General features: G+C 42.6%; 1 protein-coding gene across 6 annotated transcripts; it reads right to left on the bottom strand.

The window, feature by feature from the left end:
* Positions 1-41732: 41732 nt before the first annotated feature.
* On the bottom strand, positions 41733-61115 carry LOC121148812 (MAP3K12 binding inhibitory protein 1). 6 transcript variants are annotated; one of them, XM_040969133.1, is made up of 9 exons: positions 60915-61115; positions 57571-57690; positions 55640-55864; positions 55458-55554; positions 53099-53164; positions 52482-52634; positions 47877-47974; positions 43892-43930; positions 41733-42282 (listed from the first exon to the last, which is right to left on the bottom strand). In XM_040969133.1, the coding sequence occupies exons 1-9, from the start codon at positions 61041-61043 to the stop codon at positions 42175-42177; spliced, it is 1035 nt and encodes a 344-aa protein (XP_040825067.1). In that variant the 5' UTR covers positions 61044-61115; the 3' UTR covers positions 41733-42174. The 6 variants fall into 6 exon arrangements, with proteins under 6 accessions (XP_040825067.1, XP_040825068.1, XP_040825070.1 ...); XM_040969134.1 differs by having other exon boundaries at positions 41733-42279; XM_040969136.1 differs by lacking the exon at positions 52482-52634 and adding an exon at positions 52367-52432.
* Between the last annotated feature and the right edge of the window lie 10974 nt (positions 61116-72089).

Genomic DNA, 72089 nt, shown 5'->3' with positions numbered 1-72089 from the left:
GTATTCTCATCTCTTTATCCATCCATCCATCCATCCATCCATCCATCCATCCATCCATCCATCCATCCATCCATCCAGTCATCCAAGCATCCAGTACTGATTCACAGTGACATTCTAACATGTCCCCAAACCACTTCCCTGTCCCCAGTACAAGTGTTAGAAAGCAGCACCATCTCCCTCTGGAAAGAATTTGGCATTCAGATAGAGCATTGTAGTACATCCCAGGATGACTGAGTGCTCAAATTTTTTTAGCCTTGAGTTCCTCTTCAGAGAACTCTTCCACAGGTCCAACCCTGCCTAGGGTTGAAAGAGAGGTTGGACTTTACTGCAGCTTTGGATCCAAGGGGATCCAAGTAAAGAGAGGAGGATTGGTCAGGTAGCAAACCTGCAGCTTTAGACAGAATGACTAGGGCTTGTTCTCTATGGGCCTTCCTTAGGCATTTTCACCATCATGGGCACCTGATTCCATAAAAAAACAAAAAACAAAAAACAAAACAACAAAAAACGAGGAACCAGTGTGGTGGTATATCCTCTGTCCATGGTGCTGGGATCCCATTTGTATGCTGGTTCTAGTTCAACTGCTCCACTTCCAATCCAGTTCCTTGCCAATGGCCTGGGAAAGCAGCAGAGGATAGCCCAAGTCTTTGTGCTACTGCACTCATGTGGGAGATCTAAAAGAGGTGTCCCTGGCCCCCTGGTTTTATACTACTAAGCTCTGGTCCTTGTAGCTATTGGGGGTTGAGGGTAAACCAGTGGATGGAGGATTTCTATGCCTCTCTGCAACTCTTACAAGCAAAATAAATCAATTTTCTAAAAAACCATGAAAAATGAGGCCAGAGCCATGGAGTATAGTAGGCTAAGCCTCCTCCAGCAGCCACCAGTGTCCCATATGGGCACCGGTTAATGTCCTGGCTGCTCACTTTTGATGCAGCTTCCTGTTTATAGTTTGGGAAAATATCAGAGCATGGCTCAAGTCCTTGGGCCTTTGCATCCACATGGGAGACCTGGCAGAAGCTCCTGGCTCCTGGCTTTGAATGGACCCAGTTCAGGCTGTTGTGGCCTCTTGGGGAGTGAAGCAGCAGATGAAAGGCCTCTGTCTTTCCTTCTCTCTGAACTATGCCCTTCAAATAAAAATAAAATACACCTTTAAAAAATGATTTAAATAACAGCAGTCTTAATTCCAAGATTCCTGGCAACTTATCTGAACATGGTAACAATAAACTTTTAAAAAAAAATACAAAAACTGGAAATATTATGACTTCACTGTATAAATATGAATATAAACCAGTCTAGGTTTCTTGTTATGCTCACTTTTTTCTGATTTTAAATTACATTAACTTTTGGTGAGCCCTTAGAAATTTCGTAGTCTGAGGAACTGTCTATTCACACCTATGCCTCACTGGATAAGTCGTCCTGGGTAATAGCTATTTAATGGTCTTCTGATGGAGAGGGACTCTCTGCTGGCCAGGGGGAGCTTGGCAGAAACCTTTTCCCAAAGTTCTGATTATTAAGAGTTTCAGACTTGAGGACCACATGAATGTCCTCCTGCATTTTGCCCAAGTATCATCCTAGACCCATCATGTAATATGTGTTTATGTATTCCAAGCCCATGTAACTTTGGATACATTATCACTAGAATGTAAGTATGTAGTATGTTAACTTTAGAAAATAGTTATTTGAGCTAGAAGCATGAGCCTATTGCGAATTCATAGTTCATTCACTAACTGCCTGTTATGGCTGGGGTTCAATGAGGTTACAGTCAAATGTTTGGGAGCTCAACCCTAACATGGGTGGCAGGGACCCAGTTACATGAGACCTCCCCTCTGCTTTCCTCACCTCTGCTTTTCAAACACAACCATACTGGAAGCTGGAGCCAGTACCAGAGCCAGAACCAAAAATCAAACCAAGGCAACTGTCTTTCTTCTTTTCTTTCTTTATTTCTTTATTTCTTTCTTGCTTGCTTTCTTGCTTTTCCTTCCTTTCCTTTCCTTTCCTTTCCTTTCCTTTCCTTTCCTTTCCTTTCCTTTCCTTTCCTTTCCTTTCTTTCCTTTCCTTTCCTTTCCTTTCCTTTCCTTTCCTTTCCTTTCCTTTCCTTTCCTTTCCTTTCCTTTCTTTTCCTTTCCTTTCCTTTCCTTTCCTTTCCTTTCCTTTCCTTTCCTTTCCTTTCCTTTCCTTTCCTTTCCTTTCCTTTCCTTTCCTTTCCTTTCCTTTCTTCTTTTCTTTTCCTCTTTTTCTTTCTTTCCTTCTTTTTTCTTTTCTTTTCTTTCTCTCTCTCTCTCTCTTTCTCTCTTTCTTTTTATTTATTTCACTTTATTGGAATGCCTCATAAACAGAGAGGAAGATGCTCCATCTGCTGGTTCACTCCCTAACCAGCTGCAATGGCCAGAACTGAGCCAGTTCAAAGCCAGGAGCCTGGAGCTTTTTCTGGGTCTCTCACGTGGGTGGAGGATCCCAAGCCTTTGTGCTATCCTTGCCTACTTTCCTAGGCCACAAACAGGAAGCTGGATGGGAAGCAGAGCCACCAGGACACAAGCTAGCACTCAATATGATATCCTGGCATGTTCAAGACAAGGACTTTAGCTGCTAGGCTACCACACAAGGCCCAACTGTGTGTTTCTACTGGTGCCTTAACCACTAGGTCAAATGCTCACCCCAACAATGCACCTGTAAGCTAAGACTCTCTAAAGCTTTCACACATTAAAGATAACTTGGTTCTGCACTGAGGATAACCCACTTGGACCATAACTTTGTTCCCTGCCCACTTATATACAGATACTTTAAAAATTAGTTTGTGGAGAAATGAGATGAAAATATATTTATTTTGTGCAAAAACATTTTGAAATCCATGCGCAACTTTTAATGACACACATTTTCATGAACCCTTTGGCAATTCCGTGCATAGTGTTGCTATTTGTTTGAAGAGCAGAAATCTGAGGCTGTTCTTATTTATTTATTTATTTATTTATTTTTGGTAGATAATGCTGTCCCCTTTCTCTAGTGGGATGAGGAGTCTTTGGGTTATCATTCTTCACTCGCAGTGATGCCCTCATATTGACTGATACTTGCTCCTCCTTCAACTCACATCCTGACTGGCTGACACCCCAAGGCCAAATACACAAACATCTCCACTATGCAGGTGAGTCTCACTGAGCCCACTCTGCCCCAGCCTAGACTTCATATTGGCAGTGAAGGCACCTGTCACACACCTATGTAACACTAATCTCTTGCAATATTCCACTTTGTTTCTGATTGGTTTCTTAGACAATTTTTTTAAGATTTATTTTTTTTTTATTGCAAAGTCAGATATACAGAGAGGAGGAGGGACAGAGAGGAAGATCTTTCGTCCAATGACTCACTCCCCAAGTGACCGCAACAGCCAGTGCTGCGCAGATCTGAAGCCAGGAGCCTTAAACCTCCCCCAGGTCTCCCATGTGGGTGCATGGTCCCAAGGCTTTGGGCCGTCCTGTATTGCTTTCCCAGGCCACAAGCAGGGAGCTGGATGGGAAGTGGAGCTGCCTAGATTAGAACTGGCACCCATATTGGATCCCGGCGCATTCAAGGTGAGGACTTTAGCTGCTAGACCATGCCTCTGGGCCCAGAAAGGCAATTTTAAAACACTATCTGCTGAGGAAATACAGGCAGGGTCACTGTGAAATATTTTGACTTCTTCCAAACGCATACAAATGAGGGAGATAAAGACACGTGACACTGCTTGTAGAAGTACAAAATGTTCCAAATGGCATTAAAAATTCATGTAGAAATGTAAACAAGGGAGTCTGATGTGATGGCTCAATGGCTATATCCTCACCTTGCATCAGCCAGCATACCATATGGGCACTGGTTCTAATCCCAGCTACTCCACTTCCCATCCAGCTCCCTGCTTGTGGCTTGGGAAAGCAGTTGAGGATGGCCCAAAGCCTTGGGATCCTGCACCCACGTGAAAGACCCAGAAGTTCCTGGCTCCTGGCTTCAGATCAACTCAGCTCTGGTCATTGAGGCCACATGGGGAGTGACTCAGCAGATGGAAGATCTTTCCATGTCTTCTCTCTGTAAATCTGCCTTTCCAAGAAAAGTAAATAAATCTTAAAAAGAAAGAAAGAAGGAACTCCAAAAGAGTCATGAAAATCCTGCATCATAGTTTTCCGAATTAATTAATTAATTTAAGGCAGGGAGGTTCCCATCTATGGGTGCACTCCCCAAATGCTGAATCAGTGCCAGGAGCCAGGAACTCAATCCAGGTCTCAAATGCAGCAAGCGGGGACTAGATTACTGATGCCGTCACCTGCTGTCTCTTGGGGTCTCATTCGCAGGAAGCCCTAGTCAGCAGCTGGAGCCCCAGGGGAACATAGGTACTCTAAGAAAATGTCAATATTACCCGCAAGGGGTAACGCTTAGATGATGTCGCTATGACTGCTGGCTAAGCTGCTGTAAGTCTACTTACACAAGTGAACAGACCCAGAAAATGAAATATGGAATGCACGTTCCTTAGAAATGAGCTCAATTTAGGGACAGATTATTTGGCCTGAAGGATTGGGGTATTCAAGTAGCAAGATTTTTGCTGTATTATTCAAGTCATTCTACCTTAATACCCCATCTGACCATTTTCCCACTCTTTCCTGCAATAACCATTGCCAAATGAATGAACTTTTTTTCAACATTTGTGTTGCTAGATTTTTCAACTAAAAGGCTTCCTCAAGATTCAAAAGTTGCCCCTCTATAAAGGATTAAGCCCCTTTGTCATGCCTAGGCTTATATACTGCAATGAAAATTTTCTAGTTTGTTTAATGTGAGTATATGTTTTCTCGTGAATTATAAGAACAGAAGCTATCCCCTTACTTTGGAGCTCCAAATGAAAATGTTATTTATGCAGCACATTTAACATGACTGCTTATGTTTATATAAATGTAGATGAATATGTTCTTTAATATTATTTATTTTTCACATCTGTGGGTTCATCTTCTGTGCAGTGTGTGCTATTATTTTTATAAGTATCTGCATCATGTAAGTTTCTATAATTTTTTCTTGGATAAATGAAAAAAATGTTGTAAACAATTTATAATTCTAAGGCTTTCAGAGAAATATTGAAATAACATTTTCACAATATTGCTTTTATTGTTGTCCTTGCTTAAAACTCCCAGCTAAGGAATACTGGGAGAATGCCAGTCAGAGAGGTTGAAGGAAATGCCTACATAGACTATTTGATGAACAGCCTAAGACTAGAACTTTGGAAAAATCCATTTTCATTAGACAGAATTAGATAGGATAATCCTAGCTGAACATTTTCCATTTTCCATCCTTGGTAACAACAACAACAACAACAACAACAACAACAACAACAAAAAGCCTGGAAGAGGACCTAGGACCATGGCTAAACAGGCGAATCCTCCATCTTCCAGCTCTGTCTTTTCATATAGATACCAATTCCTATGCCAGCTGCTCCACTTCCAATATAGCTCACTGCTAAATGGCCTGGAAGAGCAGAGCAGGATGGCCCAAGTCCTTGGGACCTGCACCTACATGGGAAATCTGAAAATACCTGCTGGCTTTGTAGATAGCCATCTGGGGAGTAGTACATCAGTGAATGGAAGATCTTTGTTTCTCCTTCTCTCTATAAATTTGCCTTTCTAATAAAAATAACATAAAAATTTATAAAAAGAAACCTAGAAGAGCTGAATGGTTGTCCAAAAACACACTTTCAAGCAAGAAGATCACTCTACCAGCTGTCACTAGGCACCTCTGGCAGCAGGCAAGCTCCCCCGTTAGGGCAGCCAAGGCCTGCTCTCTCTCCCCATGTGGCTTTGTGATTTGTGGGTGAGACACATGCTTCCATAGCTGCACATCAAGGGGACTGTCCTTCGGGAGCCCAGATGAAGCCACACTTCCCAGTGCCCACTTTCATTGCCCGTTGAGTCTGCGGATCAGGGATGGAAGCGGAGGAAGAGGAAGAGGAGGGAAGGAGTAATGAAACCTTCACAGAAGAACAAATTACATCAATACATGGATGTACAAATGAGCATATCAGCAACTTCCCTTGAAACTGATGAGCATCCATTTCTCTGTACTGTAATTATTTGGGTGTCTATCTTTGCCGCTGAACTCTGAGCTCTTCTTGGTCCATAAACGTTTTTGTACCAGAGTCTGCTAGCTGAACACAAAAATTTATTCCCCCTTTCTTCCTGTGCCCCAAATCCTGACCATTTTGCTGGGTGAGGGACAGCCAAATAAGGCGTATATACTCCCAGCCTTCCCTGGCGCTAGGTCTGTGGCTAAGTTTTTGCAAGTAAGTTAGTCACATTGCTAAGTGAGAGTTCTGGAAAGATCCACTAAGGGGAAGATGTATCTATCTTTTCTGCCTTGACCTCCATCTTTCATCCCACTGCCGAGGGTATGGATTTAGTAGCTGACATTTCAGCAACCATCTAGGACAAAATAGAACAGAAAGACAGACTCATGACCTTGATGGGTTTTTGAAACTCTCATCCCCTAAACTGTCTTATTCCAGTTATATTTTTCCTGTGAGAATATACCTAGAAGTGCTCAAGCCTCATAGTTAAGTTTAGGTTAATAGTAAAACTTCCTGGGCTGCAACAATGGCTCAATGAGCTAATCCTCCACTTGCAAGTGCTATCATCCATATAAGTGCCAGTTTGTATCCCGACTGGTCTACTTCCCATCCAGCTTTCTGCTTACAGTCTGTGATGATGTCTCCTGGCCATGGATGGCAAGGTCTAAAGAAAGAATAATGGAGATGGCTCAGCTGACCACTTCCTTGGTGCTCTGCTTTGGCATCATTTTGGAAACTGTTCTTAGCCAGAGGAATCATGTCTTTACATCGCCATCCGACTTCAAGGAGCCTCTATAAAACTCTATGGTCTTGTCTGGATTGCATACCTCCTCAGAAGGATACGGTATCTGGCAGGCACTGGCTAATTTTTTCTTTCAGTAGTTTTCTTTGGTGCAAAGCAGGTGGCTGTCCTTTGTGCTGGGTGCATCGTGCCCTAGGGAGTTCATGGATCACTTACACTGAAGTATACTTCAGAAGAACTAAAACTAAATGCTTAAGATTTCTCCTCTTTAAAATGGTGATTTTTGGATCTTACATGATGGCTCAATTGGTTAATCCTCCATCTCCAAGCTTCGGGATCTCATAACAGTGCCAGTTCATGTCTTGACTGCTCCACCCATCCAACTCCCTGCTTATGGCCTGGGAAAGCAGGCGAGGATGGCCCAAAGCCTTGAGACCCTACACCTGTTTGGAAGACCCAGAAGAAGCTCCTGGCTCCTGGCTTCAGATTGGTTTAGCTTCCGCCATTGTGGCTATTTGGAGAGTGAACCAGCAGATGGAAGATCTTTCTGTCCCCCCCTCTATATGCTTAAAATCCTGCTCTTCCACTTCATATGTGACCTTGGGTAAGTAATATGAACTCTGCACTTTAATTTCCCTGTCTGAAAAATGGGCAAAACAGCAATCTCCACTTTATGAGGTTGCTTTTTGAACTTAAAGGATCAATTATAAAAACATATAGCTCCATAGGTGTATGTAGTTATAAATATACATAAATGTAAATAGACATACAACTGTCAAAATATTTATGATTGAGAAGCAGAAGAGAAGAAAGACTGGTTCACTGCTCAAATGCCTGAAAAAGCCAGGGCTAGGTCAGAGCCGGAGTCAGAGCTAGGAGAATGCAATCCAGGTCAGTCACCGGAGGGATCCCTGCTGTGTGTCAGGGTCTGTGGTCGCAGAAATAGAAGAAACGAGCTGGTATCAAACCCTGCTACTGAAATGGATCCTCAAGTAGCCATCTGAGCCAGCGTCTTCGGCTGGCCCAGACATCCACCCGAAGAAGTGCACATTTGTAAAGTGTTCAGAACAGTGCCTTCTAGGCAACACTTCCTGATTAGTGACTGTTGAAGACATCATGCTTACGGGCACTTTCATATGATTCTCTAGTCTAGCTAGGTTTTGTCATTGTCCTGCGCAGGCGTTTTGTTGCCTCCCATGTGAGCAACTCCAAGCGCCAGTCAGCTGGCTCCACCTGTCCCTCCTTTGAAATGGATCAATTCTTGACTCTTGCTTTAAGTTTGATCTTTCTCTTCGAGGTATTAGCAATTCATTACCGCCAATTATTTACTTGCAATTTTTTATTTCATTCTCCATGTTCTCTTAAACAATTTAAAGATTGCATTGCCAAATTTCTTCCTTAGGAAAAGAGTAATGTTTGTCTATAGATTCCTCTGTGGAATCTGTGCATCTGGAGGGCTGACTCCGCACTTGCCTGTATCTTCCTGGTTTGACCTTTGGCTCTCCCTTGGTAAATTGACAGAATTTCAAACTTCACAGCCTCTGTCTTTGAAAAGGTAAAGGAAACAGCCCCAGCTCAGGTCTCAAAAACAGTAGAAAGACAAAAAGGAGAAGATATGACCTTGCTCTTCCCAGTTCCCCAGAATTTGGCTTGATTGTGCAGTCTTGTTCCTTTGGCCGTGACCTCTGTGGAGCCCAAGGTCAGGTCAGCTTTGTGTACAGCTTATGGATTAAATCCTTCCGACCATGCTAGATCCTCAGGTTTCACTGGTCTTAAGAAGGTGCACTCAAACCTGCATATTCTCTCCATTTTTTTTTTTTCTTCTTCTTCTTCCTTTTTCTATTCCTTCTCATGGGCTGGGGGCTCCTTTTTTTTTTTTTTAAATCTTCAGTTCAAAAGACAGTAGCTAGAATTTATGCTGAAGTGGAGTGACGGGCTTTGGAGCTGAGCAGTGTCCTAATGCAGGTGAAAAGCATGTATTGATTACTTAAAGAAAGTTAAAATAAAAGCAATTTCTCTCCCCATTTCGGCACATTGCAGCTTTTGGCCTATCCACTCACAGCTAAAAAAGCATTCTTTCCTGATAATCAAGCTTCAGCTGTCTGAAATTCAGGCCGGGCCTCTCCTCCTGGGCTCGGCTTGAAGAGCTGCTTTAATTAACCATTATCCCACAGATGTTATTGATTTTTTTTTTTTTTCAAATCTGGTTGAAACATCATTGTGCTGGATCGTGGCCAAAACCAAGGCCTGAATTTGTGTGTGTGCGCGCCGCTTTACTCCTTCTGCATACCTTATTAGTCTCCATGTCTGTTAAGTGCAATCCTTAGTATTAACTCAGAAAATATAGAATTGATTTTTAGCCTTAGCCGCCGTGGGCTAAGGGCTCCTAATTTGAAATCTGAAAAAGCTGAGTTGCCGAGGAAGTCTTTCTGCTGTAGCCCTACACTTCCTTGAAGTAAGCTTTTTATTCTTTAATTTAGAAAAGAAATCTCCCTCTGCCTCTGCTCCGTTCTGGCTCACACCTGGAGGAGTCGCGGGACCCTCACTCATGCTTCTCTGCCTGATCCTTTTCGGCACCGAACGTTTGACCAGCGATGCAGACTGCTGTGAGCCAATTTTGAAAGATGACCTGGCCGTATTTTGAGGGAGAATCTAGAAGAACCTGGACCAGCCCTTGCTTTGAGCAAATTGCAGGCTCTGAAGAGCACCTAGGAGTCTGCATTCCTCCCACGCCCTCCTGCCTTCCCTGCGCGGCTCAGGGGCGGAGGATCACAGTGGGTTCCTAAATTCTGATAAGACTTCTGGTTGAGTTCAGTGATATGTTCTTTAAGCATAATTTGAAGCTTTTAAAATACTGTAATGGCAGCTCTTGACCTTTAAAATCACATGGAGCAAGAGGTGGTGAAAAATGTTTATTTACTCTGTGTTAGTGGCTAAACTCCCATTTCTTCCTAGAGCTGGTAGTTCTTTTATCCCCGGCAACTCATGTGTGTCGTCCGCATTCCTCCATGGCGAACCAGACAGGACCACTTGAGCTGCAGAAACAATGGCTGCGGTCGGTTCTATGCCTCAGTGCGAAACAACAATGCAGGCCTCTTGAGGGATCCCGGTGGCAGGAGTGCAGTCTTGCAGTTCAACATGTCTGCAGAACACAAGTTGGAAAAAAAAAAAAAAAGAAAAGATCATCTTGTAAACAATTAATTAATGTTTGTCATGAATTATCATTTTTACTTCCTCCTCAAGAGGCTCAAAGGGAATAAAAAGGCATTTTTGCAGGTGGTGGCATTCAAAGTAAGGGCAATCAAAGGTTGGAGAGCCGAGGCACAGCACTCGGAGTCTCCGAGGGTGAATGGGGCTAGGATTAGAGCACAGCAGGGGGTTGAGGGCTTCAGGTGTGAAAGCTTAATGTTTGTGATCAGCAAAAAAAGTCTTGAATTTATCTAAACTGCTCTTCTGCTAACAGTACTTCTAGCACATAAATGTTCTGAAACTGACAAGTGTTCTCATGGCTCTTCTAAGGCAAACATGATCTGCATTTGAAAGATGCATCGCTTTTGCCTAATTCAGTGCATCACAAAGAGTGTTAGATGATGACCCCACAAAGAGATATCACACACACACACACACACACTCTCACTCACTCACTCACTCCCTCCAGAAGAGCATGCTGCATGCCTATACACATGCGCACACGGCCTTTTCTTGCCTGGACCCTCTCTGAAACTCTCAGCAAGGATGCCCCATGGCTGTTTTTCTCTAGGTTCCTGAGCCAAAGGTTGAGAACCCAGGGACTCAATGGCCACCTGAGCGGTGAGCTCCTCCAGACCGTCTGCCTGTGAGAGACTCTTCTTTGCTTGGGATAACTGTTCCAAATTGACTAGGCTGTGTGTTAAATCAGTCTTTCCTTCGCAGTCCCTCCTTCCATCAGGGGCAAGATGGGTGGAGGGTATACTTAACATGCACACACAACATCAAATGATATCAAATTTTCCTAAAGAATGATGAGTGCTTGCAGGCCCTAGAACCAACACCCAAGGAGGCATTGTTGATAGTTAGCGGGCTAGTGAAGTTCACACCACTGCATCTGCCCACTGAATGAATCCTGGCTACTGTCCACTGCTGTACTCTGAATGGTCACTCCTAGAAGCCATCTACTCCAAGAACTCTACCAAAGGATGAAAGCTTCAAAGTGGATGAGACATTATTTAGCAAAAAATAAGTCATTGGCAAATTTTGAAGAATTTGAATTTGTTTTTATCTCACTGTCCCCAATTCTCCCCCATCCTATGGTATACACCCATTTGCTTTTCAGTAGTTCTATGTCCTAGTCCCTTTCTCAATCACTTGTGCTACTCCAATAAATTCAGGTTTGTAGGACACGAAGCCTGGAGGCCCAGAGGGGTCCAGGATGACAAAGATAGAAGTGGGTGCACATTGGCTTCTTTTTGCCTTGAACCTGGAGCTGGTCAAGCCAGGCACGTCTCTCAGATTTGTGATCATGATCCCAGACCTTGTCCTTAGACTTCCCCTTGAATCCAAGTAGTAGAACAAGAGCTCCAGGAACCAGAGAAGTTTGGGGAGGAAGGGCCAGTCTGGAATATGGTCAGGTAAGGGACAGGAAAGAAATTTTAACAATTGAGAAGCAAAAGGGGCCTACTGAAAAGCAAATGGGTACATACCATAGGATGGGGGAGAATTGGGGACAGGGAAATAAAAATGAACTCAAATTCTTCAAAATTTGCCAATGACTTATTTTTTTTGCTAAATATCACATAAATATCACAGAGGTCAAGTAGCCCCTTTTCTAAAGTTTCTGGAAACTCTGGTTTGTTAACTTCTCAAAGCAGGTGAAGCGACTTATTGCAAAAACAAATTACTTTCCCTTTAAATTGTTATTGTCAAGTGCAGAGGTCTATTGAAGTATTTAGTTTGGTTCCCCATTTCCTATAAATTAAGAGTTCTAATGCCAATTGCTATAAAATCACATAGAAACTGGGGGGGGGGGGAAGGATTAGCAATGGTGGTGATTACATTCAACAAGAATAGGTTTCCTGATACCAACATACAATCCATACGAATTATTCAGATGTGCCACAGCTACATGAAGGTTGCATCAGGGGTTCCAGGATTTGGGCCTGGGTCCATGTCTCTCCCAGGTGACCTACGCCATGCCCACTCTCTCTCCCATACTACCCTAATCTTCCTCCACCTGCTTACTGATCAACAGTCTGCATGTGCCATGGTGGGCAGGCCAAGCTCACACATTCTGGGGGTGAGAAAGTTGACCTGTACTGTGTGTGCCGGGCCTCACTGCCTGGGATGGCCCAGATAGCACTCTGCAGACTTGTAGAGAAAAGACAGCAAGTGCTTGGAAACAGGGAAAAATCAACAGTGTGTGCAGCTTTTCCTGGTGTTAGATCAATGGATCTAGATATCACTAGAAAGTGATTTACCATGGGATGTATTTTTGCACAGTTAAGAACACTGTACTTAAAAAATAAATGGCTGCGATTAATTCAATCACACACATATGCAGAAGTAGCAGCAGCTCGATGTCCTCCCCTGATGGGGGAAACACACAGACCAAAAAAGATCCAGTAATGGACTTCATCCCTTTTTCCGGTGTCAGCAATGAGATGCCTGAGAGAACCTAGTTGTTAGTGTCATTAATCCAAAGCAACAAAGAAAAGTTTCAGAGAGCTTTAGTGGGAACTCTCTTCTTCCTGTTGGTATCTGGAATAAAGTCCTTCTCTAAATTGCTGATAAATGCCACTCCCTCCCCCCAATGGTTGATGATCAAACATTTAAAATTGCGATCCTGGCGGAGGGCTCTCCTGGTCGGATTTGCCCTTGCCAAGGGGACTGACCTTGCAGACCTCCTGCCTGCTTGACAGGCCCCACCCACCCCGTTACTCTTTTTAAGGAGATCTGTGAAAGTCTCCCTATTTTGCCCCTCCACCCCACCCCATTATGCCACCACTGTGTGCTGGTGCTTGAAATTAATCAAGGGCCCTCTCTGGGAAAGGGATTCATCTCAAAGAGTAACAGAACCGGACACTTGGCTCTGCCTTCCCACCTCCCCTCGCCCCCCACCGGCTGCTGCTCCCCCCGAAAGCTCGGCCCACAAAGCCCCAGGGCTCCCCAGAAAGCAGCCAAGGAGGAGCCGGAGGAGCCCGTAGACCTGCCCTTGGCAGACAGCTGCTGTTTGAACCCAGTTCTGACCGTGAAATCAAAAGTGGGTCCGAGGGAAGCGATAAACACTGTGCACTGAGCCTTTCGAAGGCAGCTGATGCCTCATTTGGGGTGACATGTTGTGGCTGATGAGCGTGGATGATGTGGGGCTTCCGATAAGTGCCTCATCAGTACCCTCATCATGCTCATGTTGCTCCGCCGCGGCGTGTGCCCTGACTTGATTGTAATTGCCCGAATCTGCTCCCGCGGCTCAGGCGCGCACAGTAATATGCAATAAAACAGCAAGAAGTGAATGTTAACCATCTGAGTTCTGACACGGCGGCTCTGCGGTTCAAGATCTCCATTAAGGACAGGGGGGGGGGGGGGGAGGAAAAAAAGAAAAAAAGCCTATAAGAAAGGGAGGAATGGGAGAATTCCCAGGGGTTGGCTTCTGGAATCAAAGGCAACATCTAGCAGTACTGCGGAGCTGTTGTAATCCTCTCGGGTCCTCACAGGTAGTTTGCTGGTGTTACTCATTTGTCTAGTTATACTGGAAGTTTGTGGTACATGCCAGGTGTCTCTGCTCTGTTGCTCATCAACTCCCAATAGTATGCACTGCCTTAGCCTTCCCGCACAAGTGGACAGAAGCCCACTTTCTTTGGGGAGGAGGGGCCCGATCTGTCAGTGTCCCAGGTGCGCCCGCGGGTTGCTTCCGGAACTAGATTTGTAAGATCCGGGGCGGTACAGCCAGCCGGAAGCGCTGGCTTGGGTAAAGCGCCTTGTATCTCCTGGTTTTGGCCTGCTCCTCCCATGAACCTACAAAGTAACTTAAGCTGTCCCTTTAAGTTGTTTTTTCTGGTACTGCCATGCACCTGTGGAAGGCTGGCCCAGTTATTCGGAGCCCAGTAGTGTTGTGGTCTGCTGGAAAAATTACGAGGTCTGGGGGAGTGAGGTGGGCCCCAGGATCTGGCGATTAGTCTGCAAGGTAAGGAAAAGACCCTGCCTGTGGCCAGGAGACCTTAAAGACCTGGCCGTTGGCTTTGCTGTCTCTAGTGATCCTTTCAGTGAGAGAAAGGGGGGGGGATTGTGGTCGCTTTTCGAGGAAACAAAGTCATCTTCTTGAGTAAGTTAGGCTTGGTGCGGTAGGGATTTCAGTGTAGATTCGAAGATAAATGTGCGTGCTTGAAAATCCGGCGTCCATGTTAGTAAACCTGTTCTTCGGCGTACACCACCACCCCCTTTTATTTTTTGTTATGCTGGAATGAACCATAATTGCTTGTCCTGAAGGTGAAAGCCACTTTCCAACCTACTGTCTACTTGGGAGCGTTTCTTCAAGCATCTCAGAAAATACCATATTCTCTGCGGTTTGCTGTTAATGGAATCCTATGGGAGCCAGTGGCAGTGGTGGCTTCAGAATGGGATTTTAATTACACATGGAAACCTTTCCCGCTAGGCTTCGCCTTAAAGAAAGTAGGGTTTACAGGCAGGCATTTATCCTCTTTCTTTTCTTTTTTTTTCTCCTCCCTATCCGTTTCTGGTAGCAATGTCTTTTCAGAACTAGACAAATGCAGTTTGGACTGTATTTTCTCTTTCCTTGGTGGGGGCAGAGGAGGCTGGGGAGAGAAAGGCCTCACATCTGAAAGTAATGAATTCAGGCTGCACACTCGCTTGGAAGCCCCTATACAGATGGAGTTTCATTAACTGTTTGAAGGTCTGTATCAGTGACTGCTTGAGAGACATAATTCCTGCCCACATGGATAATTAATGGAACACTCACAGGACGACACCATCTCTTAGAGGGACTAGCTGGCTTTCACTCACTTGCCAGGCCTATCGAATGTCCCTTGCCCCTGCCTGGGCCAGTCCTCTCAAATGGCCAGAGAACACTTCAGGTGGACTAAATGATTGTAGCGGGCTGTCCTCCGACAGCTGTGGCTGGTCAGGCAGGGCTTGCCCACAAGCTGATAGGTTCAACTTGGGGCTGCAGAGGAAAGGGAATGACAGTGGTTTGTGCCCTCAGTGGTGCTGGAGCAGGCAGCCTTTCTGCCCACCCCCAGGTCACGCTTCTTTTTGATAATGACAGCCCTGTCTTTCACTTTGAGGCAAGATTTAGCCCTGAGTGTTTGGGGATCAGATTTCTCACATAGCATCTTCCCATTGCAGCTTTGAAGGTTGCCCTGTCCCCTGCAAATTCAGAAGCAAGTTTTTCCTCTCCTTAGGTGTACAGTGTGAGCACACCATGCCTTTATGCGATGGTGGCTCTTTACCCAAAATGATGCTGTATTTCAGAAACGGGTGGCTCTGAGAGGTGTTTCCATTACTCTGTTTATAAAAGACGATTTCTCAACAAGTGATATACACATGAGAGATTTTTTTTTTGGTCTCTTAAAAATAGGCATTCATTTTTCAGATGGGGATTTAAAAAAAAAAGCTAAAGGAATAGTAATTGCATCAAAAAAGCAAAACTTGGTAACTTGAATGAGAATGCATGGCTTCTACATCAGTGTGCCTTAGGAATGTACTCTGGATAGAAAAAGTTAAACAGGGAAAAGTCAGCCAATGCTTTCAAGACACTAGCAAATTTTCTTAGACACTATTGTGTACATCATTCCTTTTTGCTTCCCAGAAACTGCTTATAAAGAAGGTGCAATATAAGTGTTTTTGTTTAACTTTGTAGTACATAGATGTTTCTAAGATTTTACCCTTATCTCGGTCTATTTTTTGTGTTAGCCCAAGCAAGTAGTAATTAGAAAAACAAGCTATGTAGAACTTCCCAGACATAAAGTATGCATGTATCTTGAAATGCATGTTGGTTCAAGGACTGCAGGTATACAAATTCTCAGTGTGTGTATTTTAAAGTAAAGATTTGCAAGAGTTCCTAAAAAGAATTATGGTAATTAATAGACAAAATTGGGAGAAGCAAAAATGCACTCTGACATTTTGTGAAATGGCAAGATTGATCAGTAAGCACGTCCACGTGAGCTTTTCGATGGTGCATCTGAAGGAGCAGATTTGGGCTCCGGCTTCTAAGTTCCAGCTTTGAATTCTGCAGAAATTGAATGATATGTACAAATGGCAGCAGCAACAGTTCATTTCAGAGATTCCAGAAAAACAAACAACAACAACAACAACAGAAAACCCAGAAGCCATTCCTGTAATACTTCAGCATTAATAAAGGAGGTTGCTATGGGGACCAGAGAGGCCATTATAAAGATTCCTGAGTGATAATGCTTGTTGGTGGCCGTGTGAGAAGAGGGGCTGATGCAGGTGCATAGTATATGGGGCCTGGTGTCACCAGCGGTATGGCAGGGTCTTCATTTCACAGAGCCTCAACAAATGTTGTGTGCTGTTGGTTGATGGAAGAGAATGAATGGCTAGATTTGTGATATCCTTGCGATGTGGGGAAATATCTGATCCGCTAGAATTTATTGAGAGAGAAAAGAATGTTCTTTGGCTGAGTAGTAGAAGCAGAGTTGGAGTTGGTACACTCTTACCCTCCCCTCCCCGTAGTTGCCCAGTTTCTCCCCTTTTGCCATGTGGTTCCTTGCAAGAAAGTGATTGACCAGATATCCTTGCAAATTGCAGATTAGTTCAAATCAGAATCAACCATTCACTTCAAAATACCAAGCCGCATTTGATAAACTTCATGGGTGTTGGACCAAAACCCGAACAAAAGGGTTAGGGAAAGAATTCTTTCCATAGTCAGGAAGAGGCTCTGAGCTGGTGCAAGCACAGATGCAAAGTAGCTTCTGGGGTCCCCAAACAAATCCCACCTATCCCAATCTCTCTGGCATCTGGGACAGGAAGGCATTTAGCCAGGAAGAAGGTGTATCTCCATGTAGAACCACAACGCTGGAGTTAAAGAAGGCAATTTGACTTAATGTTCTTTTCCATGAGCATCTGAGAGGAACTTTACTGAAAACCAATGAATTTCTAGTGCAGTGTGCTTTGGTGTTAATGTCACAAGGAGAATATCTTTAAAATCATGAGGACGGTAGCTCTTAAGGGTATAGCCGGGAATGTGAGAAAATGCCCATGTGTCCATGAGTGAAACTCCCCATCTTTTCTAAACTTGGGACTAAGCAGAGATCTGATTTTTATTCTTCTCTTTTGGTCAATAAGGAGAACTTTTAAAGCAAAAGAAGATCCAGGGAATAAACTAGAAGTGTGCCTCAAGACAGACAAAGGCAATGCAAAATTAAATTCTTGATGTGAAAAGGAAGGCACAATGAAGCTCCTGCATGAAATAACCGCAGGCGAATATTTCAATTTCCCTGTTACCTTTCTTTTCTTGCTTGCTTTATGTTTTTCACAGATATGCTCTATGGAAAGCCTGAAAAGGCTTTTTATTATTTCTTATTTTTCTTTTTCTTTACGCGGTGTGGCATACATTCATCTTCTTTATTTTCTTTCCAATGTTGAAGCAGTTCCCATCTTTCCAGGTTTGTTTCTGACACCTAGCTGTGCCCAACAATACCTTCCATTGAATCCTTTCTTTCATTTGCTCGGTGTCTCCGTTTCCATCACCTCTCCTTTCCCTTCACCTCCCCCTAACCTCTTATTAACCCTTGCAGTCCCCACTATATTGTGATTCTCACAAAGCTGGCATTTCTTTCCCCCTTGCTGGAGCCTAACCTACTTTCCTACCTAAACTCAAGTTTCTTTCCATGTTTCTACCTAAATTCGTGGACTAGGTATTCTTAGCAAACAGAGCACTCATGGGGATTTATTGTATTTTGTTTAATTGTCTTGGTATTGTGGATGTTATTTCCCTGCTGGTCTTCTTAGAATAGAGTTTGTCATTCTGAGCTTAGAACAGCACCCTCTTGTATTGACTTGCTAAGTCATTGAGTGTAGAGGTTCTCTAACATTAGATTGGGATGATTAAACATGGCGTGAGGTTCTCTGCCATTCTCTTGTAAGGATTTTTCTTGTGGTGAAGTGATGCATATTCTATTGACTGCTATCTGTGGCAGTAAAGCTAAACCTGTGAAAATTGAATTGAAATGCATTCTGCCAACAGTTTGAGTATCTTGAACTTCCAGGCACATGGGAATATTTGACTACATCCATAACTTCATACCTCAAAAATCCTAAATTCATGCATGTGATCTTCATACAATGTCTTCCCAATTCCTGAGTGTTTGCCTTTTTTGCTTTATATGCCATGTTTATATTTTGATATTCTATTTCTTTATGTTTGAAATTGTAACCCAAGAAAATGTTCTTGAAAACAAGGAGTTTTGATAAAGAAGAGGCAGACTTTTCTTTAGATGAAAAAATACACTTAAATTATCTCTGTATTATCAGATATGTCTTCCTTTGACATCCACCCAGAAAGGAGTTTTTAGAAAACGAATTCTTTAGCTAAATATGCAGAGCTTCTGTTACAGATGTTGTCTCTCGAGGTTATGGAATTATGGGAAGATAACTGAATGTTTGTGTGGGCACTGCTTTTGATGGGATACTTTCCACTTGGGAAATAAGGCTTACGGGAAGCACTGTTACCTTTTCTTTGAGAAATGTCAGCTTTCTATGTAACATAGAAATTTATTTAATATTTTTTAATGTGTGGAAGTCTTTCCTTGAATGAATGGAAGCTTTGAAAAGCTTTTATCTAAATGATAAAATATGACAAGATGACTCAACCCAATTTATCTTAGCTTACAAAGTAGAGCAAACTTCGAATAAATGAAACAGACTATCGTAAGGAAAAGACCATGATCAGGGTAAAACTGAAAACTTGAGATATTTAAGAAAGCTTAGAAACTGTAAAATGTAATACTTTGGAAAAAACATTTTGAAAGGTTTATACTTTCCAAAGTTTGAAAATGCGTTAACTCACCAAGATGTTGCACCACTAAAAAAATGATGGAATACAGAACTGATCTTCATGGAAGTCTAAGTAGGCACGAATTGAAAATGCAAACTTGCTTGTTCACTACAGGTGACTCTGTTCATGTGTCGTAAGTAATGTCAAAATGCTACTCTTCCAAACTCAGAGCGGTGGCAAAAATGATCCTCCCCTCTGAAGAACACTTCTCTCTTTTTACGCTTTTCTGCTGTTTTCTTGTTACCTGCAACATAAACTTTTGTTTCTGTCAGCTGAACTTCAGTCACAATATTTTCACGTATACAGTACTTAGAAGAGATATTAGCATAAATGAAGCCTGTGAGTTTGGGATGTGGTTTTCTTGTTAGTCCTGAACATGTGGCAGTATTGTACAGTGAAACCTGTTCTCAGGATTGCTGAAAATATCATGGTCTTTTAATCGACAACAGTCATTTTCTCTTAGCGTATTATGTCTGTGTCAGTCTAATAATATGCTATCAGTTTGTGTCATTTCCTCTGGGATTCCCTGTCTACCACGCACCACTTACAACTGGTTCACTTTATTCAAAATACTCTCTAATTGCCATAGCAAAGGTTTACTTGAACTCCTTTTTAAGTGGAATACATTTGATCATAAAATCATGCCTTTTCCATTGAGTACACATTTACATGAAACTTCTAGCTTGAAATTTCACTTTGGAGAAAAGCCTCATATTTTAATGCACGTTTTGAATGCAGATTTACTATAAAATAAGTGAATAATAATGCTGGGTTATTTGGGAAAGTGCTCTTTTATGCAATCCCTTCATTTAATACAATCACAAAATGGCTGCCCAACAGGTGGTCTTTTCAGAGTGTTAAGCCACAACAATTGGAACAAAAAGGACACCAGAATCTAATGTCCTTCAGAATTTAAAAAGCTGTTCACTTTCTTTTGTTAATTTTCAGATTTAGCCATGTTCATTATTGTTGAGCCTCAAATGCAAGACATTCTTTTTTGACATTTTGCCCTAAATAGACACTGACCGGGGCTGACTCTCCAACTAGCTGTTTTGTCGCATGCAAGCGGAAACCAGTTGTGAACAATGGGTGTGCATTCTTGGCACTTAAATGGCTAAGGAAGGGACCCGTTTTGACATGCTGCAAATCTGGCAAAGTCTGGGTTAACAAAAGTGTGTTTGACAAAAGATGAAGTTTCTTTTCCTATATTTCCCCCAAAAGTGGGTATTTAATTATGTCCTAACACATTTTCTTTTTTTGTGTCTGGAGGACCGTGTGCCCTAGTGACAGGCTCACTCACTCTCTGGGGTTATCATGTGGCATTATAGACCAGACCATTCAAAAGCTTTCTTTGGGAGAAACCATTCTTTAACCAATAATTATTCACTTAGAGGAAAAAGGTTTAAAAATATATCATCTGATTGCAGTGTTCGCATTACACTGTGGTGCTAGCCTTTTATAAGGAGAAGTCGTCCAAGAGACAAATCTGAAACTTGAAATGTGGCCATATGTTCTTGTAAGCCAAAGATTTTGCTACGTTCGATGGAGGAAAGTAAAAGATTCACATTTATAAAAAGGTGGATAAAGGAAGGAGATGTTAAAAATGTCTTTAATACTTCACTGCAGGACTTAAAGTGTACATTGAAGTAAGTTGTGCAATGTTCTATCCATCCCTGCAAAACTTACAGCTGAAACGTGTAGTAGTAGGTGTCTGTGTGAAGGGCATAAATATAGGCTTTAGGATATGAATAAATGGATGTAATACAGATACAATAAATTCTCATCCAGGATACATAATTAGGAGCATTAAAATAATCAAAGTGGTTTTGTCTGGATGGTACCACTGAAGGAAGAAGCAATAAGAAGTCCTGTACTTAGGAGCTTTCTGTAAACATGTGACTTGTTCGATGTCGTGAGCTGCTCCAAATTCAGCTAAGTCACATGACCTTCAGCAACAACAGTACTGTTCAGAGCACACCTGCATGGTGGACCTGAAGTATTTGGAATTCTGACTTGTTTTGCGGCCATAAAAATGATTGCATTATACACAGTAGAATCTGGAAGCTCTGCGTGTTGCCATCTTAACCTGGATACTCATTAATATGTGTATTAAAATGGGAAGATTTTGTTTCTAAGATGTTGGGTCTTTCCAAAGCATTTTATTGTGATGCTTATAGCTCCTATTAGTCTGGCCTATGCAGCTTTAATTCTTCAAGAATTTCAGTTTTCTTGTTCAGAAAATTTTGGCCTAATCGTGTAAAATTCTGACTTTTTTTAAAAGTAGATCTAAAATTCCCATGTATGTCTGGGTTGGTCTGAAAGAAATCCTATAAGTAGAGCTAAGGGAGGTAATGGTCAGGCCAGGAAATGGTGGAAACGGTGCCTTGTATCACTTCTGCACCCATTCCATTGTCCAGAATTCAATTACAGGAATCCTATTTAATCCTATTAATCCCACAAAGGATTCTGGGAAGTGTAGTTTTTCCTTATGCCTAGAGAAAGAAAATACTATTGATGAGCTATCTAATGAAAGATCTCAGCCACAGCCAAGTTTAGCAAACAATTAGCGGCCATTGGCATTTCCTGTCGATGCCTGCAAGCTTGCCTCAGTTGTTCATACAACTTAAGTGAGATATTTCCATTCTGAGTTCACTTGCAGACAAAAAATTAAAATTTTTATTTTCTTTTTTTTTTTTATTTTTATTATTTTTTCATTGGAAAGGCGGATATACAGAGAGGAGAGACAGAGAGGAAGGTCTTCCGTCTGATGATTCACTCCCCAAGTGGGCGCAACGGGCCGATACTATGCCGATCCAAAGCCAGGAGCCTCTTCCAGGTCTCCCACGCGGGTGCAGGTTCCCAAAGCTTTGGGCCGTCCTCGACTGCTTTCCCAGGCCACAAGCAGGGAGCTGGAAGGGAAGCGGGGCTGCCGGGATTAGAACCGGCGCCCATATGGGATCCCGGGGTGCAAGGCGAGGACCTTTAACCACTTGCGCCACCGCGCCGGGCCCCAAAAAATTAAAATTTTTTAAAAAGATTTATTTTTGTTGGAAAGTCAGATCTACAGAGAGGAGGAGAGACAGAAGATCTTCTGTCCATTGATTCACCCTACAAGCGGTCACAATGGCTGGAGCTGTGCTGATCTGTAGCTTCATCCAGGTCTCTCACATGGCTGCAGAGTTCCAAGGCTTTGGGCAGTCCTTGACTGCTTCCACTGGCCACAAGCAGGGAGCTGGATGGGAAGTGGGGTTGCTGGGATTAGAACCGGTGCCCATATGGGATCCTGGCGCAGGCAGGGTAAGGACTTTAGTCACTACGTTAAGGCACCAGTCCCAAGATTTTTTTGTAGATGTTTTAACTGATACAGATTTAGGGAAATAGTTTTAGCTAACTTTTGGTAACATGAAAGAAAATACTAAACTAACCCTTAAACTTGTTTAGATCTCATAGGCTAAAGCAAGGAACAAAATGCAAATTTGCATAATTCCCACAAGACTGCAAAGTTCTGTATAAACATTGTGTATATTTCAATAGCACTAATTATAATTCAGTGAAAAGTTTTAAAGGTGTCAGGTTCAACATAGTATATTTCAAAAGTAAAAAAAAATCACTTAACAAATTAGAATCAATGTTATCAATGGATTATTTGAATAAGCTAGGGCTCTTGATTGTCATATATATGTACTTATTTTTAACAGGAGATGTTTTTCCTATAACACAAGTGCGAGGAGAGGTATAAATCCTCCATGTGAATTTTAACATTGAGTAGTATCGAGAGGACAATTCTTTTATTCTGTTGTAGAGTTTGCATTGTACTGTGGAACTGGAAAGCAGTGCCATAATTTGGGTAGCTAGTCCAGCTACATGGACAGAAGCAATTCACCTGCACTTATAAAACATTGATAGAATTTATTTTGCTGCTTAGACAAAATAGATTGTTCATGATATTGTTATGCTAAGCTGAATATCACACCTTTTATGTTCTCCGCATTTGGCCTTGAATAAACATCAGTACAATAATAATCTAAATGGCTTGCAAGTGGTCATGAGCAGTTACCCATCTGCTTTGGACAGAATTATATAAATCAATTACATAGACATAAAAGCCAAACAAATGTGGGCAAATCAACAACAGAAATGAAATGGGTGGACTCTTAAGTTTTGTTCAGCATATGTAACCCCTTCAGTAACCAAAGATGGGTAAATTACATTCATTAACCTTGAAAAATTAGATGATTTGTGCATAATAGGCTTGAAACAATACCCTTCTATCCAGGTTATGACGAGTATTTTGCCAATGACAGGGCCTAATTTAATTGAAGCTCTACAGAGGGGGTTGTTTTGTTGTGGTTTGTTTCTCTCTGCTGAGATTATTCCATGAAATCAGCTTGATTTTTCTAGAACTCAAATTAGAAATTCCAACTGCTCAGTTGTGCAGAGGTAAAAGTGAACCCTGATGATTGAAGGAGTGAAGAACATTTTTTTTTAAAGATTTATTTTTATTATTATTTTTTTATTGGAAAGGCGGATGTACAGAGAGGAGAGACAGAGAGGAAGATCTTCCGTCCGATGATTCACTACCCAAGTGAGCGCAACGGGTCGATACTATGCCGATCCAAAGCCAGGAGCCTCTTCCGGGTCTCCCACGCGGGTGCAGGTTCCCAAGGCCTTGGGCTGTCCTCGACTGCTTTCCCAGGCCACAGGCAGGGAGCTGGAAGGGAAGCGGGGCTGCCGGGATTAGAACCGGCGCCCATATGGGATCCCGGGCGTGCAAGGCGAGGACCTTTAACCACTTGCGCCACCGCGCCGGGCCCAAGAACATTTTTTTTTTTAAGATTTATTTTATTTTTTTATTGGAAAGGCAGATATACAAAGAAAGATCTTCTGTCTGCTGATTCACTCTCCAAGTGGCCGCACTGGCCAGAGCTGAGCCAATCCAAAACCAGGAACCAGGAGCTTCTTCTGGGTCTCCCACACAGGTGCAGAGTCTGAAGGCTTCGGGATGTCCTCGAGTGCTTTCCCAGGCCACAGAGAGGGAGCTGAATGGGAAGTGGAGCAGCAGGGATTAGAACTGGTGCCCATATGGGGTCCAAGCAGATACAAGGTGAGGATTTAGCCACAAGGTTATCAAGCATAGCCCAAGCCTGGCGTATTCTAAGCCTTGGATGCTTAGTGTGTTGGCAGTATTTCTGGGCAATCAGTGGCATGCCCTCCCTCCCTTCCTTCCTCCCTCTCCCTCTCTCCCTGTCCCTCCTCCTCCTTGTGTGTCTGTGTGTGTACGTGCACACCAGCAGCTGCACACATCTTGATTTATTAATCGTTCAGGGCTGCTGCTTACCATCGTGATGTTTTCAAAGCTCTTCATGCATCAGGATTAATCCAAAGGACTTCAACCTGGCACTGGGGGAGTTAAAACACTTGATGAGTAGTGTAAGTTCTTAATTAATACAGAAGGAAGAATCACTTCTAATTTATTTTAAAATACCCAATGCTGATCCAAATATATTTTGGAGTAAATGGGTGTGTAGCGAACAGTCTTCCATGGTTCCTCATTCACTGATTTTCCCTGCTGGTGTGAGGGTTGTTCAAAATAGCACTTCACTTTTTGGTTTATTTATTAAGATCCTGCACTCAACTACTAGAAATTAGCCTCCTAGAGGTGAATCACTTCCTACACTACAAAGAAGAAAATCCTGCATGCCTTCCAGAAGCGTGCAATAAAGGAAAGCTCAAATGGGACTGTGGCCTAGCCCGTTCCCTGTGTGCAACAGGGCAGCTGCGTGTTTAAGTAAATGCTCTGCATATCCAAAAGGGCGATCTCATTACGTTGCACTAGACAAAGGAGCCGTCTGAGATGGGGTTTTTTCCTCTCTTTCTCTTTCTCTTTCTGTATATATACTTTCAAACTCAAAACTCCTTAGTAAAGGAAAACTGGAATAGCTCCCTGAAAAATGTTCCCCCCGGCCCCATGTAGCACATCCTGAAGCTAAGAGCATAAACTGCCCTGCCTTGGAGAGAGCTGCAGTCAACCCTAAGTCAGGCATGCTCACATCACCCGGCTGGGAGTCACAGGCTTGGCTTCAATTAGCTGAAAATGCTGGGAGTGGTTTCCCTCCCCTCCTCTGTCCTCTTCCTGCTGACTGGCTGCTCCTTCATTGCGTTGGAATTTTCAGAGACTTGGGCCTTCCACTGCTGGGTAGCTAATGCCAGTTACGCTTGGAGTCTCTCACCTAAATGTTTGCCTCTGGAAAGACTATCTCAGGGACAAAGGTGTACTGATTTACAATTGAATTGCCTGCTGAGTGACGCTGTACACAGCCTCAAAAAGGCCAGCTGGGCTGAAAGATTTCTGTGGGTTTCCTCTGGCCTCCCACTCCTTTTCTTCCATCTGTGTCTTTGCTATCTGGTTACTAGGAAGTAGAGGCGCAATCACCCCTGATCATACCTGAAAATAAAAGCACGTGCACAGATCATGCCATATCCTATGGGAAAGTGTTTAGAACCTCCACCACCGTGTTGTCCAACTAAGCAGTTCATCCCTTCATCAGTTAGAGCCAGTGCAAAGCTTGTTAAATGGGCATCAGTCTGGGGACTGACCTCAGAACACCTCAACAGTTACAAGGAAGCCATCACTGAGGACTGACTGTATATGTGACATCCTATGCTTTATTGGATTACATGCCCTTGTACTCTTGGCCTAAATAAATGCACCTGCTTTTGACCTAGCTGGCCTCTGGATCCTGGTGACCCCTCACACCCACCCCATCAAAACTCTCTCCAGTGCTTGAGTTTCATTTCCTGTTGTCTTGGGTAGCTAACTGGCTAGTTGATGAGGTGAGTGAAGTGAAGACTCAACCAGGCATGTTCATGGAAAAGCTCTCCCAGGTATTAGGGAGGCCAGGTTTGGGGCTAGTGATGTTTCCTGTGTTCTTGAGATTCAAGCTAGCCCTGGATTGACCTGTGTCTTAAGAAAGAAAGGATGTCAGTGTGATTGGCTCTCCAAGGAGGAAGTTTTGTGTTTTTGAGTTTAGAACTCAAGCTGGAATGAAAATGATTTTTGAGAAGGCAAGTCCTACTATTCTCTGGAGCAAGGAGTTTGACCCTGCCAGGCCAAGTGGGCAGAATAGCCAGCTGGCTGTTAGGATTCTGATGCTGACGGAGTCTTGTCAGCCACCATCACATACCAGTGTAGGTGAGATGGATTAAGTAAGTTATAATCAGACTTCCTCCCTCCTTCCTGCCTTCCCTCCCTTCCTTCCTTTCTTTCTTCCCTTCTTCCTTCCTTTCCTTCCTCTCTTCTTTCCTTGATTCTGTTTTGTGGTGTTTTTTTTTTTTTTTTAAGGATGATTCATTTACTTGAAAGGCAAAGTTAGGGATACACGAGATCTTAAAAATTCTGGTTCACTCCCTAAATGGCTTCAATAGCTAAAGCTGGGCCAATCCAAAGCCAAGAGTATCCTCTGAGTCTCCCACATGGATGCAGGGGCCCAGGGACATAGGCTGATGTCCATTGCCTTCTCAGGCTTGTTATTAGCAAGGAGTACTGCACTGATCCGAAGCCAGGAGCCCAGAACCTCCTCTGGGTCTCCCACGTGGGTGCAGGACCCCTAGGCCTTGGGCTGTCCTTGACTGCTTTCCCAGGCCACAAGCAGGGAGCTGGATGGGAAGCAGGGCCATGGGAAGCGGAGCCGCTGGGACTAGAACTGACACTCATATGGGATCCTGGCACGTGCAAGGCGTGGACTCTAGCCACTAGGCTACCATACTGGGTCCTGCTTTTGGACTCTAAACTCCTGATCTGCTACTGTGGTTTGAACACGCTGTGTCCCTCCCCCAAGCCACACAGTAATTGAATCCCCCAAGTCTTAGGCAAATGCAGTAAAGAGAGCAGAAACTTAATTTGTTTGTGGTGTGTAGAGAGGAGGCCTTCGGGAAGTGATTCAATCTTTGGAATGGAGTCTCCATGATTGAAATTTGGTGGCTTTTTGAAAGGGAGAGGGGTCAGCTGGACAGAGGAGCACATACCGTGATGTGACACATTCCAGGCAGGTCCTGGTAAGACCTCGCGCCTTGCTGTGCAGACCTTGTAACACCAGAACCATGTACCAGCACAAAGCTCTTTTTCTCTATAAACTGCTTTACTTTAACTGTTTCATAACATCAATGAAAAATTTAATGCACCTGCAAATAGGAATCACATTAGTGAAGGAACCTCTGGTTAATGGAAGGGTTAAATGAGATCATGCATCCTACTCAAGACTGTTGATTTCTGTCAATTCTCCCTTTTCCCTATTTTTTCTTATTATCTGTGCAAAAGATAATTCATAACATTGCCAAAGTTTGCCATGCAGAGAATCCCTTTCAAACCACCACTTAAGTGGTGTGTAAATCTGATGGCTTCCTTTTAAAGGGGTCCTTTACTGAGAGGTTTGCTTTGAAGTTCCGAGGTGAAGGCTTATTGTGTAACTTCTTAGCCATCTGTCCCTCACCTGGTAGCTGGATGTCAGATCCGAGGGCCGCATCCCTGCTCTGCCCATCAGGCCCTTCAGCCAATTGGCAAGACCCTTTGGGCCTGGGCTTCTCTTCCCTCTCACCGATCTCTCTCTTTCTTCCTACCCAACGCCTGGCTCAGCGCTCCACACGTGGCAGCGGAACAATCAGTTGCAATGGATGAATGATGGGCAAGGTTGCTACATGTCCTATGCATGTTCTCTATGTGTCCTATGCATGATCTACAGTTACTGAACTGTGGAGTGCAAGAGATATTCTTGCTGTGGGAAAAAGTTTGCTTATTAATTATAGAGACAGTTTGTTCTTAGTTGCTGTCAAATAATTGTGAGGCTTGATTAAGATGTTTAGAGTTTTAAAAAATGTGATTTTTCTTCTCTGCTTTAGAATTCTCTGGATTGTCAGCTATGTATACAGTGTATTTTGTGAGGAGATGGATTTCTTTTTCACAGTTCCTAGAAAATGGAATGGAAATATGACACGTGCTTATACTAGATGTGCAATAACAGGAGCACAGAAGTAATGTGTCTATTTCTGTAAGGGTATGCAAAAAAAAAATAACTTTTACAGGTTTCAAATGATGGTATGCAAAAGATGACACTGTCACCACAGCTGAAACTTGACTTTTACATCACAGTTGCTCATTACTGAAACAGTTCTCCAGAGGAGACACACAGACCATGAATATTTTTTAAAGAAAATGATGTAGCTTGTTGGGAGAAGCTGGGTGTTAAAACAGAAAAATAGAGCAGCAGGGCAGAACCTGGTGTTTGGGAAGCGCAGGGAGATGGAATGTACCTGAGCTGGGGTAGAATCCATTGTAAGGTTGCCAGATTTAGAAGAAAAAAACAAAAAGGATGCCCAGCTACGTATGAGGTTCCACTAAATGACATGAAGATGCTCCTCTATTGCTTGTCTAGAAGTCAAAGTTAACAGGTACTCAACGGCCTACCACCTTGAACGTGAGATTGGAGCCACAGTTGAAAGTGGACATGGGACAGTAACTTGGGAAGAGTCGGTGCTCAGAGGTGGGAGGATGGTGGTGCCTTCCTGAAGTGGAAAGGCCGGGAGTGCTGGGGTTTGGGAAGAGCCTGGTGTGGTGGGGCAGGCAAAGCTGCACTGGGCCCTGTGGTCCCTTGGGAGGGCTGTGGCTTTTTTTGGTGTGTGACCTGAGAATGCATGGTGGTGTTTTCAGCAAGGAAGTGCCTTGAACTGACTTCCGATTGTGAAGGCTTGCTGCAGGTGCTGGGCTGCACACGGAACGTGGAGAGTGCAAGCAGGCAGCAGGGGGTATCTGTGTGTGTTTTTACTGTGATGGACAGGATTACTATGATGGTGGCTCAAATCAGGGTAGTCATAGCCATGTGATAGAAAGCAGATTTGGAATCAGTGCATCCTGATGGATGGAATGTGAGCTGTGAGATGGGATGAAGAGGCCCTAGAGAGAAGGGGCTCCGTGAGGTGGAAAGATGAGGAGTCTAGTTTTGGCAGTGGTGCAGTTGATGTGACTCCAGGCAAGTAAAGCTACATTTCCAGGGGTCCCCTGAGTAGCGTGTCAGTTCAACCAGGAATCGTGTGTGTTCTCTATAAGTCTCCGTTGAAATCTGCATTCCCCATGGGAAATGGCTCGTCCCAAGTCTCCCAAGGGAGCTTTGCTCCTCCCTTGTAGTTGTAGTTAGAACCTGTCTCCCCGAAATGGACTGCTTTGCTTCATTTCCACCAGCTGCTGCGTGGGAACCCAGGGTGAGGCTGGACTGGTGGGAAGCCTTTCTGTGCTCCTCTCATCTAGCCGGGAAGGATCTTTTCCAACACAAGGTCCCTTCGAAAGTGAGATTTTTCTCAAGTTTGTCTTTGAAAGCAAACCTAGGTAATTACGTTCTTGATTTTTTTTCACTGCTCATTTTTCCTGAATCTGTTCAAAACTCTTGCAATGGGATTTAAAGTCCCCAAATGTCCATGCCGAGGCTTGTGAGACTTAGAGTTTAGATGGAACATGTAGCAGTTTCTAACAGGGGAAGGAACAATTGGAAAAGGAATAATTGGAGCTAAGGAAATCTAAGCTCCCTGACTTTCAAAGACCCCGAAACCTGGGGCTAGCTGGGAGGAGGTTGACTCTTAACAGCAGGTATCCAGTTTGGATGTGGTCTGATATTAGATTCTAAACAAAAAGTTTTCTAAAGATTTATTTTGTTGTTGTTGGAAAATCAGATTTACAAAAAGAAGAGACTGAGAGAGAAAGATCTTCCATCAGCTGGTTCACTCCCCAAGCAGCTTCAATGGCCGATGCTGAGCTGATCCAAAGCCAGGAGCCAGGAGCCAGGAGCATCCTCCGGGTCTCCCACGAAAGTGCAGGGTCCTAAGGCTTCTGAGCTGTCCTGTACTACTCTTTCAGGCCACAAGCAGGGAGCTGGATAGGATATGGAGTAGCCAGGACATGAACCAGTGCCCATATGGAATCTTGGCACATGCAAAGCAAGGATTCTAGCCACCAGGCTACTGCGCTGGGCCCTCTAAAATAGTCTTAATTTCTGAAATTATTGTAGCCGTATTATATGGTTTTTAAATTGGGCCTGAGGCCCTAGAGACTTTATTACATGAAACTTTATTAACTGGCTTTAAAAGCATCCGATCAAGAATCACATATTTTAATCCTGACTCTTTTTACATTTGTTTGTTTAAGACAGAGGGGGAGAGAAGGAGCGCACTCCCGTTCAGCCTGTGTTCATCTGGAGCCCTGACGCCAGCAGTCACACAGGCTGGGTCTCACGCAGGTGGCAGGGACACAGCCATCACCGCCTCCTCGCAGAGTCTGCGTTAGCAGGTGGCTGGGAGTCAGCAGAGGAGCAGCGTATAGAATGCATGCACGCTGGAGGCTCAGACATCTGTCCCTACTCCTTCCTGGTTCACTCTTTAGCCGTAAAACCTTCAAAAATGTTTTAATTTTTAACACATCCCAGATTTACATATATAAAGATGGAGGAGACGGTATTGTTGTAAACCTCTTCCAAGAGAAAGAATGTGCTATGATTCAGGTGTGTATGTGAGATGACGTTTTGAAAACAAAGGCTTCTAGAAATGCCAAGGATTACTTTGCTGTTGTCAGCAGTGTTACTGGATCCAGAAACGACTCCTTCACTCTAACCAAGGATGAGAAACCTAACATTTGATTTGGAAGAAATACTACAGGGTTAAACTTTTATTTATTTTCTTTCTCAAAAACTGTGTTTATTTGCAAGACAAAGCTCCCACCTGCTAGTTCATCCTCTGAATGGCTGCGTGGCTGGGGCAGGAGAGGGGACCCCGGGATGCCATCCAGGTCACCGCCATGAGTGGCGGCAGCTCAGTGACTTGAGGCATTATGGAAGCCAGGATCTCCTTGAACAGGCAGGAGGAGTGAGGGGCTGGAGCCCAGGTTCAAATCCAGCCTCCCCACGTTAAGCATTTCAACCCACCCCTATTTTTTTTTTTTCCTCAAAGGAAAAAGAGTTTCTTTCTGTAATGGTGTTTTCTTTGATGACCCTCCCAAAAGCAACTGTTGAGTGGTGCCTAATGTTTCATGATTTCCCATCAGAAGCTTCAGATTGTAATGATTTTGCGGAGAGCATTTTAGGAAGGTGTGTGGATTATGGAGAGTAGGAACTCCTACCATTGACCTGTGTCTCTTGTACATAAAATGTATATACAGATGCAAATTTGTCCAACCTATATGCTCCTGGGTATAAATCCATAAGATATGAACTTATTATATTGGATACTTCATCCACCGTTTTTGTAGCAGCACTGCTCTATACAATATACATATATACATATGTGTGCTATACAATGGCTGAAATATGGAAAATCAACCAAGGTATCCATCTTCAGATGAACAGATAGAGAACATGTGTTTATTTTTTTTTTTAAGATTTATTTATTCTTATTGGAAAGGTGGATAAACAGAGAGGAGGAGAAGGAGAAACAGAGAGAAAGATCTTATGTCCGATGGTTCACTGTCCAGGCAATGGCTGGAGCTGAGCCAATCCAAGCCAGGAGCCAAGAGCTCCTGGTCTCCCACGCGGGTGCAGGGTCCCAAAGCTTTGGGCTGTCCTCAACTGCTTTCCCAGGCCACAAGCAGGGAGCTGAATGGGAAGGGAAGCTGCTGGGATTAGAACTGGCGCCCATATGGGATCCCGGTGCGTTCAAGGTGAGGACGTTAACCACTACTCTATCACGCTGGGCCCAGAATATGTGTTCATACACAATGAAATATTACCTAGCTATAAAAAAGAGTTAAAATTCTATCAATTTAAGCAAAGCATATAAAACTAGAAGAGTTCTAGTTAAATGAAATTAGCCAGACACAGACAAATATCTCATATTCTCCTTTATATGTGGGAACTAGAATTGTAATAATTTGATCTGAACACAAAATGTTGATCACTAGAGTCTTGGAAGCCTAGGAGGATGAATTTTTTTTAAAGATTTTTCTTTTTTATTGGAAAGGCAGATATACAGAGAGGAGGAGAGACAGAGATGAAGATCTTCCACCCAATGGTTCACTCCCCAAGCGGCTGCAATGGCTGGTGCTGCCCTGATCTGAAGCCGGGAGCCAGGAGCCTCTTCTGGGTCTCCCACACAAGTGCAGGGTCCCAAGGCTTTGGGCCGTCCTTGACTGCTTTCCCAGGCCACAAGCAGGGAGCTGGATAGGAGGCAGGGCCTCTGGGATTAGAACCAGCACCCATATGTGATCCTGACGGCATGTTAAAGGTGAGGACTTTAACCACTATGCTATTGCACCATGCCCGGATGAATTTTTTTGAATTAAAATAGGGGAAGCTGAGTGAGCTCATTGGGACAAAGATACTAACATGAAGTACCAATAGTGGAATCGGAGTAAGGGTTGTATAGGAACTCTGTGTATTGCTGTCTCACAATTTTTGTATTGACAATTTCAAGCTTTTAAAATTTCAAAGAGACAACATAGTGCTTAGTATCTCAATGAAGTTTCCCAGCTGGTGCTGTGCCCACAAGGTTGAAAGCTAAAATAAGAACAGGGGAAACAAATGTTCTACGAGGATAAGGGAGTTTTGAAAATGCCCATGGTGTTTCACAGCAGAATTGAGAAGGTCTAGGTAATCTGAAATCTCGCAAATCTGAACTTTTAACACAGTTCTAAAAATCCCTCATCTGACCTCATGTGCTAGGTGCCAGTCAAATGCAGGTACCATAAAAATACAGCATCATTGCCTTCAGGCTGTGTGTACAGACGTGAAACGGAAACGGAATTATGTGCTTCAGTGTGGCTCCCATCCTCCAAGATACCTCATTTCTTTTTTTTTAATTAATTACATTGCATTATGTGACATAGTTTTATAGGCATTGGGATTCCCCGCGACCCCTCCCCAAGCTCTCCCCCCATGGTGCATCCCTCCACCTTGCTGCATTGCCACAGTTCAAGTTCAATTGAGATTCTTTCATTGAAAGCATATAGCAAGCATAGAGTCCAGCATCTTATTGTCCAGATAAGTTCAACGGCTTCTTGGGGAGACCATCTCTGGTCTGAAGGTAGAGCTGGCAGAGTATCATCCTGACCAATTAAAAGCCCCAACATCAGCAACAATTTATAACGTTATGGAATTAGTGGACATAGTATTGAGTAACCAATATGTTTTTAAAAAATGCAAGTTCTTAACCATATCCTGTGACTTCTTCATTGACATTTCAATTTTAGTTTGTATACAGCTGGGTTCTATACACCTGAAAATGGCTATAGATTACTTGTCAGCTGTCTTGTATCTATTTTCATTGTAGTATTTAGGTTTTTATAGCGTTGAAGCATAATTCTGCTGAACCTGGCTTTTTTGGGGGGAAGTCTAGACTGGTTTATAACTCTAACAAGACATATGTCAACAGTTTAGGTGCAGAACACTTTTAGGAGGGGTGTGAAGAGAAATCTTTAATGCCCTAGTGAGGAGTAACTAATCTTTGTGTCCTACCTAGTAAGATATAAGTGAGTCCATGCTGACCGTCCTGTCTGGTTCTAGGCTTTCCTTGTTGTTCTCTGACTATCTATTCTAGATTTTTTGTTTGTTTGATTGGTTGGTTGGTTATTTGTTTGGGATTTTGTTTGTTTCCGGAGCAATCCTGATGGTCATTGCCAGAGAGAGTGTAGACCCAAAGTTGGAACCAAGCGAGGACCAGAGAGCGCTTCCCTCACTGGTCCCGAGGAAAGTTTACTGTTCTCTTTCTGCGGACCACTCAGGGCTCCTGGCTGTTGTTCTGATGTTCTTGGATCCTGCGAGGGAGGATTTGGACTTCTTCCATGTGGTAGATCTAGATGGTGGTGGGTGACCTCAGAGTTCTTGGCCTCCGAGGGCACTCCAATTCCCTGTGGTCTCCTTGGCAGTTGGGATGTAGTCCTTGGTGCCCATACTGATAGTCCTTGGTGGGGATCCGGGAGTCTTCAAGGTTGGAAGATACCTCATTTCTTTTTTTTTTTTAAGATTTATTTTTTATTTTTATTGGAAAGGCGGATGTACAGAGAGGAGAGACAGAGAGGAAGATCTTCCGTCCGATGATTCATTCCCCAAGTGAACACAACAGCCGATGCTATGCCAATCCGAAGCCAGGAGAGCCTCTTCTGGGTCTCCCACACGGGTGCAGGGTCCCAGAGCTTTGGGCCGTCCTCAACTGCTTTCCCGGGCCACAGGCAGGGAGCTGGATGGGAAGTGGGGCTGCCGGGATAGAACTGGCGCCTATATGGGATCCCGGGTGTGCAAGGCGAGGACCTTAACCACTGCACCACCGTGCCGGGCCCAAGATACCTCATTTCTTACAAATATTCCAAAACTCATCATCAATGCACTTTGAGTTCTAGGCATTTAGGACGCACAATTCCCTACCCTCCCCTGCCCCAACATAAGCACAGCCTTCCCTATCCCTGTCCCTTCCAGACCGGCGTGTTCTAAGCTTAGAGAATACATCAGGGTTCAGTGTACAGTGATGTACAATGATGTTTGTCTGTTACAGTAGTGTCATAGTATTTTCACTGCCTTAAATCCTTACATGCTTGCTCCTCCCCTTCCCACAGCCACGTCCTGGTAACTGCTCATCTTTTGTGCCATGGTTTGCCTTTTCCACAATGCTGTATAGTTGGGATTGTGTGTTTCAGATTGGATTCTTTCAAGTTCCTCAGGTTTTATAGCACATTTCTTTTTTAAGATTTGTCTGGAGCCCTAGAAGCTAAAATCCTTGCCTTGCACATGCTGGGATCCAACCCATATGGGTGCCAGTTCTAATCCCGGGAGCCCCAGTCCCCATCCAGCTCCTTGCTGGTGGCCTGGGAAAACAGTCAAGGATGACCCAAAGCCTTGGGACCCTGCACCTGTGTGGGAGACCCGGAAAGAAGTTCCTGGCTCCTGGCTTCAGATTGGCTCAGCTCTGGCCATTGCAGCAGCCTGGGGAGTGAATCAGCAGATGGAAGATCTTCCTTTCCATCTTTCCTCCTCTCTGTGTATCTAACTTTACAATAGATAAATAAATAAATAAACTCTTAACAAATATTTGTCTGAAAAACAGGATTAGGGTGAGAGGCAGATATCTTCCAACCACTGGTGGTTCACTCTCCAAGTGGCTGTGACAGTTGGAGGTGGGCCAGGCTGAAGACAGGAGCCTGGAACTTTATCTTGATCGTTGCCTTGGATGCAGAGACCCCAGCCAATGGGCTATGCCCTGCAGGGAGCTGTATCAGGAAAAAACTGCTGGGACTCAGACTGGGAACCCATATGGAATGCTAATGTTGTAGGTGGTGGCTTAACCTGCTATGCCAGGACACAGGCCCCTGACAGCTCAGAGAATGTATAGATATAGATTTTCTTTTAATTACAATTTATCCATTTTTCATTTGAAAGGCAGATTTACAGAGAGAAGGACAGACAGATTTTCTATCTGCTGGTTCACTCCCCAAATGGCCACAATGTCCAGAGCTGAGCCAATGCAAAGCCAGGATTGGCTCCCACATAGGTGTGAGGCTCAAGGCCCTGAGACATCCTCTGGTGCCCTCCTAGTCCACAAGCAGGGAGCTGGATCAAAGTGGAGGGCTGCAGGGAGAGGATTAGCGTGCTGAGCCACCATGTCGGTGTCTTGGGCTATTGCTTTTTAGCAGTGACTATGTGTCTTTCTTTATACAGGGATATTTGGCAGCTATCTATACGATTTTTTCAAAGCAGAAAAATGTGACCGTCTTGCATTCTAATCATTTTCTCTTCTTTGTATTCATTCCTTTCCACTACAGTTTGCTGGAGAAAGTGGAGAGACCTCACATTAATTCAGTGGTTTTAGAACCAGTCTCTGAAAGCTATTTTAGGTTGTCTAAATATATTTTTACATATTTTTAAAACATTTCAAAGGCAGAGTGACTGGTGGGGAGGAGCTAAAGAGAACTTCCAGATGCTGGTTCACTCCCCATAGCCCCACAGCAGCCAGAGCTGGCCCAGAGCAGAGTCGAGCCTGGAACTTCATCTGTGTCTCTGATGCAGGTGAGGGGGACTCAGGTCCCCGAGCCACCCTCTGCGGCCTCCCAGGGTGTGAGCTAGCTGGAAGATGAGGAAAAGTGGCAGAGACTCGACCCAGGCACACTTGAGAGCTGATGTGAATGCCCCAAGTGGCTGCTTGACCCACTCTACGACAATGCGTGCTTTAAAGCTTAAATATTGTTTTAAAAAATTGAATGCTATGAGTTTGTATTTTAATTCTCTGAATGCTAGGAAAAATAACCATCAACCTTTACCATTTCCTTCCCATGTATCTAAAATTTGAGAGCAACAGTGATCACTGCAATAATTTACAAAAGCAAGTATAAAATATTGGAAATTTTAGCAAGAATATAAACACAGGAGGCACAACTTTTATTTCCTATTGTACAGGCTTTGAAAGCGCTTGTTAAGACACAGGTGAGGAACAGAAAGGAAATGGGCTATGAATTCACAACCAAATCAAATTGATTAAAGCTCAATAAGTTTGCAGAGGGTGGCAAACTGCTGACATGCAGAGAGAACACACGGACGTGGCCCAGCCCTTCAGCAGGCCAGACCGTTCACAGCATGATAGTGTTGGGGTGTTCAGAGGAGTTGGCGAGTAGGCAGAGCTGAAGCAACATTTCAAACCTGGCAGGCATCGCTCCCTGGAGGGCAGGTGGTAGGACAAGAATGCAGAGTTGGGGTGTAGGGAGGCGTAGGCTACACTGGTCTTTGGAAATGAGGTGCAAGAGCCCATAAGGGAATTGCCTCTGTTTACTGTGAACTGGCTGCAGAACCAGAGGGGCGGAGGCTTGTGTCCGTGCTGCCAGTAGCTAACGCACACCTCGCTGTGAGTGAATGTGACATGTCTTCATTTTGTCCAAAAGTATTCTAGATTTCAAATATATTTATTTCTAATTTATCATTACTTCTGTTTATCTTTGTGCTTGCACTGCCAAGATGTAGTACTTTCTAAAACTCTGAAAACATACTTTTGATTTTTAGATTTGTAAGTGCTAATTAGATGAGTTAATCCAACTCGTTTTTTCATTCCAATATTTTTTTCAATCACTTTTTTTGGGGTACCTAGTTAGTTGGAAAAAATATTCACTAATTTTGGTAAGCATCATTGAAAATGAAAAATATGTCCAGTATCCATTTAGTGAAAATTAGGTGGTCCTGGTCCTTGTCACAAAATATCGCATCACTAAGCTCTTCTCATTGAGCACGTCAATGAGAATCTCTCAATTCCTTATCGCCATGGCACATGCTCAGCTCACACATCCATGCTTGAGAAAACTTACCTGGAATATGTATCCTGGAAACCCATGGTCTGGGATTCTTACGTTTGTCTCGTCAGCACTGTTGGGTCTATAGTACTACACCTTGATTCCTTTTATAATGGAAATAACTGTTTTCTTCCATATACCATTATGGGCAAAATGAGAAATGAAGATCGCTGAACAACAGTCATTGAAAACCTAGAGACTCAGTGTTGCACCTCTGGACTTTGAAACTTTCTTTAGAGATGATGGTGCAGCTTTGGTGATGTCACACCAAGACTGAAGGATGATCTAACACTAATCATTTATCTCACAATTATGTTATCCTTTTCGATGATTTCATCCTTGATACATTTCCTTATTGTAGCCAGAATTTTCCTTAAGATTAATTTTAATTTTTATTGGAAAGGCAGATATACAGAGAGAAAGATAGATCTTTCATCCACTGGTTCACTTCCCAAATGGCTGCAAAGGCCAGAGTTGAGCCGATCTGAAGCCAGGAGCTTCCTCTGGGTCTCCCGCGCAAGTGCAGGGTCCCAAGGCTCTAGGCTGTCCTCCACTGCTTTTCCAGGCCACCAGCAGGGAGCTGGATGGGAAGTAGAGCAGCAGGGATATGAACCGGTGCCCATAAGGATCCTGGTGGATACAAGGCGAGGATTTTGCCACTAGGCTATTGTGCTGGGTCCACCAGAATTCTTTGTTTTTTTAAATAGCTGTGAATGTAAATAATTCATGGGATAATGAAATAGAATATTTCAAGAGAGATGGGGAAGAGTAAATCACAAAAGTATCATAATGTACCTCAGATTTACAAGTCTTAAAAGCCCGTAGATTTCTAAGACACAGTTTCATTGTTTTCAGGACGTTGATTTATTTAAAAGGGAGAGAGACCACAACAGAGCTCTAATCTACTGGTTCATTCCCCAAGTGCCCACAATGACCTGGGTGGGCCAGGCTGAATCCAGCAGCTGGAACTCCATATCTGTGATTGGCCTGCCCCCTAGGAAGCCGGCATTGAGAGTGAAGCGGGACTCAAACTGAGGCACTCTCACACAGGACGTGGTGGCGTGACATTTTAACAGTGGTGCTAAACATTTATCCCTTATTCTAAGACTTCATTTGATTGAAAGGCAGAGTGACAGAAAGGGAGACGAGGATCTTTTATTCAGTGCTTTACTCCTGAAATGACTGGCGCTGGTTTAGGCCAAAGCCAGGAGCCTGGAATTCCATTCTGGGTCTCCCACATGCGTGATAGGGGCACATAAACACTGGGCCATCTTGCACTGCTCTCCCAGGTGTGTGAGCAGAAGAGCTGGGTTGGAAGTAGGGCAGCCAGGACTTGAACTGGTTACTCCAGTACTCTAGTGAGGGATGCTGGCATTGCAGGCAGTAGTTTAACCTAGCATGCCACAACACTGGCCCTACTTACCCTATTTTTGTTAATTTTTGACTGGCAGAGTTAAGACAGAGTTCTTTCATCCACTGGTTCACTTCTCAAATGGCTGCAGCAGAGTGGGGCTGGTATTCGGTCAGGAGCCTGGAGCTTCTGGGTCTCCCACATGGTGTAGGGACAGTAAGAGTTGAGCTATCCTTTCCTGTCCCTGGCCTGCCACGTAACCTCTTTCCAGCCATTTGTCCTCTATTCTCTTGGAGGCGGGGCCATTTGGAAGAAACAGTGGGGTAAGAAAGAGCTGAATCACAAAAGTTCTGGAGGAATGGGCATTAGGTGGCACGATGGTTAAAGGAACAAATTTATCCCACAAATTCCTGCATGTACATTCAAACATGACATACTCAGGAGACGAAGCCTGGAAGCCCACTCAAGTTCAAGGAGTAGTTATCACCATAAGGACCTTAGTTGTGAACAAGTGCCAGCCCAGAGTGTGGAGTCCCGGTCCTGGTCTCCTCTGCTGGCAGCACACACCCCTTCGGTGGAGAGGCCTCTCCTCTGCCGCCCCTCCGAGACACAGCCTGAAACACGGGGAGAAAGCCATCCTCCTGGGAGACCCTAGAGCTGTCCATCATTGCTCAGCAACTACTGGCAAGAGCTAAGACAGACTCACAGATTGTCCAGGTTTTTGCCCTGCCTCCAGCTGACCTCCTTTTGTTTTATTTGTAGGTATATTCATTTTTTATTTGAAAGGCAAATTTTCCTGGTTAACTCCCCAGATGTCCACAAGAGCCAGAGCCGAGCTGATCCAAAGCCCTGGAGCCCGGGCCCAGCACGATGGCTCAGTGGTTAAGGTCCTCGCCTTGCACACCCAGGATCCCATAGGGGCGCTGGTTCTAATCCCGCTTCCTGCCTGTGGCCCAAGAAAGCAGTCGAGGACGGCCTAAAGCTTTGGGACCCTGTGCCCGCGTGGGAGACCCAGAGGAAGAGGCTCCTGGCTTCGGATTGGCTCAGCTCCAGCCGTTGCGGCTGCCTGGGGAGTGAATCATTGGATGGAAGATCTTCCTCTCTGTATATCCGCCTTTCCAATAAAAATAAATCTTAAAAAAAAAAAAAAAAAGGCCTGGAGCTTCTTTCTGGTTCTCCCAAACAGGTGCAGGGGCCCAAGCATTGAGGTCATCCTTTGCTGCTTTCCCAGTGTTAGCAGAGAGCTGGATCGAAAGTGGACCACCCAGGACAGATTGGTGCCTCTAGGGGGCTGCCACACTGCAAGTCTAAGATTGGCCTAGTGTGCTACTGTGCTGGCCCTGCACCTTTTGTTCCAAGTGGCCATTTTTATTGCCCTTTTCTCTGTTATTGGTGTGCTGGCAGTAAATTGTAACTAAGCCTAGAAGTTGTCACGCTAGCAACAGGGCACATATGGACCAGATGGAGACTAGGGAGCAGGCATTTGTGGCTGTACCTATCACAACTAGATGCTTTTATGCAAGAGTATCCTGAAGACTGTTCTCTCTGCAGATATGAAATTGTAAGTGGTAAGGCAGCAGCAAACGCAACATAGCTCTTACTGCTTCTTAAGAATGATTCCATTTTTTCTTCTTATTTAGGTGACCACATATCCAAGGCTACCAGTCACACAAGGTGGTGTGGACAATGCAGCCCTAGGAAAAGGCCCTGCTCCCTCATCCTGCTTACGTGGTGGACTCAGTAGTTCCCTGAACTTGAACTCACATATATCAAGGTAAGCCAGTTACTGTAGAATTAACGGTTCTGCCAAAGATATGAACGGGCTGTGGAGCTGCGACTAAGACATCACCTCATGGCAGAAACAAATGAAAAGCCTATAGGGAAACCAGTCCACAGAGAGAAGAAAGGAGATGCAGAGTTACAGCAAGTGAAAAAGACAAAGGGGACAGAAGTAGAAACAAAGATAAACCAAGCTGGGCAGTCAGAGACTAATTTCTTATGACTTCCTTCATCTTACAATGCTGAGCTATACTTCCAAGATTTCTGATTTTTTTTAGTAGCTTTTTTTACAGGCTCTTTTAGGCCAATTTGTTTTTATTTTTATGATTTATTTATTGGAAAGGCAGATATACAGAGAGATCCTCTGTCTGCTGGTTCACTCCCCAAGTGGCTGAGCCAATATAAAGCCAGGAGCTTCTTCTGGGTCTCGCACGCGGGGTCTCAAAGCTTTGGGCCATCCTGTATTTCCCTCCCAGGCCACAAGCAGGGAGTTTGATCGGAAGTAGAACAGCCAGGATACAAACCAGCACCCACATGGGATCCTGGCACACACAAGGCAAGGGTTTACCCACTACGCTATCGTGCCAGGCCTGATTTCTGGTACTCTTAAGATTTTTATTTGAAAAGCAGATTTACAGAGAGGAGAAAGATCTTCCACACGTGGGGTCATCCCCAAATGGCTGTGACAATTGGGGTCCAAAGCCTGGAGCTTCTTCCAGGTCTCCCATGAGTGCAGGGTCCCACGCCCTCTTCTGCTGCCTTCTCAGGAAGCTGGCAGAGCAGGTGGAGACAACCTCCTATGCACAGACTAAGTTACATGTATGACTGGGGCACTAGCCCCAATTTCTGAATGTTGTAGCCAAACAATCCTTGATCTGAACAGCAATTTCATAAAGACTTCTATAACGGCATCTTTTAAATGTCTAATTTGCGACTATGACAATATTTTGTAACATTTTTAACCACTGCCCAAAGACAGCTAGCTGGTTTCATACAATAGCTAACAGTTATTGAGTAATTCCTTTTCAACCAACAGTTTCAAACCTATATATGCAAGATCTCTTTATTCTTTTAAAAAAAATAGCACCTATTATTATAAAGATTTATTTTATTTTTATTGGAAAGGTGGATATACAGAGAGGAGAGACAGAGAGGAAGATCTTCCGCCCAATGATTCACTCCCCAGGCGGCTGCAACGGCTGGAGCTGAGCCAATCCAAAGCCAGGAGCCTCTTCCTCTGGGTCTCCCATGCGCGTGCAGGGTCCCAAAGCTTTGGGCCGTCCTCAACTGCTTTCCTGGGCCACAGGCAGGGAGCTAGATGGGAAGCGGGGCTGGCGGGATAGAACCGGTGCCCATATGGGATCCCGGGTGTGCAAGGCGAGGACCTTAACCACTGAGCCATCGTGCCGGGCGGGCTCGAATAGGTGCTATTTTTATAATTCCTATTTCATAGATGAGGAAGTTAAGGCACAAAAAGGGATTAACTTGCTTAAGCCCATGCAGAGTTAAAATTGGATCCATTTGTTTATTTACATTAATGGTGATATCTGACAATGTTTTAAAACAAGTTCTTGCATACATTTAAAATTCACTTTAGTTAACAAGCTTTTGCTAAATGTCTATTATGTGCGAAGTACTGATTTAAACTAGTAACTACTTAACATGAACATTAACAAATACAAAATTCTTTCTGTGGCACAGACACAAAGTGCTTTCAAATTAAGTTCTATAATCTCAAAATACCTCCTTTAAAACAGAAGGAGTAAATTCCAACAATGCTACTTTTAATGCATTTGTTATTTTAAATTCACTGGAATATCTAAGGTTATGTGCTGCAAGCTGGACTCATGAAAATCTTGACTTTACAGAAGTCTACTTTGATGAATACAGATCTGTTTCATCAGTCACAGGCTGTTTCACGTATATAAAGACAAGGAGTTTTTCATGGAAGGTGGTGAGTTGCCATGGAATCTGCTTCTCTTGATTTTCTTAGCAAGGCTTGTCTTAGGGCACTAATTTTCTCATCAAGTTCAGCCAGTGAATAGTTCTGCTGTAAACAATAAGAACATAAATTGCTGAATAAGACTCAAGTATCTTAATGCAGATAAAGTGCTAAGTGAACTATAAATATTTAAAATATTCAATAGCATGATAAAATCTTTTCTCCTAAGAATAATTTTAAGACTGAAATACTAACATAGACTGAGTAAATCATAAATTTAAAGGCATAAAATGACAAGGCTTACATATTTCTTTCCTAATAACTAAGCTGTTTTGAATATTATGAAAATTAGCAAAAAAAATTTCAAAAAACCCTGATCTGCATAATAAATAATTAAAAAAAATGAACTGTAGGTTAGCTGCTTAAAATACCTAAGAGCTCTCTGTTGTGGGATCAACAACTTTTGGGGAAAAAAAAAAAAACAGTTGCTCTCAGAAAATTTAAAATGTCAACTTTATATGACCATCACTGAAAGCTAGAAAAACTTTACTATTAGGATTCAAATGACAGAATAGCACTTCAGAAGTGGACTAAAGAGAACTTCTGCTAAACATCTTGAGTTTGGTGCTAGTAATCCATGCTGTCCACAAAATGGGGAGTGTTTTTGTGAAATGTAGAGGGGTCATCCACCTGCTGTTTCATTCCCCCAAATAACCACAAAGGCTGGGCAAGGAGCTTGGAATTCCATTGATGTTTCTCAGGTGGGAAGCAGGAGCCCCAAAACTTTGGCCAGCTATCTTCTGCTTTCCCAAGTGCATCAGCAAAAAGCTGGATTGGAAGCATAGCCAGGACTCAAGTTGGCACCTATATGGGACTGCCAACATGCCATATGGGCACTGCTTAATGCCCCTGCTACTGTTTTGATCCAGCTCCTTGCTAGTGGACCATTTTGTTCCTTTTCCCAGATCAAGTTCTTGGGCTCCTACCACCAATGGGGGAGACCTGGTGAAGCTCCTGGATTTCTCCTGGGCCAGTGCTGGCTGTTGTAGTCATCTGGGGAGGGAAGCAGCAGGTGAGGGATCTCTCTCTCAATAAATAAATAAATCTTAAACTGTAGGGGCCAAGGTTGGATTGCCTTTTGAATAACTTGAAAAAAAGAGTTACAGGAAGTGGGGAGAGGGTCTTTAATCCACTGGTTCACTCCCAAATGGCCGTAATGGCCAGGGCTGGGCCAGTCAGGAGCTAGGAGGCAGGAGCTTCTTCCAGGTCTCCCACATAGGTACAGAGGCCCAAGGACTAGGGCCATCTGCTGCCATTCCAGACATGCTATTAGAGAGCTGGATGTGAAGTGGAGCAGCCAGGACTTGAACTGGCACCCTTGTTGGATGCTGGTACAATCAGCAGCAGCCCTACTCACTATGCCACAGCACTAGCCCTTCATCAGATTAAGCTGCCATTTATGACATTGGCATCTCATACTTCAGGGCTGGTTTGCTTTGCCACCCTGCTAATGTGCCCGGAAAAGCACAAGACGGTGTGATCCCTTGCTCTTCTACCACACACCTGGGAAACCTGAACAGATTCCTGCCTTTGGCCTACCCAGTTGCTGCAGGCCATCAGGGAGAGTGAACCAAGGAATGGAAGATCTCTCTCTTACACTCCTTTGAAACAAACCAAACTGAACAGTTTAAGACAAAATTAAAATGTAGTAACTCACTTGAGGTGGCTGAACTTTTCTTCTTTTTCCAGAAAAGTTCTAGATTAAATATGAAAAAATGACAGTTAATATTTAAAAATTGATGTAAGCATCAATTTTCCTTCATAAATTACAACACAATAACAGGGTTTTGAAACCTCGAAACAATAACCATAGGAAGCTACCCGCTGAAGATTAGTGACATTCAAAGCATCCAATAGCAACAATGCCACACCCTGCTCATCCCTGGGAATACAAACTCTCCTATGATCTACAATGAATGATTATGGAAGGCGTTAAATAATCTTTCCATTCCCTGACATTAAGTACAGCAGCAATAAAAAGAGGAAAATGAGATTTGGTCCCTGGCCAAAGGATGCAGAGAGGCACACACACCCCCTTGGTTCACTACAATAGGCAATTTTGGGGACCTAAAACAAAACATTTGTGAGCACAATACACTAAGGGAACAGTTGGGATCTAGGTAAGTCAAAATTGTCTCTTCCCTTACTTTGGCAGGTAATGTTTAGCTAGTGACAATGGCTGTATCCTATGGAAGATACTACCCACACAGGAGTACAGGGAGCCCATGCTCCAAGAAAACAAAGGTAAGGGATCTCTTCTGAGTTGCCACCTTTCTTTATCCGTTCTAAGGGACAACTGTAAGTGGCAGCCTAGACATTTCCTTCTAGTCCCCTTCCCCCACCTCAATGGAGACCTTTGCTGCTGTCTATATGGTTTCCTTCAGTCTGATGTCATTGCTTCTCCAATTCTGACTTCACAGTGCCACCAGATGATGCCCTGGATGACATCTGGCAGTGCAAACTGGTTAGAGTCACTTTCTAAGCCCTCTGGGATATGTTTGCACTCTGATTTTCCAGCTGACTTCAACTATTCCCTCTTGCTTCTGGTTCACTCATTACTTTGACTCACTCCAGATATTTCTTCAGAACCAGGAGTTACCATTATGGACTAGAATTTTATTGAGACAGCACTTTAGAGCAAAGTTAACACACCTTAAACAGTCTGTGAAGTAACGATCAGCTAAGTCCTGTCCATTCATTTGTAAATTTACTCCATGTCTACTATGCTCCATGTACTCAAAAATGAGTAAGACAGTTCCTGCCACTGAGAGGTTCGAAACAGTGTGAGAAACAGATGTGTAAACATAATTGTGATAAGTACTATAAAATGAACCAAGTGCTATGGAAATATACTTGTGAAGTCTTATACTGTTTTCAAGTGTCATTATTTATGAGTATTGCCAAAGAATTACTGATTTTAGAGATCTTTTAAAGTCTGTTAGACTGTCCTTAAAATTATTACCCCACACAATCTTTCCATGTCTAATGTGAAAGGTAAGAATCTGAGGTTAATATTATCTTTTAATGTAGTAGTACTTATAGTTCCTGCTTTAAACTTTGGAGGTTTGTCTATCATAAAATGGGAATTTCATATAAACTGGTTTTATGAATTGAAAGCAATATCCTTTTTGTTTATTCTATGCTTCAATATTAAGCAACCTCTATCTACTCCAAGAAGCTTCTCCCCAGGGTTGGCATCCCGTATGTGCCAGTTTCTGGCCTGGCTGCTCCACTTGCAGTCCAGCTCTCTGCTAGTGGCCTGAAAGAGGCAATGGAGAACCCAGAAGAGCTCCTGGCTTTGGCCAGTCCACCATCCAGGAACCAGAGGATTTAACAGGTGGGAAAAATATGTATACATGTATATGTGTGTGTGTGTATAAATATGAGCCTTCCCCACACATTTCATTTAAAAGCATTTGAGTTGGAAAGTTCAATTTCCAACAAATGCTCAATCCTTAAGACATTTAACGGCAGAATGTTCCTTACCTGTAACTTTAGAAGCCAGAGGACTGAACTACATATGTGGTCACTTCTGAGGGATAATTATGTACAATTATGCAACTGCCATGTGTGTGCTCCCAGCATGACATGAAGAACACCATGCATTTCAGCTGTGAGCACAGATGCGCCCCTCCTCTCGCAGAGCTGTATCTGTTCCTGCCCAGAAGAACAGCTACTAACACCTGTTCTCCCTTCCTGTTTATGGCTGCAGGACAGAGTCGTCTGGATGTTGACACCTTCCCATTAATGTACTATTCAGAACTTAGCTTGGTTCTTAGATACACTAGTTTCCTTTTTCAGCGCAGGTTGCTATCATCCATCCTTCCCTGAAGGCCCAGCACTCTGGGCCGATGCTTGTCTAACTTCAGAGGCAGAAAGCATTAGAAACATGAACAATCACCAAGCCTCTCAGTCTCTCAGGACCTAGCTCTTGCGTATCAGTGTGCTAGCCAGCACCTCTACACACTCTCCCAGTTGTCTAATAAAGCTTACCTGCTATCTCTAAATTTTTTCCTTTGACTTCAAATTCATATTCTCCTCAAGTCCCTTTCCTCATTATTTGGATCCCAACACACATCCTTGCTCCATGTCTTTTCCCACAGCAGCATATCTGCCATCTCTTTTCTTTGCCATTGTCTTAATGTTTTTGAATCATGTCCCTATTTCAGGTCTAGCTTCACACCAAAGGTAATCCAATACCACCTTCTTGTCCTTTCTTAGCTTATCCCTCCCATCTCTATGAAATAAATTTGTCTAAATACAACTTCCTCAGATCACTTCCCTGCTGCAATACCTTTATCTGATCCCCAAACGCTCCAAATTTTAAACTCCCAGACATGGTACTTAAAGTCATCTATAATCTGGCTACTTCTATTTGTTAAAACAGACGTCATATGGTAAGTATCAAAAACAACCACAAAATCAAAATACAATTTTTTTGTTACCTATGTCTATACATCAATTTTTTGTAAGCCAGAATTAGAGCAAAGTCTCACATAGGTGTCTTATGCTACTACATTATCTTTTAAGACCAGTCCTACTGTTGAATTATACTGACAAGATGAAACTGAATTTGAAAATATTCCTGGAAATCAATGAAGGCAACCTGTATGGGGAAAACTTACAAGTCCAAAGTTCTTCTGGAATATACAAAGAGTAAATGTAAAAGTGGAAAGACCTTTGTAATTCTGTAATGCAACCAATGTATTTTCCTAAATTAGACATTTGAAGGCTCTCAAAATGAATGTCTTCCCCCATCTAGATAGCCACTTCACAGGTGGTTTCTGAAAATAAATGCTTCCATTTACTGAGGTTTTTAACCATGTGCTTACCCCATTTAATCCTTGCTTCAGCCAATAGTACTTCTGTAAACTTCACTGTACATTTGAAAGCAATAAAGCTCTAATTCGTCTTTTCTGAACTGTTATCATTTAGGACTTGTTGTCTCCTTCCTTCACGGGACCTGCTTTCTAGGGTCCCTCACTCTAATTCCCAATCTTACATTAAGACGACTGTTGCTATACCTAAAATGAATTTTAAAAACACTCACCAGTAACTTAAGCCACACATTTACTTACATTATTTCAGCTCCAATACTGCAGTTTAAAAAAAAAAAAAGCCTAGAAAAAACAGGTGCTTAGTCACCTAAGAAAATAAGAAAATTAGCACCATGAACCGAGGAATGTCTGAAAATGCTGGCACAGCAGTATTCACAGCACAATACTGTTAATAAATGAGCAAACTAATGCTACGGTTGAGGAGTTAACCACAGTGAGGCTTCTGTTTGGTATGGAGAAAGCTAAGTCGGAGGGGGAATTAAACCAAAAGGGCCAATGGACAAAGCCTGGTCCCACAGAACACCTCTGATTTACAAAACTGCAAGTTCAAGGCCACAGAATCCTCCACTATCCAGGCTGGCATATCATGCTGAGAAAATGTCTCACATGTCTAAGAAACTAAGATGTTTAAGAAGTATTCCTTTGAAAAAATATGCAGACTCAGATTTTGCAAAGAAACCCCTAGCATGGAAGTTTTTGCTCTACATACAAAAACACTTAAAGATGAATGAACAATGAGTGAAATGGCACATGAAGAATCTTAAAATATCATCTTTAGTTATTTTTAAAGATACTTCTACTCACCACAGACTGAAAGTATTCTGGAGAGATACCTTCCAATTCCAGTATCTTATCTTCAAGTTTTTTAATCCTCTGATAGATATCTCTTGGTACCGGACCACCTAAATACATTAGGAAAAATTTCTGAAGTACTGTTCAATGTTTCTTATAAGTTTTACTCTTAACAATATCACTTATACAAAGGAAAATAAATCCTTAGCTCCTCTTATGCTACATTATGGGACATGCTACACTAGACCTCTCCACACACCATTTATTCTTTCTCTTTGGCTAGGAGTTCTGTCTCATATTACATTGAAAAGCTTCTTTGTAGAATAATTCGTATTTCTGAGAGACTGATAGTTTTCTATTTGGCAAGAGAAAAACATCAGAATAAATGACGATTCTGTAGTTTCAATGTCATTTTATTTATATTTCTCCCTATTGTATTTCACATTTCCTCTGACCTAGAAGACAATAGCTTACGAAGGAGCCTTCCCATAATTCCAAACAAACTTTGGGAAAGGATAATAGTAACTTAAAATCACTCAAGTTTCTACTTTGTGATTCTGTCTAGAATCCTCCCTCTGTATACCACATCATCTGCAACCACTCTCTGGTCCAGACCACCCCTTTCTCTCCCTGGATGACCACAACCTTCCAAGAGGCTCAATTCTGCCTTGCTTCCACACAGAGTGTTCTCAATATACCAGTAGTGAACTTTCCAAAATGCAATTCAGGTACTGTCCTTTCAACTCCTTACTATTTCACTAAGACTAGGCACCATAGCCCTCACAATGGCCCACGTGACCCAACCCAATCTTGACCTCTCAATAAGGCTGTGCAACCTGATACCTTTAGCTAGTTGGTTCCCTTTAAATCCGGAATCCAAGGCTAACTCTCAACTTTAGTTCCTGGCTTGAAAGTTACCTTGATCAATGTTTTCTCTGACCATCCTTTATAAAATACTATTACAAACCTTAGTTTTCTCCATACCATTAATACATCAAACATTCTATATGTTGTATTTTAGTATAGCTATACTGCACAAACCTAGGCAGCATCACTTCGTACTACAATGCCTGGCATAAAGCTAGAATGAATTCATAACTAGAAAATTATACAAAGGTGCATTTTCAAATGAAAAGTATCGGTTAACTAGAAAAACATTTTTCAGAATGCGTTTACCTTACAGCAGTGATTGTTCCTGCTGACACACCAGGTAAAACAAATGACTCATTTTCCTTTGCTGCTCCCTCTGCCTGGGATCCCCTGCCTTAGCCCTGCGCCTTCCTCAGCCAGTTCAAGCTTCACTGCGGGCAATGCCTGAACAACTTCACATGGAGGCTCCTAGCAGAGTGGCAGCTCAAAGTCCTGGCTGCTCTGCTTCCATTCCCACTCTTTGCTAACAGGTAGCAAAAGGCAGAAAACCACCCAAAGACTGGAAGGCTCCAGCCACCCTTTCGGGAGACCAGATGAAGTTCCTGGCTCCTGTTGGGCCTGGCCCAGTTCCAGATGTGTGGCCACTTGGGTAGAAAATGAATGGATTATCCCTTTCTCTGTCACTTACCAAACAAGTCTTTCACACATAGATCTTCGATCTGCTGGCTCACTCCCCAAGTGGCTGCAGCGGCTAGAGCTGAGGCGATCTGAAGCCAGGAGTCTGGAGCCTCTTCTGGGTCTCCCATGTGGGTGCAGGGTCCCAAGACTTTGGGCTAACCTCGACTGCTTTTTCAGGCCACAGGGAGGAGCTGGATGGCAAATGGAGCATCTGGGACACGAACTGGTGCCTGTTTGGGATACCGGCACATGCAAGGCAAGGACTTTAGCCACTAGGGTACTGTGCCAGGCCCCATGAAGTTTTTTTTCACAAGTACACTTTCTGTAAGCCTCTTGTACATACACATTTCAAATCTACCTCTGAAGGGAGAGCACTAATTCTCAATATGGATGCCTTACTACCCTCAAGGACTTAATTATTCTCTTTTCTTCCAGATCTGTTCAGCAAATACTCCAGTGAGACCAAATTCAAGAACTCCGTAAGCTGTGTTTCATGTGTATTCCTTTCTGCACGTGCTGTTCCCTCTTTGCAGAATGCTCTGTTCCTCAGAAATTTCTACTAGCCATCTGAAGACTCATCACGGCTGTCATGCCTAGACCTGCCCTGAGAGATGAATACTAACTTTGTGTCTTACTGAGCCATGCTACCAGTCTGAAAAGATGGAAGTAAAATAATAATAATCATTCAATAAATATTTGAGCATCTGCTTTGTGCCAAGCACTGCACTATGTATAAAGTACCAAACATGACAGTTCTACTCTCACAGTTTCACTATCTGGCAGGACAGACATTCCACAAACAGAAGCTAGTGATAGCTCTGCAAAGTGGCAGGAAGTACTAGGTGCAGTGGGACTGCACAAAGGGGGAATTTATAGTTGTCTGAATTAAGAAAGCAAAGCATGGGCAAAAAGGCAGCAAGATGAGTAGGAGATGGGAAACCCAGTTATGTGGCTAGAATGAACACATGCAAGTTGTATTACTTTTTTAAAATATTTATTTTTGTTGGAAAGGCAGATATGAATATACAGAGAGGAGGAGAGACAGAGGAAGATCTTCTGTCCATTGACTCACTCTCCATGTGGCCGTTATGGCTGGAGCTGCACCAGTCCAAAGCCAGCAGCCAGGAGCCTCTTCTGGGTCTCCCATGCAGATGCAGGGTCCCAAGGCTTTGGGCCGTCCTCCACTGCTTTCCCAGTCACAAGCAGGGAGCTGGATGGCAAGTGGGGCCTCGGGGATTAGAACCGGTGCCCACATGGAATCCCAGCACAAGTAAGGCGAGGACTTTAGTGGCTAGGCTACTGTGCCAGGCCTGCAAGTCATATTATTTGAAATCACAACTCCATCCTTCTAGGGCCAGAATTGTACCATAGCAATGTAAAGCCCTTGCCTATGTCTGGCTTCTCACATGGGCCCTGGTTTATGTCCCAACTGCTCTACTTCCTATCCAGCTCCCTGCTAATGTTTAGGACAAGTAACCAAACATGGCCCAAATGCTTGGGACCCTGCCACCCATTTAGCAGATTCAGATGAAGTTCTTGGCTCCTGGCTTTGGCCTGACCCAGCACTGGCCCATACAGCTACTGAACCAGCAGGTGGGAAATTCTTGGCCCCCTCCCCACCTCTAATCATCCATTTCAAAATAAATACATCTTTTAAGGAATGATAACCCTCTACCCATGCTATCTCTGTTCCCTTCTACTGGTCAAGTTGCTTCTACTTGTGGCCCATCGCCTTGTGTATTATACAATTTATTATTACTTTTACCATTTGTCTCCCCCAGCTATAATTCCTGTGTGGCTGCATTCTTAGCGTCTCATCTATGCCTGGCTTATTGCAGGAACTGAATAGCTACTTCATGAGCAAATAAATACTAAGTTTCCTGTTTATATAAGGGCAACAGGAAACCATGAAAAGGCTTCTGAATTTAAGGGGTAAGAACTATACAAAAGCATTCTGGACACAGGGTAGAGAATAATCTAGAGGAAGTTATGGCGAACAGACCTGCTGATACCCTTCCAACAGCCCATAAAGATTACAGTAGAAGCAGGCCAACCAGGTATTTGAAAAGCAGACTCAACAAGACCTGGTCACTAAATGGAAAAGGAGACACAGGCTTTGCCCCTGCCAACATCTGGGTTGGATTTCTAGTGGCCACTCTGTATCTTGAGCATGCTGCTTGAGCTCTTAACTGTAGTTTCTTTATCTGTATAACAGAACCAGTGCTTTCAAAAGGTAAAGTATTAAGGCAGCTGTCAGTCTTGCAGATGTGTTACGGTGTATTTTTCCTACGGCTTTTATTTACATACTCATCCTCACTGAGGGATCCCTAGGACGTGTATCCACACCATGTATGTAGATGACTAAGAATGAGAGTAGGGGTCATGGCTGAGTCATGAAATTGCTTGGGAGAGACTACGGTACTGAAGGTTAAGTCACTGCTTGCTGCACTGGCATATTGATGCCAGGTAAATCCTGGCTGCTCCACTTCCAATCCAGCTCCTTAACGCACCTGGGAAAGCAGTGGAAAATGGTCTAAATGCTAGTTAGGCTCCTTCCATCCATGTGGGAGCCCTGAATAGAGTTCCAGACTCCTGGTTTCAACCTGGCCCAATGCGGACTGTTGTGGCCATTTGGGAAGTCAATCAGCAGCAGATGGAATATATCTCTCTATAGAAACCCTGCCTTTCAAATTAATTAACTAAAAATAAAATTAACAAGACTAGTTTTCAGCTCTAACTTCAACATATTGAGGCTAACTTCAACATATTCCAGGTATCTGGAACCTACTCTTACTCTTCTAGCACTCTTAATATTACGAAGTGGCAACAAGGGTGAAAGAAGGAAGAGCGCGAACAACAACTAAAAATTCCTTGAAAACAGGGACCACGCTTCATTCCTTCTTATCTGTTAAAAGCTTCAGTCCTGACAAAGACACTATACAGCAATCACTTACCCTTCACGTGACTTTTAAATCCAGGGTAAGAGGTGAAAGCAGCGTCAGTTCTTGCACAACTATTTTCTAGAGAAATTCAAAGGAATGTAAGTTTAAATGCATCCTTGAGGCTTACCTGTCTGCAATCGCAAGTGAGCCTCAATATTTTGTAGTCGTTCTTCTACAGCCTGATTACCACAATCTCGCAGCATGCTCTTGCCTTTGTGACCTGACCCTTGAATCCCTTCAGTTCTTGTCTGTGGTCCATATGTATTCACAACTCTAGAAACTAAGTAAACAGACTTTTGAGCCTATGTAAATTCATTAAAAAAAAACCTCAGCCGTTGTCTGCCCTACCATTCCCCATCAGAGGACTTGGGTTCAGTGCCCAGGTCCAGATGCTAGCTTTCTACTAATTCAGACACCAGGAAGGCCGTGATATTCAAGAAACTGGGTTCATTGTCACCCTTAAACCTACACTGAGTTGCCAGCTCCCAGTTTTGGCCCCAGCCAGTCAACGGCAGGCATTCAGAGGATAAACAGGCAGAAGAGAGGGCTGCTTCTCCAATAAATTAAAAAATAAAAAACAAGCAGAAATTCCTTTCTGAACAGTACTTCATATCCTTTCAAAAAGATATGAAACATGAATAAAGCCAGATTTCTTGTTTTGCTATTAACCTTTTAATGGGGAAGTCCTTCCTATCTGCTAAAAGCTTCAGTCCATGACACAGACACTACACAGCAATCACTTACCCTTCACGTGACTTTTAAACCCAGGGTAAGGGGTGAAAACAGCGTCAGTCCTTGCACAACTATTTTCTAGAGAAATTCAAAGGAATGTAAGTTTAAATGCATTCTTGACTTGGAGATAATTGATTTTGATATGTTAACATAAGAACATAACCTTGTATACTGCATAAAAATAAAGTCTCCTTAACACAGGATAGAATTTAGTGATCTTCTTTACTCTGAAATATATGGTATCTCCTGTTCAGATTTAGATACAGAAAAACCAGCAACATCCAAGGGCATAATTCTATACAATTTCAACGAAAGTTAATGCCCCTAAAAATCATTTGGCTCTTTCTCAAAAGTAATTTATTACAGAACATTTTAATTCTATTTCATTATAGACTCTTCATTTTTACCACAGTATTTTTTTTTAAATTTAGTACTTTATTTACTGACCAAACTAGTAGTCAACTAAAAGAGTGATTATGTTAACAACTTTTTCAGAACTGCACACAAGAAAGCTCTTGAAATTTCAAGTATAAAACTTACCTTCCCTCCCGACATACATGTATTATGCTCATTTTAAAAACCTCTAATTGTATCTCCTTATATCTACCTTTCAAACAATGTCATTCTAAGAAAAAGATGCATTATAAAAATTTGTTTCAATTTTTTCCAAACTAAAATCAAATGTCAAAAAATAAATTTCAAAGGGGAAAAATGCTTATACTAATACGAATACTATTATAATTATACATTAAATTATTAACAGCACTACATAATTGTTATTTATACTCATGCTTAAATAATAAAATCTTGCAATGACACAAAATTCTCTTATTTTGTAAGAAATGAAAAGTAAAGGGATATGAGAATAAATTCTTTTCCCTATGAATTTTGACTTTACAAAACCCTCTGTATTTAGGTCAAATTAAGAGGTATTAAAAAAAATGCTTATTTTTTCAGTGTGACTTTTCTTAATAAATCTGTTGGTAAGTCAAATTATGTGAATAAAATTATTAATCCAATTATTCTTCTATTCTGGAGACTACACTGAGAAATTCTGGGTTTTTTTGGGGGGGGGATACTTCAACATATTGTAAAGGGCCATTACTTCTCCATTCTCTTTCTGCCATTTCAAGGGGCTAAAAGTTACAAAAAGAAGCTATCATCCATTCTCGAGCTGTAGTCCAAATACACAGATTAACTGACCCATCAGTGAGAAATTCAGCGTGGTGTGAAGACAGTGAATGCAGGAGTGCCAGTCGCCCTCCACAGCAGTCCTTGTTAGCACCGTGAGGAGCCAGCAAGAGACTGAATGGGCTAAGGAGTCCTACTGAGCATTTCAATTCTTGTCAATTCCTATCCCCTGGTGGTTTATAATAATAGAGTTAGTAAGGAGACCAGAGGAATAACATTAATGACATGTGCTTGCTCCCTCAACAAACCCTTCCTCATGGGTTGCCAGCAGTTGAACTGTAGCACCTGAGATTTTTGCCATGGCTACACCTGCTCTGAAAAAATGAACAGAGAAACACAATAAATTCAGATACACATACGTGAATAGAAAGTGCTAAATTGAGGACCCACCTGGGCCTGCTTTGTTTCATTACTAAGATAGTGCACCAATATGATATGAGTGCCTTCCACATTCACCTGACAATTCCATGTTTATGATCATCACTCAAAACAATAGGCAACAAGAGAAATGTTCATTCAATTATGAACTCTCCTCCATAATTTTTCCCAAGAACTGCTTGTTTCGAGAGTGACCTACGGCCGTGCCTTGCCACTCTCTCAGCACACCTGCGGCCCCGTCCACGCGCAACAGTGTCCAGTGCTGATGAGCAACAGCAAACATACGCACGAGGGAAGGCAGAAACACAAGACACCTTGGTCTTCGTGCAAAATGGATTTACAGTGACAACAATTCAAAGAGCTCAGGAGTGATGAGAAAACTGCTCCCTCTTGAGGAATACCGCTAACTTTACCACGTTCACTTTCGGTAGTAACATCATAATTTCACAAGTACATCGACAGGTTTAAAATCTCCCAGCTCATCTCCCTCTCCTACTGAGACTGAGCAACTCTGCCACCCAATCTTCACTTCTATTTCCTAAAGGGATTCAATTTTTTCATCTGAAGTAAGCATTTGCCTTTTCATAGCATCATTGAGTTGATTGCTGTTGAGCGAAAATAAAGGCCAGTTTTGCAACAGTCCATTATTAAATACAAGGAAATTCCACTACCTTAGCTACTAATGACCCGGAGATACAAATTTAATTGTGTTCTTATTGTTACTCAGGAAAAACGTGAGACATTAGAGCAAATGTAAAAATTGTGCTTAAAATCTTATGAAAATTAATATCTAGGTGGTTACCTTGATTACAATCAATAACATTGCAAAATTCCCTGACGTTGTTTTCATTGATTTCAGCTTGCTTTCTCTCAATAAATGCAGATATCCGACGGTCAATCTGCAAACAAACATGTTTTCGCAATATAAACACTAAGATTTTTGAGCACTATACTCCCTTCTCCCCAGCCCCACCGGCTTCTTACTTCTGCTTTTCCAGCTTTGATCTGAACGACTTCTGGGTCAAAATGGATCTGTGTCTTTTTCGTGTCTCCTAAATCACCACCTTTGTGCTTCTCCTCCTCTTGCTGGTCGCCAGTGGGATTTCTGGCATTTACTTCACTCCTGTTCCCCGTTTCTGTTTTTCCTGTCTCTTCAACAGCAGTTACATTCTCCTCTTTGATCAGAGGCTGAAGTTTTGCTAAAAAAGGCTGAGAAGAGCACAGTTGCTGGGGCTCACATTCATCAACGTTACTCACACACTAGTGTATATACATTTCTGCTAAGTAAATATTTACTATTACAAAATACAAAAAGTTAATATATCGAGACACATAAACTTGACTACATGTAAATGTGTGCTGGTTTTGCTTCTGTGATCATTACTACTTGCTATAAATTTGTTTTTTAAAAAAGAGGGAAAGAAAACCTGAGGAAATTTAAAATCTTCTTTGAGGGAATCATTCTGTCACTCATTTTATTTTGTGCCAAATCAAAGGCTTCAGCCTCTGGCATCGATGCCACTTAATTAACATGTCATTCAAATGCCTTCTCGGAACACTAAGGCTTGGTATTCTTCCTCCTCAACATGAGAGCCGGTGCTGTCACGCGGCAAAGCCCTGCATTATCACTATATCACTGGAGACTCTCCACTTGAAGCTACAGTTGGCCAGAGTGAATGCAAGAGCGCAGAGATGAAACAGATAGGTGTTAGGCAGAGTGAACACCCAGGCTTCTCCTGACATGGCAGGATACCTTCCTGGGTCATGAAATTAAATTTAAAAAAAGAAAACGGGCAAGGAGAGAGAGGGGAAAAAAAAAAAAACCCTACCAAGACCCAGAGCTGAGAACAGATGGATGCCTCTCAACACCTTGGGGGGCGGGTGGGAGGCAGCCTGCTAACAATGGAGATTGCTCCTGTATACTCCTGCCCCCCAAAATGAGGCCCTTGCTGCTCTTTGCTCTGCCCTTTAAAAGCAGGGATAGCCACTACTTGTAACATGAATAAGTTACATTTTTCCACAAAATCATATAATGTATAATTGAAAATAACTATTCCATTAGTCAAAATGCACCAAAGCTTAGCAATATTCCAACTATTTTTCATACTTATCATTTTGCTTCATTTGCTTGCTAAACAAACACTCTTCCACACCCTGTAACATTTTAATAGCATGAAGTTAACCAAGCCAAACAGTTCTTATCTGGCATGTTGCATTTTACACTCTGAAAAGAAATAAACTGCAACAGACCAATTCACCAATTAAAACTGCTAGAATGTTCAATGACAAAGGTCACTGCTCAGTTATTGAACAAAAAAATACTAAAAATATAACAATGCCATTAAAAAGAAGTCAATATTGACTCCTAATAGCAAGAATGAATGATTTCAAACTGCTTCAGAAAGATAATATAGTGACTGGCTACTTACTAAGATGAGACATTAATGTCACAGAAATTACTTTCTTTTTAAAAACTATACTGAAACTGTTTAATTGCAACAGACACTCCAGGATGTGTCATGCTGGGATAATGCCACTTCTTGAACCACTGAAAGCACTCCATGAGCCGCCAAACTCACCCAAGGCATGGAATCATTAGCATAGCATGACACACACCTGCCGTGGCTTATTGCTTAATTATAACCCACCATAGATGGAATTGTATTGAATTTTTGGTACAAGTCTAGAATTGAATAGAACTACATTCATTCAGTCTTATGACCACATTGGCCTACTGGGCTGTACAGTTCCCTAACAATCCTCATCACGACTGAAACTGACATATTTCTATCCTACATATATACACACATGTATATGTAACCTCTTAATACACAGTTATGAGATTACATATTCCATAATTTAACAATTAAATTCCCTTTTTTATATCAAGTTAATATTTCTAGCAAGACATTTACCTGTAAAAATAAAATGTGTTGCTCAAGTGCACTGAAGAGCACTGCAGGCTGGAATGCCGAGAGGTTCTGGAGCTTGTTCCAATCGATTGTAATCTTCACCACATCATCTCTGAGTTTCAGCTTCGAAGGGGCAAACCAGCAACATCACAAAAATCACCATTAGGCTGCACGTGGCAGACTGTCACAGAAGTATGATTTCTACAAATTAATACAGCTTTTCTGCTCAAAGTTACCAAGGTTTTAAGGATACATTAAAAGAAACTACCTCTTTACAGTTTTAAAAGACCCAGAAAGGTGCAAAATGGTCATTAAAAACAAAACAAAAAAAAGTCAAAATGACATCAGCCCATTCTACTTTCTATTCTATCCTTGAAGTTGTGTAATGGGAATATCTTAAGAGGTGAAACCAGCTACAGAAGATGAAAAGATGGAGGCCACTGAGCTACTTCAATCTAAAAACCTGTGGATGGAGTTCAAAACAGACTTGCCCCACGCAGTCTTACTACTTCCACCTCATGGCATTAAAGAGAGGCAGCACACTGTTCTACAACAGTTCTAGTGTGTACATTTCTATTAAATATGCAAATGCATGATTTATATCACGTTCCTGATATCACCTGAGCTCAATATTTATGGTTTTCATCTTCAACAAATTTCAAAAATAATTTTAAAAAAGATTATTCACAAAGTCGAGATAAAGGGCAACGTGTGTATATTTCTCAAAATTGCAGTATTTATTTATTTAATGGAAGTCTGAAATGCAAATATTAATCTTCTTCACAATAGTTAAATCTTTAGAAATTAAAATCATTTTCCAGTAAAATGTAAGAGCTTACTAAATGAAAATTCCTCATCAGTTGATGCACCACAATAAGATCATATTCAGAAAACTGAAAAAAATCTGTACAACATGTGTTCAGAGGAAAGCCTCCCACCCGCAACTGGACTAAAGTGAACCACCATTAACTTTTCTAGGGATACAGGTTTATATAAAGAAGAATCAAGTCAACTATATTTTTCAGAAATATTTTCTACAAAATAAAGGTGTTAAATACAGATCTGATGAGCTGTAATTATAATAAAACAAAAGACAATCGCCATGTAAAAAAATCAGAATCAAGATCACCCTTGGGGGGGGGGGGACATCTCCAATGAATGAACACTGCATGACAGAACCATGCTGCTCTCTGAACCCACGAGCAGAGGCTCAGGAAGCCCAGCACCAGGCGTACACAGAGACCAGCGAGCATCATACGTGCCTAGGTCAGCATCAGGTACAGAAGTGACCCAAAGGCAAAACTCTACAGCCCTCAAAGAGAACTATACTTGGCCACAGTGAACTTATGGATACGATTTAGGAATAAAGCAAACAAACCTTCAACCAAGGCAACACATCACATTCCCTGTGGAAAATCACTACAGAAAATGGAAGCCTTTAGGCATAGTTAAGGGTCTCTGTTTTTTTTAAAAACAATAATGTTGCAAATGATTTCTACAGCTACCCCAACTTATCCAATAATCAGTCAAGAAATTTCCTTTTAGTAATATGAATTCTATGTACTTTTAAATACCTTAGAATAGACATACCTAAACGTGCAATTAATTGGACTTAATATTCACGTGGAAATCCAAGTAAACATTAAATTTAATTTGGTAAAAGTATAGCCCTGCTAAAAACTGAAATCAGTAATTTTTTTGTCATCTGGAGTAGAAAATATTTTAGCAATTTTATGTCTCTACTTGAGGAGACTTAATCATATACCCATGCCTAGTGAGAACCTGGCATATTTATACATACCAAAAAATCCTTAAACATTGCAAAAAGAAACACCGATGAGGGTCAGGAAGGCCATTCCTGAAGGACGGTACACCTTCATTTTTTAAACCACACATCTCAAAACACAATTATCAAAATGTTTAGCATTCGTTGAGACACTACTTTAGATATTTTCATAGAAGGCCCCTTGCCTGTGTCGAGGTAAACTCACCACACTTCACCCTAAACGTTTCTGACAGGTGACATAAATTTAATCACTCCTCTATTTGTACTAATTAGAATACCTTAATCAAAAATTTCAAATGCGTTTTATTAGTTCAGCATGCAAAATATTTCAAACAGAATGTTTATCTCACAACATTTATCACGGGGTAGAGGGACTCCATAAATAATAGGTGTCCATAAATATTTCAACTTGATGTTAGGTTGAAGTTCCAATGTCTAAGCCATACAAGGTTCTGCAACCTTTGAACCATTTAAAGGTCTTGGATCTTAAAGCTGAAATGTTAACTGTCAAAAACCCCCCGAGTCTTCAAAATTCTTCTTGGCAAGTCCCTGGCCAACAGCTGAATTTCAGACGTATCTGAGGCAACCCCATGAACTGCCTCATTACACAAACCTCAGTGGCCGACTCGGTGAGCCACAGCATGCCACGCTCTTAAAAATATATCCTACTAACTTTTTAAAATCGTGACTCTCCGTACCCACATGGATTAAAAAAACAAACTTTCACGTATGTAATGTTTCATTTTCACGATTTTCCCACTACCCTTGACGGAAACGCCTGCTGTTCCTACCACACGCGCGAGTACCAGTCCCAGAACAAGCTTCTACAACTGGAAACAGTGTGAAACAGGAAACTAAGTCTTGCTAAGAAGCAAACACAGCCGAAGGCAATTCCTCACTGACGACTCAACCTGTAATTTGCATCTAAAACTCCATCTTATTGGGACAGGTCTATCGAGCGATTTATTAGCCAATCAAACTCGTAACTGAACATGTCGTTAAACGACAGCTCCCACGCAAACAGGAACTTTAAATCCGAAAGATTTCATCCGTTCACTTCCCTCCCACTTGGCAAGGGTAACAGGTGGACGCGATTGCCCAAAGGGAAAAAGGAGCGAAAACCAAGTGACCCGTAGGGTAGAGAAGGCGCTTCTCTGAAAACCTCATGGCGACCTCCTTGAGGAGTTGAGTCGCGGGAAAGACCCAGAGCTCCAGGACCCCGCCACACCCTCCACAAACCCGCCATCCGGTAACTGGGCGCCCCCGAAGACCCTCCTCACTCCCGAGAGGACGGCCGCGGATGTTCTAGAACACCCGAAGCGGCTGCGCCCCGTTCCTCCCCACCGGTGTGTGTGGGGGGGAGGACACACGCCCCAGCCGCGCCCCTCGTCCCGGCAGGCCTCGGTCGCCCCACGAAACCTCCCGGACCAGGGGTACCCCCGGCCGCGCCTCCCCCGTCCCGGCAGGCCTCGGCCTCCCCCTCACCCCCGCCCCCGCTACAGGGAACGGTGTGGGAGGAGCTGGACGTCCCACAGCCCGAGCGCCCCCGGCCATCCCTCACCTGTCCAGCCAACGTGTGCAGAGAGCGAAGGACTTCGCAGAGCAACTCCCGGGAGAGGCTGGGGCTGCAGTTTTGCTCCAGGGTCCTGTCACTGCTGCTAGAGTAACTAAGATCTGTAGCGGCAGCCATGACACCTTCCCACACCGCCCCCGCCAACGCCGAGACACGCTCACGACCCCCGCCCTCTCCTGCTCGCGTCGCTCCGCGATGACGTCAAGCAAAGCGTACCGTTTAAATAGGGGCTCCCCCCCGTCGCTCCACCCAGTCTGGGTGATTGACACCTACGTTGACCAATCAAGTGTAAACTACAGCTTTGCGCCAAGATCTCAAGCTGGTGACTGCTGACAAGCGCAAGGCTGTGGAGCGGGGATTGGATTTGTAGTCAGCTGACAGCCTCACGAAATTTACTTTCTTGGATGCTTTCTATGAAGAGACTCGTTAAGAATCTGAGCCCCCAGGTTAACATTCGAAGTTTTAACAAGGCAACGCGGAGTGGTTGGGAGAAATGGATGAGTGCCCCACGTGTTTCCAAGCACTGGGAAACCCCTTTACTAGGAATTGCAACTGGATAGAATATCTACAGCTCTACATGGTTGTTTAAATCAACACATATGCTGAAAAGAGGATGTAAAAGAAAAAATAAAGTGCCCCCATGGTACCCTGTTTTGCTAGGGAGGGACTAACAAGAATGAACACATCTACCCGTATCACATAATGGCAGAACCCAACCTCTTGTTTGACTCCTTTTGCCCAAGGTGTTCTGGGTTGTTGGTTATCAAAAGTCACTCGTTGAGTTAGGAAGTGACTACAGCTGGTACCTGGACACCTGAGGTTACTTGCTTCTCCATGAAACCCCTTTGGCTCACAGTGTAGGCTGGGAGGGTAGGGTACAGGGGAATTTAAGGTCGAGGCAGGGTCTGGGGCAGAAGAAGGAAGCTTCCATTTACATGTAACTCCCTCCATCCCATCCTACTCCCTCGTCCCCCCCCCCCCCCCCCCAGTCTCCCAGACCAACTGGAGCCCACTTGGGCATCAGAAAAATTCTCTAAGTATCATAGCATGGTAGAGCCATCAAGTCACTACTTCCACACTAGAACTCAGACAGGAACTGCACCTGCCCTTTCTCTGCTCCCATTTCAATCAGAACATCCGCTCTTAAACCCTTGGGGTTGTCCAGTCACTGCCCCTGTGAGGGGACCCAGGTTTGGGGTTCTATCACACTATCTCCACCTAGCCTGGCAGATTGCGCTGCAATACATATGCTAAATAATTCCAAGTTTTAAAGTGGACAGCAGCTGCCGAGAGATGACCTTATTTGTACTCAACCCTGAAATGGTTTCACAGGCATAAATCATTCTCTGTGTGATTCTAATAGGAATTTAACCCACGTTGAATTTCACGCAGACCACAAACTTTGAAATCAGGATGTAAAGCCTGGTGACTGCCTCGGGCTGGGCTTATTTCAGAACTGACACGTGCACATCATTCTGGCCTCACCCGGAAAGGACCAGAGGAGCCAGATATGTCATCAGACTAGCAGGGCTCCAGTCGGCCAATGATGAGCCTAGTCCGACAATCCTTAGCTTATTAGGGCTCAGAGTCTTTGCCAGCACCCACGTGGAAAGGGGTGTAAAACCCTCACCCCCAGTCATCTTTTTTTTTTTTTTTTACAGCTGGCTGATGTTATCTTTTTCATGGGTGGTCAACAAGTCTAACAAAGCCTAAATTACACTTTGGCAAAACATGATTTACCACATAGATTTATTGTAAAGATGTGTGAAGGATTTGGTCATCTTCTGGTTAGATTTAAGATTTTTTTTTAAATGATAATTTGTTAACATTTAAATAGTTTTCATATTAAGCTCTATTCAAAAATATATTTTTTTAAATCCATCCGTTTAGAAATGGGACCAAGGGGTTTCAAACTCTTAATTCTAATCGTCGAATGCATTTACAGTAGAGGAAGCAAAGGTAAAAGCACACACAATGTGCATTCTTCAGTCTTGGAGTAGGCTGAATGGAAGGGGGAGGAGGAAGGTAAGAAGGAACTGGGTGAAGGGCTCCAGGGATGAAAGAGCGCCTTTGACCTGTCCCTAGGAAGCCTCTTAATTAGATTTTCATTTCCAAAGAAGTGTGGGATCACCAGGCTTGCCAGGACCTTCAGAAATCTCTGTTCCCTTGTGTGCAGCAAGATAATACAACCGAGACTCCAGCTTATGTCTGGAGACAGAGAAAGACTTCAGAATACCCAGTCCCAAATTGAGCAACCCTCTCGGTCAGCCACTCACCCCCCCTACCTGACCTAAATTCACAGTTCTCTGTAATGTTAGCATATTTGCTTTGTTTCTCTTGTGAATGGAAAATTGGGGCAATGAGGATAGCTACAAGGTTTTGTTCTGTTTCAAATGAGCACTCAGATTCTGATCACTTGTATTCAACAAGGTGTAGGGGCTTTTTAAAAAATACAGTTTCAGGAGACTTGCCTACAACAACTTTTGGGAGTGTGCTTTGTCTATTAAAATATTACCTCGTGTGGTATGTTGTAAATGAGTAAGATACTACTGTTGGGTCCTCTCTCGGCCACCACTGATCTGGGAATTTTAGACTCTGCTTGTTCCCCTGAACCCCTGAAATGGAATTAATTAAGGGCAGGGCCCAGTGTGGTAACCTAGTGGGTAAAGTCCTCGGTGCCATGCTCCCATATGGGTGCCAGTTTGTATCCCAGCTGCTCCATTTCCCATTCAACTCCCTGCCTGTGGCCCGGGAAAGCAGTGGAGGACGGCCCAAAGCCTTGGGACCCTGCATCCGTGCACAGGAGACCCAGAGGAAGCTCCTGGTTCCAGGCTTTGGATCAGCTCAGCTCTGGCCATTGCAGCCACTTGGAGAGTGAACCAGCAGATACAGGATCTTTTTCTCTGTTTCTCCTTCTCTCTGTAAATCTGCCTTTCCAATAAAAATAATAATTAAATCTTTATAAAAAACAAAACAAAGGGCCCGGCAGCGTGGCCTGGCGGCTAAGGTCCTTGCCTTGAATGTGCCAGGATCCCATATGGGAGCTGGTTCTAATCCCGGCAGCTCCATTTCCCATCCAGCTCCCCACTTGTGGCCTGGGAAAGCAGTTGAGGATGGCCCAAAGCTTTGGGACCCTGCACCCATGTGGGATACCAGGAAGAAGTTCCTGGCTCCTGGCTTCAGATCGGCATAGCATCGGCCGTTGCTCTCACTTGGAGAGTGAATCATCGGACGGAAGATCTTCCTCTTTGTCTCTCCTCCTCTCTGTGTATCTGACTTTCCAATAAATAAATAAATCTTTAAAAATGAAAAAGAAAAAAACCAAAAAGAATTAACTAAGGGCCTTTTGATTTTTATGTCAATTCTCTATGTAATTCTGTGAATTGCTATTCAGACTTGCACTTGTATCCTAGTATTTTATAGAGAATATTTAGAATTTGTCCATTCTTTTGTGTATTATTTCTTCTTCCTAGGGACCTTCTTACTCTTTCCTGATACCTATTACTTATATTTTCATCTTTTGTAATACAGAATTTTGTTTTATTGGCAGCAATACACAGCTATGATGCTGGCATCCCATGTGAGCACTGGTTTGAGTAGTGGCTGTTCCACTTCTGATCTCGTTGCCTGCTACTGCACCTGGGAAAGCAGTGGAGTGCTTAGGCCACTGCCACCCACACAGGGAACCCAGATGAAGTGCCAATCTCCTGGAGTTGATCTGACCCAAGTCTGGTCCTTGCAGCCTTTTGGAAAGTGAACAAACAGGTGGGAATCTCTCTCTCTTTATCTATCCATCTCTTCCTCTCAAACAAATAAATCTATCTTTTAAAAAGAGAAAATCATATTTTAATTAATCAGTTTAAAATTAACTTATTTGAAGGCTAGAGACGGAAAGGGACAAGCACAGATATCACTTATCCACTGGCTTCCTCCCTCAATGCCCACATTGTGCAGGCTGAAGAAGCCAAAACTGGGGCCTGGGGATTCAATCTGACTATCCCATGTGGTTAGTTACTTGAGCTAACTCCCCTAGGGTGCACATCTGTAGGAAGCTAATCAGGGCAAGAGCTGAACCTCAAACTCAATCCCTCCCCAAGTAAGGCAGGCATCCCACGCTTTATCTTAACTGCAACAGCAAATGTCTGACCCCAAACTCCATTTTAACTAGGAGAGTCTGTAAGCTGAAAAGATGCGGCTTCCTGTGGGTTAACTCCAGTAGAAATCCATAGTTATTAATGTACAACCAAACCGTAATAAAGGCTATGAAATTTACAAAGCCAATGAAGGAAATAATTTGCTCCTTATAGAAAACTAATTATAGTTTATGAGACAGATTGCGGAAAAATCTGCTGCCTGGCAGAAATCATTCAAAGTGCTGCTGTTGTCATTAGCAACAGAGTGAAAAGTACTGTCCTGCAGGTCTGTGCCAAAAATCCATCAAGTCCTTGCCTTGCACACACCAAGATCCTGTATGGGTGCCAGTTGGTATCCTGGCGGCTTCACTTCCCATCAAGCTTCCCGCTTGTGGCCTGGGAAAGCAGTCGAGGATGGTCCAAAGCCTTGGGACCCTGCACCTGCATGGTAGGCCCAGAAGAAGAAGCTCCTGGCTCCTGGCTTTAGATCGGCTCAGCTCTGGTTGTTTCAGCCAATTGGGGAATGAACCAGCTGATGGAAGAGCTTTCTCTCTGTCTCTCCTTCTCTCTGTAAATCTGACTTTCCAAATAAATAAATAAACAAAGAAATAAATCTTTTTTTAAAAAATCCATCAAGAGGATAAAAATTATAAGTCATATCAAGGCTCCCTACCTCTCAACAAAAATGTCTCTCACGAGGTTCTTTAAAGATACAACTCTATTAAATACTCCTGTGTCCAGATATTTGTCTGAAGATTTTTGTGAACGTTCCACTCTTTGTTTAATGTACAATTTTTTCTAATGCTGAAAAGAAAATAATGGTGTGTGTTGGGGGGTACTTGTTATCAAGCTCTTTAAAACAGCATTTACAACTCTTCTCAAGACCTGGCTTTCGCCTGTTTCTGACTCCATTTGCTGTCTGGTGCTTAATGCTCCTCCAACTAGTTTTGCTTCTTCAGAACTTTATTATTTCTGACCCTCACACTTCCCTGTATGCCCTCGGCTTATTCTCTGCTTGGAAAAACGCCTTTTTCATCTTCAATCTCCAGAGCCTCATTCCCATCTCGTGTTGCAAAAAGCATCCATTCCACCCCTGAGAATCTCAAGGTCTTACTATTGCAGCATTGCTCTATAGTCCAAGTCCAAAGCCTCAGCTGAGTTCCAGGGCCAATCCTTTCAGCTGTGAGCCACCATAAAGTCAAAAACAACAACAACAACAACAAACTCAACAAGTATTGTGCACTCTTTTAACTTCATAACTAACCTGTCTCAGGTAGTCCATTATAGCCATGAAAAGCTGAAGAATACATCCTGCAGCTAAGCTGGAATACATCAAAATACTCTAATCAACACCCTGCTTATTAGGAGACCTCTTCTCTCTGTTGTTGGGAACATAAACAATCCCTGTGACTGTGTCAGCTCTGAACATTGTTCTTTCACATTTCAACCTTGGGTAGTTCCTTCTCCCATCAATACTGTCATCAATACTCCCATCAATACTCAACCAAAAACTTGAGGGGCCCCCTCTGCAGACACCCAGACTTTAGGATTGGTCTTTCTTTAGTACACTGTTGCACAAAGTCCAGCTTCATTGCCTCCTCACACTTGGGCCGGGGTATCCTTAACCGATGACCCTGCCGGGTTTTGCTTGCTTTCCTGCTTCCCGGCGGCAGACTGGAAGCTCTGCAGGCAGCCCTCGTGTGCAAAGGCTGCTTTGCGCTCTAGTTGCTCTCCTTCGAGGTCACCGTCCTGCGACTCCTGTTCTTTTCAACTAGTTGCTGCTGCTTTCTGCTGTTGCTGCTTGGAGCCTACTTTGGTAGCATGGTAGAATTTACTTTGTCATCTCAATTTTAAAATAACAAAATCATAGTGTTTATTACAGCCTGAGTGTTATGTTTGAATATATCCTCAATGAAGCAGAAGATCGAAGTCTCCAAAAAATGGAAAAGTGTGAAAAGTAGCATTAGTTTGAAAATGGAATGATAACTATTTGACATTATCTAAATATATATTTAAAATCTGTTTTATATTAAATATATTTATCTATTAATAGGTATCTATAAATATCGATGATTGAAATAATTTTTAATGCCGAGATATTTGCCCGATGATTTCAAGAAAACATAACGGGGCCTAGTGTAGTAGCCTAGTGGCTAAAGTCCTCACCTTGCATGTCCCGGGATCCTATGTGGACACAGGTTCTAATTCCAGTGGCCCTGCTTCCCATCCAGCTCCTGCTTGTGGCCTGGGAAAGCAGTGGAGGACGGCCCAACGTCTTGGGACTCTGCACCTGCGCGGGAGACCTGGAAGAAGTTCCTGGCTCCTGGCTTTGGATCAGCTCAGCTCTGGCCATTGTGGCCACTTAGGGAGTGAATCAGTAGATGGAAAATATTTGTCTCTCTTTCTCTCTATAAATCTGACTTTCCAATTAAAAAAAAAAAAACCCATAATGAGAAGGAGAATGCAAACTGTGATCTGAGGCATTAGGTCTCATTTAAAGGCAATGAAAAGAAAAATGTACCCAAATTTCTTAAAAACTTGAATTACTTATTAGAGAGACAGAGAACTCCCCAAATGCTTAGCCAAGGTCAGAGGCAAGAAACATCCCAGCTCATGCAAGGTGAGGACTTTAGCTGCTAGGCTACCGTGCTGGGTCCTCTTCCTTGTTATCTATAATTCGACCCTTCAAATAAATAAATAAATATTAACAAAATCACAAATTTAAATATTTGGGATAGAGTATATGAAAACATGCTGTAAACTAAACTAAAATAGTAAGATAAATTATTGTTACTTTAAATGACTCAAGGGTTACAAAATTATCTTTTGAACTTTCATGTGGAGAGTCAATTTTTTGTTACTTTTATCTAATATATTTTTTATCAGTTAAATGAATTTAAGACACTGGAAAATCTTGATGAGGATTAATAAACTTTATTATCTTCTCTGTGACTATTCTGAACTACAGCAGTGATGAAAATAAAACCCTTAAAGTTGGTTTGACCTCCAATCCCTACACCCAGGCAACCTCCTCATTGACTTAAAAAAAAATGGCCAAGGTTTAAAAAAACAGTTTTATAGTTTCTCTAAAAGTAAGTGAGTGGGTGAAATGGTGGGCAAAAAAATAACAAAATTCATGTGAACAAACGTATGTGTATTAAGCAGCACATTAACTGCAAGTTATTTCATATGTAAATTGCCTTTAATTTGAATGCAATTTTCTAAATTTTTTTTAATGTGAGTAGTTCCAAAAGTTCCCTGGTGTTTTACAACATCTGCTATTATTAAGACAGTTGTTAGAGCGAAGATGATTTGTTTAGTACCTGACCCTTTCAATGCACTGCCAAAGACAAGGTTATTTGTTAGCGTTAAAACCAACTTAGGGTTTCCGGATTTCTTTTTTGGTGATGTCAGTTGTGTATCTTTCACTCTGGGAAGCAAAGAAGGCTGATGGCAAAGTCAGATAAACATCCATCTTGACTTACACAGATTCAAGTCACCCCAGGGTGAGTCTATCTCTATCCTAGGAATTTTCATGTTTCAAAGGAAAAGACACAATGTTTCTGAGGAACTTTTGAGTTATCTTCTGGAAGGGTGTTTTCCTGATGGCTATTTAATAGCTGACACTCAGCACCTAGCTGACCTGCTAAAGACAGGGATTGAGAATACTAAATCAGAAAGCTGCTTTCTGTCAAAAAACTAGGAACCCAGCTACACAGAGGAAAATCCAGGGGTTCAAATATGGATTAAAATAAAGTATAGAAAGTCTGTATTACTTTTAGAACCAAAATGCAGTCAATCACATTTTTAAAAATAAGCTATTGCCATTTTACCGTATTTTCTTACAGTCATTTAAAATATACAGGCAAGTGGAGTATGTGTCTTTTGACTGGATGGTAGCAGTGACCGTGAAAATGTGGCAACTAAATCATTGGTGACTTTTTAAAATTTGTGTTGATTCAGTGTTTCTGAAAAACCTCTCAAGTATTCCAAAATGGAATACACAGGAATTTCCAAAATCTCACAATGAAAAATACTGGTTATTTCCTTATTCTTGATTTTGTAGCACCATGCATGTAATCGTTGTGTAGTTTTTGGAAAGATTAAGTAGGACACAGGAGGACACTTGGTGGGCATCCTAATAAAAGAGTTCTAAAATAGGTTAACTAGTTCAGAAACCATGTCTGAATATAAGAATGGAACAGATCAGAAAATAGTAATTCATGTATGTATGGGTTAGTAACACGAGGAAAATATAATACCAAGTTAATTAGTGGAAAGGGAATTCCCTTTAATGCATTGTGGAGCTCTGCCTGGCATTTATGAACCCCCTATCTTTCCTCCAAGCCAGTTCACCTTCGGTCACCATCACCGTATCCCTAGGTTTCCCTTGATCTTTTCCTCATATCATAGAGAATTTTGCTAAAATACTATTCTTGGAGAATATCACACCACCGTCTGTACCCCTGGCCTACTATAAAATCAATCTATCCTACTCCAACTGGGTTCTCACTGCTGCTTGACAGTCCTGATATTGATCTTCCATTTATTCCCCAGCACACTTCCCTTAGCAGGTGCTTCAAAACTCTTTCTGCTCACACATCTAATTCACTACTTACCCTTTCCATTCTCACCAGATAATAACCGTCTTACTTCACTGAGAAACTCACAGGTAACTAGTCTGTGCTTTCTCAGTTTCCCTTTTTATCTTAAAGCAGCAGACTTCTTTTGAACATCACCCATGTGCCAGGCACTGTGCCAGGAATAGGATGCCAAATTGATGAAGCCAGTTGATCTTTGCATCCAGCACACTCAGCATCATACCTGAATATCTATCTCTTTCATTCTACGTCTACAAGTTGAGATGCTGTTGGACAAGGATGGGAAGAATAAGGAAGAGCACAACAGATATAATGACTTCGCTAGATGTTCTTCCTTAATAGCGTAGTTTTATCTCAAAGAAGGGGGTTTAAAAATTATTACTTCAAAGCCGAAACAATTCAACATATTCCCTTCTGCTTTCTCTGTGATCGTGAGTTCCTCTCCTTTAGAGGAGAACATCTTTATTGTCCCTAGAAGTCCATAGTCACACACAACCCAACAGCACCATCAATAAACCCCACTGCATCCTGCTGACTCTAAACACCTTACTTCTATACGTCCATTTCGTGTAAGTGGTTTGAAATTATTGCAATACATTCAGTTTCTCATCACCTATGTTTTTTTTGTTATTATTCTGTGCCATTATTTTCATTTTTATCAACTGGAATCTTACTCAATTTTGGAGGCTCAGTTTGAGACTCAACTTATCCACCAAGCTTTCCTGGCCCAATTAAATGGCTGTTCCCGTGAGAGAGCCAATATTGTCTGTGCTGCTCCTACAACACACACCCTAACCTGCCTGCTACTTCCATGCAATGACGTGGGTGTTTTTTTTTTTTTCCTAGCCAAAGTCAAGGTTTAATCAATAGTAGCTGAATGGGCCCGGCAGCATGGTCTAGCAGCTAAAGTCCTTGCCTTGAACGCCCCGGGATCCCATATGGGCGCCAGTTCTAATCCTGGCAGCTCCACTTCTCATCCAGCTCCCTGCTTGTGGCCTGGAAAGCAGTCAAGGACGGCCCAAAGCCTTGGGACCCTGCACCCACGTGGGAGACCCAGAAGAGGTTCCTGGTTCCCGGCTCCGGATAGGCATAGCACCGGCCCGTTGTGGTCACTTGGGGAATGATTCATCGGACGGAAGATGTTCCTCTCTGTTTCTCCTCCTCTCTGTATATCTGACTTTGTAATAAAAATAAATAAATCTTTAAAAAAAATAGTAGCTGAATGATAAATTAAATACCTTAAATGAGAATGACTGAAGAAATAATGGCTAAAGTTATATTTTTCCAATTTAATGTTTCTATGATAGACAACTATAAATGTCATTCCTATTCATATTACTAAAATGAAAGTTGTCAGAACAACTCAGTCTTTGGCTAGAAAAAAACTGTTAGAAAAGGTGACAGTGATACTGCCTTAGTTCTCCCTGTTACTGAGAGAGAAAATCAAAGCCTTGTTATCACATGTATTACCAAAGACTGAGTTTTGTCAATGAAGCTTCACAGGGATTACAGGCGATCTGAGAAAGACTGATTTCTTAACCAACTGCAAGATATATTACTGAAGACAACGAATGAGCATTTCCTATTGGTGTTCAAGCGGCTCTGATAGTCATTTTGTCATATTTTTCAGCTGGTTTCTGGTAACACCATATGCTTTTAAATAACTTTCCCATTTCAACTGAAAATGAGTAAGTTATTGGATAAAGAGTTTGTAAAAATCAGGTACAATAATAAAGTCATGAAAGGGTCTTGGAACTTGCTAAAATGAAATACTGTATCTAAGTGCAATATAAATGCAATGTCTTAGTCATGTACAATCATTATCATAAAGTAATCATCATGATTTGAAAAACTCTAATTGTATCATTATTCTTTCCAAAAGATTGGAATTCTAAGAATACTTCTCAAAAGCTCTCAAACTTAATATGGAGCAGGAAATATTGCAATGAGTCCTTAAGAGTGAGAAATTAAAAAAACTTGTATCATTCTTTCATTATGCTTTCTAATCATTTTCATTATTCATCACCATATAGTACTCATATGTAATGAAGAATATAGTCACAAGGGCATGCATCTGTCAGCATATTAATATTTAAAAAGGAATAAAAGTAAAAACAAAAGAAGCATATTCAGTTGGTTCTTACATTTCATATTTAAAACTTTAGATATATGGTTCCTTTTAGGAAACAAACACGAAAAATAATCTATATTTATATTGTTAACTAGGTAAAAGCAACTCCAAAATAGATTAGTAAAGCCAGACCTATGATTTATCTTTCTAAATTTTCATGTTTGAAAGGTAGAGAGAAACAGATAAACATGGGAAGAGATAGAGAGAGAAAAATCTTTGATTTGTTAATTCAGAAAAGCCAGGGCTGGGCAAAGCCAAAACCAAGAGCTGAGAATACTCAATCCAAGCTTACTAGAAG

Source organism: Ochotona curzoniae, unplaced genomic scaffold (genome assembly GCF_017591425.1).
Source record: "Ochotona curzoniae isolate NIBS_2020 unplaced genomic scaffold, NIBS_Ocur_1.0 scaffold_4701, whole genome shotgun sequence".
NCBI lineage: Eukaryota > Metazoa > Chordata > Mammalia > Lagomorpha > Ochotonidae > Ochotona > Ochotona curzoniae.
The sequence above is the reverse complement of the archived record's forward strand: the minus strand, read 5'-3'. Positions and strand labels throughout refer to the sequence as shown.

Coding starts and splice junctions, on each gene's coding strand:
- LOC121148812 (XM_040969133.1), bottom strand. CDS start 61,043: ATGGCTGCCGCTACAGATCTTAGTTACTCTAGCAGCAGTGACAGGACC. Junction 55,865..57,570: donor AACACATTTTATTTTTACAG/GTAAATGTCTTG, acceptor TGCTCTTCTCAG/CCTTTTTTAGCAAAACTTCA. Junction 53,165..55,457: donor TGTTATTGATTGTAATCAAG/GTAACCACCTAG, acceptor GAATTTCTCTAG/AAAATAGTTGTGCAAGGACT.